This window comes from Diadema setosum, chromosome 20, assembly GCF_964275005.1.
Source record: "Diadema setosum chromosome 20, eeDiaSeto1, whole genome shotgun sequence".
NCBI classification, from domain to species: Eukaryota; Metazoa; Echinodermata; class Echinoidea; order Diadematoida; family Diadematidae; genus Diadema; species Diadema setosum.
The window spans coordinates 20,769,877-20,841,965 of NC_092704.1; the positions used below are offsets into that span (position 1 = coordinate 20,769,877).

The 72,089-nt window shown below is 37.6% G+C and overlaps 1 protein-coding gene across 1 annotated transcript; it reads right to left on the reverse strand.

Annotated features, from left to right (window-relative positions):
- Positions 1–8,396: 8,396 nt before the first annotated feature.
- Positions 8,397–48,540, reverse strand: LOC140243498 (uncharacterized). The gene is made up of 3 exons (XM_072323168.1): positions 48,519–48,540; positions 10,698–11,032; positions 8,397–8,630 (listed from the first exon to the last, which is right to left on the reverse strand). Exons 1-3 carry the CDS (start codon positions 48,538–48,540, stop codon positions 8,397–8,399), a joined length of 591 nt encoding a protein of 196 aa, XP_072179269.1.
- Positions 48,541–72,089: the final 23,549 nt, after the last annotated feature.

The window sequence follows — 72,089 nt, forward strand, 5'->3', positions numbered from 1 at the left end:
TCGGGATACAGACCCTTGCCTACTTTTGAAAAGTGGTCTCATTCTTCCCCTTTTTTCACTCCCTTCCAACCTTGTTTGTCTCTTCTTTTGCCACATCCGTAAAAAGCAACAACAAAAAACCTATTTTTTTTATATAGGTTCAGCAGGAAAGTGTCCATTAATAATGGTTTACACAGTGTATGTATTGTGTCGCGTTGGACTATCGTAAAATGATATTAAGATTACTCAAACCCTTTCGTCCAGCATTCGTCAGAACTGTGCTGGCAGTCTCGGCGTATCTTTGAATACACGAAATGAGATTGCTGCCTGATCACAAGCTCGCAATTTTGTCTGATATCAAGTAGTACCTTTGTCATTTGTCTATACAGTATGCATAATTTGGATTCCGAAAGGTTTGCATATTATAAACAATATTCCCTCAATTCCATCTCAGATAAAAACATAAGCAAACTTGACAGACGCTTGAAGTGCCGTTCCCCAACACAGTCCATTTGACCTTAGAGGGATCATGCAATGCAAGTGCATGTAACCTGATACGCTGACCAGAATGTGGCCCAAAGGATATCTAAGTATGTGCCATATATTTTTTATAATAATTGTTCTACTATTTCTCTCCAGACTACTCTGATACGCCCACAAGAGAAAACAATTTTCAAACCAAGATTCTGTCGGTGACATATTCTGCCAATCAATGATATGATTCGTATCACTAATTTGATTAACAAAAGACATTGGAATGCACCTTCCAATAACTTGTGTTCATTACATCAGTACTTCGCCAGTGAATTACAGATGATGTCACAGACAGAATCTTGGTTTGGAGGTTTTGTTGTTGTTTGTTGTTGTTTTTGTTTTTGTTAGTTTTTGGGGGCGTATAAAAGTAATCTGAAGAAAAAAATAGAAAAATCATTATACAACATAATAATGACACCTATTTGGATGTTCTTTTGGTCTCATAAGGTGATGATACTGTACTTTCTATCCATCAACACAGGTCAACAAGCACTTGCAGTGCATAGTTCGCAGTGCATAGTTCCTTTAATAAAAAAAAATAGTGAAACCATCTCAGAGGAACAGAATGGTAGACGTTTCATGGAAAGTGGATGGCAGTTATAAAATTTAATATCGTTTTACGTAATAGGCTTACAGTCTAACGACGCCACTGGCAATTCCGTATTCAGAACCCTAAGGTGATGATGTCATTAACACACAATTCTCTCTTGCTGGAATATATGATGTATATTATACCACATTTAGTTTTGTTTGTTATCGGCTTCACATAAATAATGACAATGAAATAATGTCATCTTTCACTACCCCTCGTAATATGCACACTGCTTGGCAAATACACTATGCAATGCTATTCGAAGTTGATTCTGCAAAACATACCCATACCTTTGCTATGCACCATTGCTGCGATTATCATATTCATTCCTCTCAAGACTGTAGATCTTCTTTGGCCCAAAACACATATTATCTATTTCATAATTGATGCATTAAAACATATTATGCACTTGAGGGCATGATTACATTTTTTTTTTCTTCATGGTAGGCCTACATGTTTGCTGGTTAGGGGTTGTGAGAGCAGATTTGCATTCATTTGATTTTTTTTTTTTTGGTTTTGTTTTGAATGTACTGCATTTTGGTCTTGAACACGATTTTGTGGGGTCTCCGAACAACGGATTAAAGTATATAGCCTCACAGGAGGGGCTGAGAGAGGGAAACTAATTTGGATTGGTGAATATATAGGAGTTCCGGAGAGAGGGAGAGTGTTTGCACCGCCATGTTGACTCTGCTCGCAGCGGGTGTTTGAGCAACATCTCGAGTATGAGCCGTTTTGAGCTCCGAACCCACGGTGTGGACACACTGGAGGGACAATGTTTCGATTGATTACTATGGAGGCAAGAGCCCTAGCTGGAAGATGGAGGGTTGGGGGAAAAATTCCATCAACCTCTCCCTCCTCTATCACCCCGGCCCGTACGTGACATTGGCACTGATCCACCGGCATGTGTGGACACTATAGCGTCTCTGTCAGGGTTTGACGCGGAATAATGTATGAGATGATTGAGACGAAAATGTAAAATCAGTTCCACTGGGTAGGAGACACCTCCGCGATCACTTAACGTGAGGAGGTCACACAAAAGATTCCAGAGGGTCAGTGTTCATTATATTGGTGCGTATTCTTACACACCCGACAATAAAGTATAGGTACATCATGACCACTGCGCAAAACAGTCTTATACTTACGCCCTTATAAAGCACCCACATGTATTTTTTACAGTCCTCTTATAGCAATTGCTCATATATATTGCTTGCGTGCATAGTGTGTGGTATAATGGGTGTGTATACGTCTATACAGTATTATACTTGACAGTCAAGTATAATACTTAACAGTCGTATTCAGACTAGCTACCTTTCTTTTAGGCTTGAACCCTTGTATCATTTTCATTTCTGAGTTGTCTTTTTGTCTAATATTTTGGTTAGTTTGCAATTTTGCCGAAGGGTGAGGACTTATTGTAAACTTATTTTCTTTTTCTTCCAAGGTCTTAAAAATCTGCTGTCATGAAACTTTATATCATAAACATCATTGTATACATCAAACCACTTATCACTGCAAGTTAATTCCATTTATCCATTCATCCATGTGGAACTGAGTGCCTGGAAGCATTAGAAACAACCATAGCCTCCAAACTTTGAAGCAAGCCTTAAGCATCATTTGTTTATTAAGGAGTATTGGACATCCTATCGTTATAAATTGCATATATGTGTTTTTGTGGGTTTTTTTTTTTTAGATGTCTCAATTTATGTTAATAACTTAATCATTTGAATTATGTTGTTGAGTGATTATAATGTATCAATTATTGTAGAGCATTGAGTGACATATTGTCAGAAAATGTGCATTGGAAATAGCTAGTATCATTTTTATCATAATTCGCAAATACCTTTACTTAGGACACACCACTCTGAGTCTTTCTTTCTCCCTCTCTCCCTCGGGATCTCTCACTCTCTCTCTCTCTCTCTTCACTCCCCCCCCCCGCTATTTTTTTTTCTCTCTCCCTCTACACTTCGTAGGCCTGCATCGTCATTTGCTCATGGTTTGACTCGAGGTTGGCATTTCTTTTTAAGGCGCATGGTCTATTTACTGCAAACGCATTTGACATCCTTTAAAGCAGGGTCCGTGCGTTCTCCGATACCCACAATGGGACCGGGTATTTTCACCCCCACAATGAGAGAAGATGATAACTGATCGAATCCTTGTTTCCCGTAAACAATCCCCGTCCACGGGAAAAACATGGGATGAAGATTTATGTTGCGGCCGCGTGTTTTCTCATCTTTTGCTTTTCCGATTCGCTCCCTTATTGCTCCCATTAATCACGGGAAGCTATAACGGTTTATGGCTGTCCCAGACACGATTTAAGGGTTCGGAAAGAAGTCGTGAGACAAGACGGGCGGATAATACAGGGCACGGGTAATAGGCCAACACGACACCGGAAATTCAGCTTCCTAATGAGATCCTACACCTTTCAAGGTAGTACCTGTTGCCACCTGAGAAAAATCCCGGACACTGTTCATTGCAACTCATTATTTTTTTTTTATCATTTCTCTCTTTTTTTTTTTGAGGGGGGAGGGGGAGGGGTGCTTTTCGATTTGAATCTGTCTTATTTTATCCAATGCTTACTTTAACTGCCTAAGCTATGCATTTGTACAGGATTGATTGTTTAGTCTGTGTCCGTGTTTTGGATATAGAATGTGTTCATAAACTGTAGTACCATTAGATCCTATGAACTTTATACACTAAAAGTTGTTTCAGTGTGTATTTGAGCGTTTTAATCAAGGATGATGTGGCCGTCCGTTTGTTGGTTTGTTTTTACTTTCTCTGGGTACCAGCAAAACGGTTTTTAGATTGGAGTACCCACCCCCCCCCCCAAGAAATGTGACTACATTCATAAGTCTCTTCAAACGTAAGTTTCGTTGAACTGGATTTACAGTACAGCTTCAAAGAGGATAGCACACTACATGTGACAGGTCGTGTGCGATATACAGCGTGCCGCAATAGCCATCGTATCAAGGTACCACCAAACAGAAAACAATAGTAAAACACTACTCTGCTGCTTATTGCCTGGCGTAATGGATACAAGGCATCTGTCATCACTGGATGGGTCCTCACCGATCTTTCAAGACAGGGAGAGATCGATTTATGATCTCAAATAATCAAGTACGACCGGCTTATCCCAGATTCATCGGTCTCCGTCCGAGAATACAAATTAGGTTTTCTTGCTCCTCTACTGACGCGGCGGAAGACACGCGAAGTAGCAAACCCGCATCACTTATTCTGTTTCCTTCCAGATATATACCATGAATACTGCAATGCCATATAGAGATTGTACATGTCACACTCTCTTGGACCCGTATGTAATGGGTTAAGATATAATCATATCCAGAGGCAATTTATAGCATGTTAAGTCTGCAATGACTGGTTGAAATGAAAAGAGAGGATATCAGATCTTTGATATTATTTATGAGCACAAAATCTGCAAAGCGTTTCTCGTTCGACTGCATCTCTCCTTAAGGCGACAACGTCAAAGTGGTCGCATGGGGACGGGATGTTTGTATTGCAGCTACACATGATTGATGGGTTAGATGAGCAACAGTTTTCGTGTTACGTTCTTTCACCATGCTGGTATGCACAGGCCCCGCTGGATATGCGACGATCAATGAATTTATACATTTGGCTTACAGAGTAGTATTAAAGGGAAATTTCAGTGTAGCTGAAAGCTAGTCAGAAAAGAAGGAGTAAACTTTTCTCAGCACAGCAATGAAAAGTTTGATCAAAATCGGGCGAAAACTTATGACATTTTGATGTTTTGCTAAGTTTTCAAGAAACAGTTCTTTAACAGTCGATATGAATATGCAAATTGTGAAGTGGTGATGTCATGCCCTCACAACTTGTCACTTAATGTGTACATAAAATTTTAATAAATTCCAGTTTTCGTTTAAACGCAATTACGCTCGAGTCTCATATCCTGATATATCTAACTGCTCATTATTCTGAAGTTATACATCTGGGAAAAGCATTATGTTTTACACTTTAATAACAAGGAATTGAATTTTCGTCATTTCTTTTCATACATGATCAGTCGAAAATTGTGAGGTGATAACATGATCAGCATACTCATTTCAGTATTCATAAGTGTACGAGAACTGCTATGCAAAAATTAACGTAACTTCACTATTTCATAACTTCCCTAGTTTTTATCAAATTTTGGTCAAATTTTCACTGTAGTACTTGTAAGATTTTACTCTTTCTTATCAAACTATAACTGGACTGGAATTCCTCTTGAATGCAATTCAATGTATGCATTGAAGTCAATCACACAGACACGAATCCATACGAAGCCTCACACACACACACACACACATACACAGCTCATGGTGCATGGTATGAAGAGCCTGGATGACGACACTATAAAGGTGCTGTCACAGAAAAACATGACATTGCCTGCCACGAAAGCAACACAATTCAAAATGGTCAACAACCCTTGACGTCACAAGGCGAAGCAACTGACGGTCATTAAAAGTCTTTCTGACTTTTCTTCCCTCTCTTCCTTCTCCCTCTCCCTCCCTCTCTTCGTGTCTCTCCCTCAATTTCTCTCCCTCCCTTGTCTTCTCTTTGTGTTTCTATCTCTCTTCTATCTTCACTCCTTTCCACTCTTCATCTCTTTTGCTAGCTTTTTCCAAATACTGTCAAGCAAGAAATATTCGCTTCAAGAGATTTAGAATAAAAATGCGGCGAACATTTTTCTAGTTTCACAGTATCTAGGTCTCTGTCAATACGTTATCCCCCCCCTCTCTCTCTCTCTCTCTCTCTCTCTCTCTCTCTCTCTTTTTCTCTCTCTTTCTTTTCCCTCTCCTTTACACGAAGACTACGTTACGTTTGATTCAATTTCAATTAGTATATGCAGTAGGTAACATTTAAATGCATATCCTAAATCTTTATGTAGGTCAAAGAAAATGAAAGTGTTTTGTTTTGAGAAGCTATGAAGTTACATTAAATATAAATCATACAATGTATAGACATGGCAAGCACAAGAAAAACAATATCCATTAATCCACTGAGGCCGAAACATAGACGTGAACAAACAGATAAACAGGATATCTTACTTTAAAAAAAAAGGTTTGAGAGGAAACAAGAGGAACTACTTGCTCAGACATTGTCAGACGGGTAAAGTCTTTAACAAGATATGCATGTACTAGTGAAGACCAAATTAATACATATCGAAATGCTTCTCGTAACCCATCAGTAAAACCTGTCGGAGGCTGTGCAATTTGCATCGAACTCTTTCAAAAAAAAAAAATCCTGATATGATATCATTCTCCATCTCTTTAACTACGTCAGACATCTTCAGATTCTCCCCTAGCCAACCATACATAGCTGGCCTTGCACACTTCGAAAAATTACAGATCTGATAGATAAAGAGAAAAATCTATGACGCCCACAATACAAAAAGTAAAACAACTAAGCAAATGATGTTTGCACCATTTAGTCAAAACAAAACAAGTGACACAACAAAGAAGTCTGGTTATCATTTTCAACTTTACTTACAAAAAAAAAAAAAAAAACCAGTGGAAACTAGGTTGTTGGTGAAGACATGCATACAATATAAAGCAACTTTCGGCCTTGTTCCTCTTGTTATGCGCAGGGGAAGTTGTGATGAAACTTACAGAGGGTGGGGTGCATGCAAAAGGAAGTTACCGCCTTTTAGAAGATGAAATAATGTATGAAAGAGGTAAAACATAGCTTACCTTTTTTTATTTTGTCTCTATGTAGGCTCTACATGACATCAAAGCTAACGGCGTGTTGTTGGTAAATCGCAGTGCAACCTTTGACTCCTGTCGCCGTCGGTCTCGCCTGGACGCCTCGCATACGTCTTCGGAGAAAAGAGTGTCTGGGGAATCCGCTTCTTCTCCTTCCCGCGTAAACTCTTTCCGCATCCCTCCTATGCCCTCACGACTTGCTTCCCCCTCCAGTGGCTACGGCTTTTGTCTGTCTGCATTTAATCCAGTTTAACGCACATTGGTGATGAAGTTTTGTGCCGTGTTCCACCGAAACAAAAAAAAAATAGATAAATAAGTCGAGGCAAAAGGATAGTACTTTGTCTGGATGGAGAAGCGCCTTGTTAGAGTGATCCGTGCTTTGTTGTTGACCGTCTTGTTGTTTATACTGATACTGATGTTTCTTTAAACAGTTTGTTTTTGTGATCTACTTCCCCCAGGCTGTCACAGAAACCTGGAACGAGCACATCCGTAACTCAGAGGAAAAATATTACTGAATCAAAAGCTCGGCTTTGCAGCATTTTCTGTTGTGTACTGTTTTGGGTTTTCTGCTCCCTCAATAACACTTCCCCTCTGGATTATCAGGTAAAACAGTTTCCTAAACGTCAAGACATCTAGGTGCGTGATAATATGACTGACGTTCTAAACGACAATTATTTGTGACATCTCGCCTGTTGTAAACACTGTTGTTGTCTAAAGCATCTAACTCACTTTCGCTAAACCTCGATCTTTAAGACAAAATAAAATACTCCCCGCGCGTATTCTCACGTTCTGAATAATTTGAAATACCTGAGTCTCAATTCACTCACAGTGATTAAAGGAGTGAAATTGACATAACCCTCTGTCTGTAGCGTTTTTACCTTTTTGCCCTTACATAAATTTTAGCTTGTTTTTAAGTACAGCCGATCCCTGTATCAGCTCAATCGTTTATCATTGCATCCCTTTTCATCTATGAAGTCATCCAATGTTATCCTCTGGTTTCGAATGATTCAGTTCACTTTTATTTTCTGGTATCCCATTCAATCTTTTTTTCTTTCTTTTCTTCTGGAAAAACAGATCATCATGATCCCATTAAACAGAAGAAAATGATTATCTTGTCTCGATTTATATACAACATAATCATCAACAACAGTTGCACAAACAACAAACATTCCACCAAAAGTTTTGTTCTTGAGGAAAGGTTTCAGAAAACGGTTTGCGCCTATCATACAATGAATGTCACACAGTTTGTCTTCAAACAATGCACTTCCATGAAACCTTGATGCAACCGCGTGTACATCACTATAAACACTTTACGACAGTGCAACATTGCATAAAGGCTAATGCGCAGTAAGCCTCAACTCATCGTCTCATAGTGTTAACGTTTTCCTTCATTCTTGGTTTCGTTGTATTTATCCTGCAGCACTGGCTTGTTCCAGAACCAATGCCTTCACCCTTTCGTCATCAACAAATCACTCATAGATCTGCATAGGTCTGCATCTTTTAAGACTGTCTGACTTCAACCACGCGTTTCCAACCACGTGTCTTCGTCCTTCCATTGGCGGAAATCATTCGACATTTTGCTATCTAACGAAGATGAAGAAGCCAAGAAGACCGATGAGAATGACTCGCGGGGCGTGGACACGCGGTAGGCACTCGCCGGCAGCGCGGTTACAGAAGTCTTCCTGACAACACGTCTGACAGGCGCCAGTTCGGTTTACTTGGGTCTCACACTCGTTAAGGGGACGACACGGATAGTACACCAAGCATCCCCGAGAGAAGCTGGTGATATGACCGGCCGCAGTCATCCTGTTAACCTGGTGAGACATATAAGAGATAGATGTATTACCGTGTTGTTGTTGTTGTGTTCTTGAGAAAGTTTCATCTTATGTCATTTAAAGTTTCCCAATTTGTCCTCTCTAGTTTTCCTTGCACTATTTGGTTGTGTGTAGTATAAAATGTCCGAGGAATATTTTCACATCTGTCCTCTTATTTGTCCACATGTGGAAAATTATATATCATTTAAATATTTTAAGTAATATCCATACATTGTACACAGTTGCAATGGATGTGCTACGTAATTTTTAAGATAATGTCTCTTTCTAAATAACCTAAGAAAAACACACATTGATAAGAGTGGCAATAAGCCAGTCTCGCAGTAACAACCTGAAGGAAATGCTAACCTGGTGTACGAAAGTGTATTCTTTTTACAAGGGAAGATTAATTTCCTTTTCTGAACAAAGGTTTGCATGTACACAGTCATGAACAATTCGCATGAATGGTTGCATCGATGCACAATTCGAAACATACAAAACACTGCACACCTATGTGCGATGCAGAAGCAAAAGAAGAAGAGCCATCAAACTTGGACTCTGTTAAGAGTGCATTGATTTTCTCCATTGCGGCTGATAGTTTGCTGGCGTAACATTGGCAGTGCTGAAAGAAATCCAAGCGAGAGTATCCAAACTTAGATTGAATGTGGTTCTACAATGTAACATAGCACATGGAGAACATGTGTGAGATGGCATGACGACGCATCCCTCCCCCCCCCCCCCCCACCCAATCGTCTCAAGACAATATTGACAGTCCCAAATGTGAAGAATATACATGAAGCAAATCATGTAAAATGTGTGTATCTCGGTATGATGTAATGCAAGGAAGTGGGTTGATCGAATGGATCATTTTGCAGAAAGCATGCACATGTATCTTACAGATGTGGAAGGAAATTTGGATGACCTAAATGTAAATGTATCACTCATCCTCTTCAGTTACTCTTTTCATTGAAAGGATGTCTGCAAAAACCTGACAGAGCGCGGAGGTGGCAGAAAGAATATTGCATTCCCTCACTGACGTCTACTCGAGGTTTACCTAACCTTTGAACGAGAGTCCAATAACAGGCCGGGAACACAGCCTACTGCGACCAAATCAAACACGCGGGCAGTCATGATGACATACGCATGGGGAGTAATTTTCAGAGTAAACCTGCCCGGCAGGGTTTGTTTTCTGCCGAGATTTGTTTAAGACTTTTCCGCTTCTAATGTGCCTTGCTCTGTACTGTGTGATTTACGAATAATCATGTACTACTGTCTTTGATCCAAAAATAATGTATGATGCGCTTCGGGTCTATTGAAGTAACAAATCTTGTGTGAGGTTGTTCCTATAGCCGGGGCAGAATGATTGTCAGTTTGGGGACTTTGGGGAGGAGGACGGAGGATTGAACTATATCATAGTGCCGATGTGACAGAGGTAAAATTTTCAGTGAATCGTTCAACCGTGATGTAATTTAAGACCGCTTGAATTTTCAACACTTGGCAGAAAAAAAGTCAAAAGTGCACTTGTGCTGATCCTGCATCTGTCGTGCATAATTTTATCATATCATAAGTGATTTTAATGTACTGGAATGTATAATACTGTAGGCATACTCACTTTCACAAACAGACGTACTGATTTATATGTTTTGAAACGGCGTAAATCACTGCTGCTTGTTCTTGCGATCAAGTTGATTCATCATACTTAATTAACCGGTTTGAAAGTTATCCATAGATGAAATTATGTGAGCCATATTCTTCTAAGCATAAAATATCGTGGTTTAGAAGCTCAGTTTGATTGTACTTGGGCCTACATTAAGATGGGAAGTGGGGGCTGGATGCTGCCTAATATAGTGTGGGTCCCAAGGGATCATTCTAACACTCTGGTGGTATACTCGAGGTATGACAGAGATCATTGACTGGATGGAGGTGGGAAGATAGATCTGGTTATCGCAGTATAACGGAAGGGAGATATAATAAATTTCTGTCTCACTACACAACAATATTATGAAATATGAATTAAAATGTTCACAGGGGATTTTCACACTCATGGAAGTACAATAGAGGTAAACTTACGTAACAATATGGTATTACTGTCATATTTTCTATCGACGTTGGGCATTCCACCGGGGTAGCCGTTTCCTGGGCCCTGTACATGCAGTTGTAGAGGGCGGATTCGTAATCCACATCTCCATTATTTTCATAGGCGCCACAACTCAGGCAACTTAGAGTGCCCAGAAACGCAACAGGCCTCTCTCGTATGGACGTTCCGTCGTAGTTCATAATTAGGCCTTGGTCAGTGCGGATATCGTTGATTTCATCTGGCACTGTGGGGGATGCCGTTTGTTCACTTTCCCACGTAGCTGACGTCGGTGCAACACTGTACGTTGAGAAGAGCGTGATCAGACGGACTGTAAATAAAAATAGAGGGGAGAGAAATTTTGAAAATAATTATATTATCAGTATGATTAGAAAGATAAGAAGCATTACGACGAAAAAAAAATGCGGAAAGTATTAAAGTGCCAGCACTCGTTTTTCTTCTTTGTTGTTTTTCATTTCATAATACATTATGACTATAAACGAAAACAAAACAAGGTATACAAATGTCTTTAACTTAAGAAAACTTTGCAGCACTAGACAACCCTTAACATTGCTTAAGTGACATGAACTCAATCAACATTTGTTTTTCATGGAGTACAGTCGAATTCTGCAACATAAGTAGGCCTACGTACCTTAAATATTGTTCGTTTTATCACGTGCGGCTAATAGTATGGACATCCTACGTTCTTGTTCATCTGTGTCAGAAAAGATACGATCATTCTAGCGGATACGTTTCCACATTTTTTTTTATCTACATGTTGACACAGATACAGACACAGACACAGTCACAAACTAACACACGTATACACAAATAAACAAACAAACAAACAAACAAACAGACGGACAGACAGACACACGCACGCCGATCAAGCAATCCAACAACCGCGAAAAAAAAAATCTCGCTCAATAAAATCGTCACTGCGGATGAATGTAATGATCTGTAGCAAAGGAAGATCCGACATCCGGTTAGGATACGACAAAAAGACGGGACAGATGTTTTTATTTCCTGGAATAGTGGAGATGGAGGAATGGGGATATGTCAGGATAATCCCCTTTCTTTATTATGGCTTTGTAATGTGGGATTTTTGAAGACGAGAGATCAAGTCATTATTGAGATACGTCATACGGCTTTGTGCTTCTCATTTTCCACAATCAAAGTTTCTGTGTTTTGTTCTTGATATTTTTTCCCTCATAGAATGGTTGTATCCTTTCAGGACTCCTGTTCAAACATTTCATGGTGTCCCGTTGACACAATGGTGATGAATTTCTTCGGATACTCTTGGCTTAAATACTCAAAGGAGGGAGGGGAGGAGGAGTCAGTCATAAGCACGATTCACCGCATACGAAGTACGTCTGTGCGTGTGCATGGGTGTAAATTTTCTGAAATTTCCTTTACATGTAACAGTAACACTCCGCGAACTCATCAACCTCCCGCGTGCTTGACTGATGTGACATTGGTTTATTCGAAGACATTATTGTAGGCCAGCACGTCATAAAATTTAGATGGGATTCGGGAATATCAATGGTTAAAGTTTAACATAATCATGCAATATTAACCAGTACAACCAGTTAGCAGTACTGCCGTGGTCTGAATTGAATGTGGACTTACGACCTTTGATAAAGGGAGGATGAAATGGGAATATAATGTCATTATGTGTTGTTGTAATGGTGAAAACTACATCTGCAGATAGTTTGATATACGAACAGTAGATTTATTGAAATATTGTGCGACAGTAGGATTCAGTCAGAGACATCGTTGTTGTTGTTGATGTTGTTGCTGGTTTCTTATCTGAATTATACATCTCCACGAGGTTGACGCAAATGTAGCCCATAAGAGACAACCTTATACTAGTAATCTTTCCTGTGCATCGCGGGGCATCGCGTCTTAAGGAAAGACTGACACATTCACATTATAGTCACAGCAGGAGAATTGAGAAGAGATGAAAGGGACTGACACAAACGCACTCCGGAAAAAGGGTAATTTCTTTCCCCCTTTTTTTCCCGGAGTGCTTACGTGTCAACCATAATCTGTCCCGCTGGGTTTTATCTATTTGTGTCACAATTGTAAATCCACGGGGAAAGAATTACCCGGAGTAACCTCGTTGCGCTAAAGTAAGGTCTCGAGCGTTTAGTCGACCGCCCACGGGGAGCCAAGTAGGGGCAGAACGCATCTAGTCTACTCCCAACCAGCGGTTATTGTACCACAAGAAATAGTACAGTTTTATCCGCGGGTCATCTACGTGGAATGAGGACAGTACCAATGCGGTTTCTCGCTTTGAGTAGTCAATTCTGTGGAATGAGCCATTATCATTGAATGAAATGACCTCATTTTTCAATCTTTTGGGATGATGAATGCAAATTTAAGCAGCGAGGAGCGAAAACCCGAGTTACGAAAGCTGCAAAGACATTTCTTTCTTTCTTTTTCTTCTGTTTTTTTTTTACCATTTTTTTTTAAGTCAACGCGCGTTTGCTTGTTCCATTACAAATTACCCATCGATATCAACACTACTAGTATTTGTGAGACGCTGGAAAAAATTTTTAATTAGCTAATTATATGTTTTCCTTAACATTAATGATTTCCTTGTACCCAACCCGTCAGAAAAGCCTTCGGAAAAGAAAACATTGTGATATTATGAATTCAGTGATAAGGTGACATAATGTTTTGCGAGCAAAGAACACCTGATTGCAATATTTATGGATTCATTACAGGCATCTGATACCACCGATCATCTTGATATATGAAGCAAAAAACAAAAAACAAAAACAAAAAACAAACCGTGGTTTTCGGAATAAAGCTTTGTCTTTGATCGTTGATTATCTATCCAAAGCCCCTGTCACACTCTGCCAGATAGGCCCACCGTAAAAGAAACGGGCAAGATTTTGCTCATTCGTTGTTCAAATCGTCAATCCGGTGGACAAAGTGTAAATTTTCCGTTTAAGAGGAGCGTACATACACGGTCTAGCGGCCGAACAAAACAAAACGTTTTGGGCGATTGTGTACAGGACAGTGGAACGTGTGCAAACGCATGGGAAACGAATGAGAACCGCATGCCCACAGGACAGAACGCACAAGGAACACTTCGGTGAGGCATGAGACGTACATCAAACGTCAGAGCACCGTGCATACGCGTTTGATGTGCTGTACACAGCCGTTCCATCCGTTCCATTTCTTGCAGCAACGGACTCTGCAGGAGACCTAGCGGATGGAAACGCGCGGAAGATAAACGTCCATCCAAAGAATAAAAAGTACATGAAATGCATTTTAACGGATATCAACGGATGCCAAAAATCGACGTTCGTTTTTAATGCGTTTGCCATATCCGGCAAAGTGTGACAGGGGCATAATGAAAATTAGTATGTAGTAGTCCGCTCATCAGAATCCTCTGAATCCAAATATAACAAGTGGTTTTCCTCAAGAGTCTAAACTGGGACTCCTTTTTCATGTATTTGTCTTTTAAGGATATTATTGTGTTCATCTCCACTTCTTAGTTTTCTATACATTTTGCAGACGATACAGACATTTTTTTTCCAGTTTTTAATTTTCATCATGTTTAGACAAAATGGAAGTACGCTACGTATATATTTTGATCCTAAGATCTTATTCCCCTCTCCCGCCACCGCCAAAAGATTCGATCAGGTGAGCTAAACTCGGCCCAGGGATGGCTATATCTTTCCCTTCACGTGCACGCAGGCATAAACACCCACAGATACACACGCACATTGCATATCAACGTGTCGAGAAGGTGAGGACTGCGCAGCTCCCCCTCATTTACGGATCTTTACGACGAATGAGAAAAGATCAGAAAAAAAAAATCGAAAGTATTTGTTTATCTTTACAAAGAATATAATGATTAAAAATAAACACAACTCCCATGACTTTCCAAAGATTCCGCCCAGATATTCTTTCTAAAAGCAGTAGGGGACGTTGATGAATTCAATGCTGCTGGGTTACATCTAGTTTTCTTCTTTCCGTCCTGGAACGAACATTGAGAAGTACACAATCACAAAGTCTTCGGGACCACATTCTGTGTTATAATCAGGGGGAATCGATGAGTGTTCTACAAGTGGCTCAACGTTAGACCTACAGCTGTGCCACAAAAGCAAGACGAACGTGGAATGTGTCTCTGTGTGTCTTATTCAAGGTCTTAAAATTCCACTCGGGTTGTTCCCAGGGGTTTTTGCTGCTAATGCATCGGTACCGTTGTTTGGACAAAAATGTTCTAATCCGCATATCATGTCATCGCCTCGATATGACAGCGACAGTGACAGAACTAGCATCTCGCGGGATAAAGAAACAAAGGTAGATATTCCGCTGGCGGACGAAGGGACGTTAAGATATTTTTGAGTGATGCAAACGCCTCATTACCCATCAACTTCGTGCGTTGTAGTGCTCCCAGGTGTTATTTTCTATGGATCCATTTTCAGCTTCTGTCAAAACTCTCCTATTCAATGCATCCCTGTGAAAAACTAAGACGGTGTCTCGAATTGAGCCTTAAAGCACACATTCACAGACACACACAGAGACAGACAGACAGACAGACAGGCACATACATAATGCACTCACAAACTCACGAGCTCATGCACACTTGCAAGAAAACAGAGAGAAGTGGATTGAAAGGGAATTATGTGGAGAGGAGACCAGATGTATTCTGAGGAAAGCCTACTCCCTGCCGGCTGGGTCACTAATCAGGTCTGGAAACACTGGGATTTGTGTCAAACCCGCGTCAACAAAATGGTTCACAATTGAACGTAATTTCGCCTGTACATCAACACGTCATGGCATATTTGCGATGAGATGGAAAGGCGCGGGACATTGCCATGTACATTTCTTTCGCCGCCGATTTGCAATCACAGCTTATGTCTGTTACCTACTTCCAACTATTCAAAGGCATCCCGCGCAGACAACATAGACAGAACCAAAGAGATCAGAATCTGTTTGACAAAAACACTCACACACACACACACACACACACACACACACACACACAATCTCAAACACACAATCATCCTGATTGCTATGCACTTGACGCCACAGTGTATACACCCAAATTTACTTTCTTTCTATCTACGATACAAGCTTGATGATAGGGACATCGTGTGCGCTCTCTTCACTCTATTCCGGATTTTAATAATAATCTGACGACGGAAACTACAGATCATCAAACCAAGGACCAAATGTTGACTCGTTTGATTAAAGAGTCGTCTAGTTCATAAGACACATGGTGAAGTTACGAGAGTAAATTGATTCCTGTACTACAGTTTGTCAAAAACAAGAGTAACAAATTTGGGAAGCGTATTCATTTTGAGGAGAGCTGAGGAGAGCGTTTCCGGCGAAGAAATGCGACCCGCTACAACAAAAGGATCCGAAACTTTCTGAAATTGACATGACATTATTCCCTTACTCTTCCGCTTTTATTGCATACATAACACAACTCATAACATTACTCGGTTGCGGAGATATCGTTGATTTTATGAGAGCATGTAGAGTGGTGTAGGAAATCAGCATTTTGAGAAACTGCCTTCAAAATTTTCCTTCTGGCGCAATTGTGATCAAGGAATGAAAAGACAGTTTTCACCTGTTGGCAATGGTAAGTATACCCCTAGCAACCTTCGCGATGTTCATTCAAGCATAGCGCCAGGGTCTACGCACGACCAATCAGTAACCAGGATGCCACGCACTCATCAATAACATGAACTCCTTCGTTGCTACGCCCTCGTTTGACGTGGCGGGTCACTAATGTTTTGTTACGTTAGAGTTAAAAAGTAGCTAATTTAAAAAAAATGGCACGAGTAAGAAAATCAGTGAAATTTAACATGACGCGATTCAGTGCTGTGCCCTGGGTGTTTTCACTGTAACACAGGATTGTTTGGTCTTCGGCAAACAAATGCTACAATGTCAATCCTTACAATTCTGCTCTTGAACATTATTTACAATTGCATTTTACTCTCAAATTCTGAATTGTTAATCGGCCCTCCACTAAGTTCATCCTACTGCCACATTCCTTATCATCAGTTTCAAATTTGGATAAAATTTTCATCAGTTTCAAATTTGGATAAAATTTTCGTATTTTCCATAATATTTGATTGCTGTTGTTATTCAATTGTACTTTCTAAAAAAAACAACAACAAAGCAACAACCAGGGTATGCATAATATAGGTCTACTGTTAATCCAATTTTGTGACAAGAGCGACAATTTCTACCCCATGTACAAAGTTAAAGATTTACCCCCGTAACTTCACTCGAATGTATAAATTAGCAGAACTCAGCGCACAATTTAAAGTCAACGTATGCTTTATTTTACATCACTTGGATAACTAGTAATCGGCTGTTCAAGGGGGATTAGTATGAGATGGACTACATACTGTGAGAGAACATCGATATTACCAGGCGATGACAACATAGCACGTAATATTTGGGAGTGCTCTACACTCCTTGCCGCACTCTTCAATCTTCTCCCCTCTGCTTCAGTCTCTCCCTCCACGTGTATATCTCTTTCTCTTTTATCTTTCTCTCTCTCTCTCTCTCTTCTCTTTCTTTCTCTCTATCTTTTTATCTAATCTCGTAGATATCTCTCCCTCTCTTTCATCTCATTCCAGCAGAGTGCTTGTATTTTCCCCGCCAGATTTTATACTGTTGATGTGAGAGATAAGCTACAAGCTGCAAACCTCGAGGGCAGAATAATATACGCACTAACGTCAATATGTGATGTACATCGTAAAGGATGAAATGTTATCGTTGAATTAGCAACGCCATTAAAACCTATTCATTTCAGATAGCCTCCCTTTCTCTTTCTCTATCACACACACACATACACACACACTCACTCACACACACACACACACACACACACACATACACACACTCACACTTTTCTCTATCTGCCAAGCTATCAACCTATACCACTCTCTCTCCTATATCATCTCGCCAGCAAAGTGCGTGCTGTCCCTCAGAAGATTTCACGCTGTTGATGGAGAAGATTAAGAATTGGAAGAAACCCCCGAGGAAGCGAAAAATACTTCGCCATCAAGTTAAACGCCTCCCTACAAGCATTTGACAGAGAAGCTGAAATCTATTGTAATGTGGTAAGGTGCATTTATTGCAATCGCTATAGTAGCAGGTTTAAAATGATTAATCGACCTAACCATTTAAGTATTGCTGCAGAAGTACAATTATTGCAAGTAACAATAGTAGATATGTTTATGTAATCTTTGATACAGTTAAATCACGTATTATGATTGTATTTCTTTCTCTTGATGACGTGAAATGAACCGCATTGATATCGCATAACTGTGTATATGTAATACTAATGGTATACTGTGTTTGTGATCTTTGTTAGATATGAAATGAATAAAATTAAATGAAGTCATAAAAATGTGCCCCTATAATGCTTAGTTGTGAGTGTAGTTTTTGTAGATATTGTTCTGTAGTTTAGTTGTCCTTTTATGAATGTTTGCTCTCCCTCACCTTGTCACGATTAAAACAGAATATTCTTAGATACGGATGGCATGATCTTAAATATCCCCATTCTGGTCACTTTCTCTTATCACTTTCTTTTTTTCAAAGGATCATTAGCATGATTAGTAACAACGTTCTTATATACCACATATTTTCAGTTTGTGACAGCAAGTCTCCATTAGACTTTACCTGTATTCTCCCCTTACAAAAGACCAACCAATTAAAAGCTCAAGTAAATTAAATCTTAAGGCATTCCAATCAGCATGATTATAGTAATTACGTTAAATCTAAGAACACAAGATGAGGACAAAATAACATTGTCATCAAAAGCTATAACAAAAGCAGTGGACTTCCTTTTTTCTTTACTACATGTATCACAGTATCAGAGAAAAACGAATCATGTTTCGGAAGCTACAATTGACAGGTTTGCTTTCTTTGCCTCTCGCGTTATAAACAAAAGACAGTATGATATACATGCTATTACACATTCAAAAGTATTGATCCAAAACTTGTGAAGAACTCGAAATGTATTCAGAAATGGTAGAGCACGAGACGTGTAAATAATGAACAGCATTAAACAAACTAACGGATAAACAAAAAGGAGTTCCACTCCACTACGTCCATATTATATAAATCATATAACTTATGCTGGTTTAGAGAGAGACCAACTGCATCATGTGATCCCATATCTGACTTGAGCATCTGTTCTGCTGAGCGCTCTCATCAAAGATTGCATTTGGGGATTTTGAAGGCTCTGATGTAAGTAGGACGCCATCAACCTTAACACGTTTGATCAAAGAGAGGCGACGGCTTCGTCTTTGTTACTGATATAGCTCTAGCTGCTCCAATATTCCACTCGCTGTCAATTTCGGTAAGGAAAAAAGGCTAATGAATGCAAAGTGCAATTTTCGATGTAACTTTTAGTAAGAAGCAACTTGAATACCGAGTGACAAAGATTGACGAAATCATGATAGATAAAAGTAAAAGTAGCCGTCCAGAGTGAACCAACGTAAGTAGACTGAGGAACGTGAACAAAAGACATATAAAACATTTTTCTTTATATACATATATATATATATATATATATATATATATATTACATTTATGTAATTATATTGCATTCAAGAAACTCAAGAAAAATGCAGAATTACGATTTTGTCAGAATCACTTAACAAAATTATTCAACAAAGGGCTGTTAGTGTTGACAGCATGAAACATGTATTATCTTGAGGTCTCTTTTGTTTTAATATATATATATATATATATATATATATATATATATATATATATATATATATATATACACATATATATATATATAGGTAGATAGATAGATAGATACGTAGATAGATATACACAAATAGAGAGAGGGCGATGCAGAGTAAAGGAGAGAGAAATAAAGAGAAAGAGGTGAAAAGACGAAGAGAGAGTTTTATCAAGCCTCAAATATACTAGACTATAGATATGCTGTCTACGATCGATGCCTTTGATAAGTCGTGCATCAATTCGTGGAGGTGCAACCGAGCGTGTACGGGTTGGCGAAGCTCGATGGGTGAATGCGGTCGATGTTGCTATTCCGAAAACGCCGCAAGGCACCCTGACAGAGCTAGCGCGGGAAATCAAACCCCTATAAGCGATACACGATAGTCTCGGTTGTGCTCGATCGATGATATGATATAACGCAGGGAAAGAAAATATCGCAAAAATAAAGATACCACATTACCTGAGATGTTTTGATTCCTCTCTTCGGTTTTCTTACAAAGTAGACCCTATATGTTGCCCTAGTCAACTGAAGAGAACATAGTTTTTTGTTTGCTTTTCGTTTGTTTTTGTTTTTTCTTACATTTCACTTACTGCAGTGCAAAGATAACTATTTTGCAGAGAAATAAAAGGCAAATCGAGTTAGCCTCATGGTCTGACGTTTCAAGTATAGATTTCTGGAGGTCGCCTGTGTTCGATGTATTCGTGACAAAATTGTTTTTATAGCCCTAAACACGTTGAAAGGGCATGCTCTTAAAGTAATTGAATAAGGGCTGAGTGATTGCGTTTTAACGGTAGAAGCAATCGACACCATACAGCGCAAGCGAAACATGTTACAAAAGAATGTTGTCACAGACAAAACACGTGGCGCTTTTTCTTGAGTTCTTGACGTGGTATACCAACCATACCTGCCGTTTGTTCGTTATTCCGATGATTTGTTATCCCAAAACACACGCATTCTCTAAACCCAGATGCTCTTTATCCGAAAATGAAATAGGGTTCGTTAATTACAGCATTTGTGACGTTTATTCCAAAGGTTCGTTAATCACAAAAGAAAATAAGCTTCGGTATTTCGAAGGTTCATAAATCCGAAATGAAGCAAGGTTCGTTAATCTGAAAATGAACAGAACTCCGCACTAGCGAAGCTCCTGAATATATACAAACCTTATTTCGTTTTCGGATTAACGAACCTTCGTATTAACTATCCCGCCCCCCCCCCCCCTTTCGAATTATCGAACCGTGGGAATAACGAACATACCTTCATTTTCGGATTAAAGAATCTTAGGATTAACGAAGCTTTGCAATAGCGAACTGTGACTGATATACCAGGCATTCGACTGGACAATAACACTTATCTATCATGCATAATATTAGAACATAAACTTTTGTAAGTACCACTATGACTAATCTGACATGAGTGACTTGTTATCTACAAAGTCTTACCTTTGGACCACCGTAGCTACAATATTATCATATCTTGGTGTATTTTGAACTATTCTAAATAAACAGACTTGAGCTGATCATGCATTCTTTCATCTTGTCAGAGGGGGATATTATTGTTAAGACTGTTAATAAAGTGTCATCTGTCTGATATGTAAAATACAATGGTTTAACCGGGCTCAAATTGAAATGTCTTTTTAAGTGAGGACTTCTGTATCCCACCGCTATTTCCATTCCTAGGGTTTTCGTAAGTCCTATATAGCCGAGGGTTATTATCAGTTTCCGCTTGCGACGATTCCGTCTAACGAGGCTGTGAGAGGGTCCCGAGGGGGACTGGGTCCGGTCATAATTGCTTCATGCCTCAGTCTGGTAGCCCATGAGATGTGTTCGATGACTTTCTACCGAGGGGATTTTGGACGGGACTGTAACATTCTCTCCAGTCGAGAATGCGCATGAGTGTTCGGAAGTGGCTGTGCCGTCAAGTGTGTGGGAACAAAACCTTACTCATTCATGACGTCAGCTTATCCTGTCTGAATTCATTCAGATGTATACTTTAGTAAACAAAGTAAGGGGAAAGTTTTGAGGTTTAACAGGCAGCTTGTAGTCACTCCAATTGCACTCTATGTTTCTCAGGTGAAATCTAAAGAAGTCCAGGGCACGTTTCATAGACCTATGTATTTTTAGTGACAACTGTTATGGTTATCATTCGACACCTTTTGATTGGATATTGCTTTGCAATGTAAAGGACACCATGTTCGCCACATAACATTTTAAGTGTAAAAACAAATCACGCATTAATTGGCTAGTCCCGGCTAACATTTGGATGTTTTCTGAACGTTCTTGAAACGATCCAAGTTCGTCATTTGGACGTTTGGTCAACATGGTCAAAACGTTTTCAGAACGTCTTTTTGTGGAAGGTTTTCGACGTATCTAAAATGTTTCAAGTGGACGTCATAAAAACGTTTTTTTAAACGTTTTAAAAAACCAATAAACACCTTTCGGAATTTTTAAGGACCTGCAGAAACCTTTTGGACGTTATAGAAGTCAGTAAAACCTTTCAAGAATATTGAAAACGTTGTGCGGACGTCCAGAAAACCTTTGAAAACCGTCTAGCACGTTCAAAAAAACGTTTTAAGAACGTCTTAAAAGTCTTATGACCCGTTCCACAACTTTTAGAGAACCTTTCATATCCGTCCAGAACGTCAAGAAAACCTTTTAAGAACGTCTAATGTTTATTTTTATTGGGTATATAAAAAATATTATAGTTATGAGATTATACATGCACAATCTGGGATTAATGTACCCTAATCCTAATCCTATATAATCATATCTTAACCTGCTCCTAATGTCCTACCACCTATACTATACTGCATCCTATTCCAAATTAATGAATCTGTATCATATTCTTTTATATAACAGCAAAATGTTGTAATGCATGAAGACATGATTACTAAATTTAGATCACACACACCTTAATTAGGCCTATAAACATATGAAAATACCTCTTCATAACACAATTTGAAATTGTGAAAAACTGAACAATAACGTGGATAAGTTTATTTTTCACACAGAAAGTTTGAACCCAGCATAAATCTTTAGATTTCAATGTCTTTTATTTATTTCCACTAGTTTTCAAAACTAATATTTTCTTATTTGAATATTCATAAATAGGCATGTATATTCATGATATAGAAACCAATGACGAACACGTAGCGGACCAAATAAAATCATTTTTAAACGTTCATTAAAGACGAAGTCGATGAAATCTTGATGTATACTTAAAGGAGAAGCTTTGCTTCACATTGAAAGCAGTTTTTGTTTGACTCATAAGTCTAGATGTTTCAGGAAAAATAGACAATCTGTCCAGAAATATTATGTATTTGGTTTACTAAGTTCATTAATTCCATTTCTTCATGAAAGCGCTACAACACTTAATGACATCACAATAGCAGAACAGTTATCGCTACAAAGCGAAACAAAGAAAGTCAGAAAGACTTTACAAATCTTCATTTCTGATGAGAAAAAAATTAACGCATAATCCGTTAAAAGGAAAATTTAGGATAAATATACTCCTTGTGCCATCTTGATGAGCTCGGGCAATCACTTTCATGATGTCATAAGAAATTAAATCATTACAGAAATCTTCTATTTACTCTTACCATAGAAAATCAATCAATCCATCAATGAATCAATTGATCAAATAATAATCAGTTCATCCATAAAATCGGTAAATATATAACTATCAAATATAGCTAACGATATATGACATGGGGTTGAGATGCATACTTTCATGAGACGAATGATAAACCCTTTGGTATCTCTCTCTGTCAGGGAAATGAAATCGAAATATTATTATTGATCTCGATCTGTCAGGGGTACATGAATATAATTTCTACTCATACAGACAGGAAATGCTTTTTTTTTTAAATCAATAGCCTGACTTCTTTCTTCCTTTGACCTCCGGTTGCGAAGTCAAATCAGAGAAATTCCTTTAGGTAGTAATGATTTTTCGTTCACCTGAACAGCCTTGCCTCAAAAGAGAGAATATATATATAGCGAGGTTTAATTGTAGGACCTGTGCAGGCTTCGATCCTAACGGGTTGGCGTGATTTGATTACCATTTTGCGCTTGGTTTCATCGAAAAACGCGCCAACTCGACGGACAGGCAGAGTCAAAACATCCACTTCCCAATTTTGCCCGTTGTGATGTTTTCCTTCCGATCTTCCAGCCAAACCACGGATGCCTCTCCCAAACCATCGCCTTTTGGTGAGAATCAATCGTGACTGACGCGAACAAAAACAAGTCCGTGGTTCACGTCATTGCATTCTGTCGAGTTAGATTTATCACTGTCCCCTCCTTGGAATTCATTTCCAAGTCATTAGCTCGGTAGGAAAAGAATAGACAAAGAAATCATGTTGAACAAGAAAAGATGCTCTTGGCTACACGCTAAAATTTCCGAAAAACGCCATGAATCTCAGTAATATCATGCTTACAAATTAAAAAATTGACCGTCTAAAATAACGTCCGGGACGGTATATAAGTACATAATAGACGTCACATTAATTCAATTCAATGTAGATGATTTCATTTCCATATAAAGTAACAAGGTAATATACATAGTGCTTACATGAAAAAAAATAATTTCAAATCACACAAATTTCAATAATACATAATACAATCATAGTTACTAAGTTTGTCTTCAAATTTCGATAAGAGAACTACGTAAACAATTAGAATTATATTGTTTAACTGTATAAGAAAACAGATAAATCCACAAGAAAGGGAAAAAAACTTTTATTGATATTATTATTTAAAATTATTAGTTTTATATTTTTCTTCCTTTGAATCATTGGTTTACAAACCAAAAGCAAACTTTTCATTATCAAGCAAAATTTCTGCAGATTTTTGAAATAGAGAAAATGAGTTTCGCTCTCACCAATGTACACATGGACTTGCCAATTATATCAAAATTGCTTTTGTGGGGATTTAACTGATCTGATTGAAGTTGTTCTATATTAGTTTATTATGTCGCCGTACATGCCATGAATTAAGGCGATTCACCGTTACTACTTTAATTGTATGATGAAGGAAAGGCTTATTCTGTCGTAATATTCTTGATTCAATTAAGACTGATGGAAAGTCAAATGTGTATTAAAAAACGATTATCGGAATTTCCGAGTAACGTCGTACGCAATATCAGATAAGATTTTTAGTTTTATACAGTTAAACAATTTTCAGGAAAACACGGTCTAATAACTATCTAATTGATTGTGCCGGGGTCCATCGGATTATCATTATGAGCAGACAACATGGGTGTAAGAAACAGGAAGGGAAAGCGCGATTACGACACGTACTTCTCCCATAGGGTTGCAATTACCATCTAGAATGATGGGGGTTCCCAGGCACCCAGTCAGTGATTCAGAAAACTACCAGCGGCATGAACAAGGGTAACGCAAACAAATTAGGGGGCGCGGCGCGTGCTTGGAAATCAATTAAATCGCTACATGAGACGACGGGCACGGTGAAGATGTACGTAGAAGCCGCAACTTGAAATATGTAAATTCGTCGCCTTCAAGGGTTTCTATTTCTGGAGGCAGAAGATTTCAAGTAGACTGTGGTCACTTATAATCCCCTAATAGGGTACAGTAAAAGTCTTTCGAATACCTCAAGCAAGTCCAAGCACCACTGCATTGAAGATAACGGCATTACATACAGATAGATGCGTTCATGTGTACGTTTGCAATTATCTTATTTCCTTTATTCTCAGAGAGAGTTTAAATGTCGCATGAATCTGTGGTAAATTTTATGAAGTTTGGAGTTTATCAACCTCTTTTGATACTGCCGACGTAGAAGAGTTTCAATATGCAGGTCGGTTATTGCATTCGTTGTACTGGAAAACGTGGTCAGTGGTGAGTGATGATTTCTACTTAAGCAAAAAGTGCAAACATATAAACCGTACGTCAAGTATCCGTCGAACACAACATGTTGATCCAACAAAAGTACAAGTTGAAGAACTTTCTCCTTCTCTCCTCTTTCTCCCACTCCCTCTCTCTCTCACCTTCTCTCTCTATCTCATCCTTCTTTCTCTCATGTTCTCTATCTCTCCCTCTCTTTCTATTTCTCTGAATATTCGCTGCACTTTCCGTCTTGCACCTGTTCTCAGCTCCTGGTACAGAATGTGAACTCAGTATCACGAGTCTTCGAAAACATGACTCGGCTGTCGACGGCGTGTTATCTGTGCCCATAATTGCTTTTGCAGTTAGCCCGGATGATTGCCAAGGCGTTTGCCTAGTCACGCCCGCTGCATTTGGTTTCCCGACTAGCGGCGATCCTCCTTCGACAAATATTTTCCGAAGCGAGACCCGCGCAGCCCTCTAAATTGCATGAGATGTTAGGCGCCTTTCATGATTTCGCGCCATTCCTTCATGCTCCCCGACGCATTTTGTGATGATAATTTGAGATTTTTCATCACGTTAAGTACGGTTTCTCAGCAAGGCGTTTGTCGCTGCTTGCATAGATGTTTGAGTATTACTTGGAGGTGGATGATAAAAGAACAACCTAACGCGCCAGTTCTTCTGTCTCTTTTTCTTATTCTTTTTTCTTCTTCAAGATCTCAATTACTCTCAGAAAGTATATTTAAAGATTTCTCGAAAAACATGATAATTGTCTGTTTTTTACTGTTCGACCGATTTTACTGGTTGATATGAAAGTTCCTCAAGGATAAATGCCCGTTATTCAAATAAGTGAGAGTGCAAATATCATGTTTCGATATCATCATGTCATCAAAATAATGGGCGCCAAACTTCTAGAAAAGAAAGGTTCATTTCTCCAGATCATATTGTGATATAATTGAGTCAAACAATCCTGCTCCCCATGTTTGGTTTCCAAAACATACACGCACACGCGCGCGCGCGCACACACACACACACACACATACACATACACACACACACTCACCCTATCTACCTCTATCCCGCTCTCTACATATACATTATGTATTTCCTTTACAGTATATTCTAGTATCGCATCCGCCCTTGGAATCTAAAGTGCTGCTTCTTTTTCATCGAGTATCGAAATAATGTATGTATGGTATAGAAACGTTTGCAAACGAAGATAACAACAAAACCAGACCATTATGTCAATTTCTTCATCAAAAACTCATTGCACACGTTTGCCTAATGGTTAATGGCTTAGAGAAGAAAATACGAGACGATTCGAGCATAGTAAATAATGTGAACTTCGCCAACGCAGCAAGTGCACCGTGTTACTGTACTTCGTGTGGCTCAAAGCAGTCATTATCAGAAAAAGCCGAGCGTATATTCAATTTAAAAGAAGGCGCAACCCCTGGGGAAATATTGAGGGATCCCTTGGGGCTCCATTTGACCCCCCCCCCTTTTTTTCATCTTCATCCTCCATCCAACTTGATTTTAAATCCTCGAAGATAAAAAAGAAGAAGTAAAGCTTGTGCACATGGCACAGCTTATAAGATCTTTATTACTCCAACAAGTCAAAAAGGAAACGAACTTTAACAGAAAGTTGCAATTGGTATAAGTTCTTCTTTTAAAACGAAGGACTTGACAACTTGCCTGCAAACGCTCTTGTACACACAACTTTACTATTTAACATAGACAGAGAAAGATGCATGTTCAGCAAGAAGGCTCTTCAATTCAATTCAAACAAAATATACAAATCATTGGAGTCAACAATTTATGTAATAGGATCTTTAATTAAACATTTATTGTATTATCTATATCACAGTTCACCATTTGAATCGATACATAACACGTTTAAGCGCATCTAGTCATGTGTATATCTGTCTGTGTGTGTGTATGTTTTAAAGTAAGTCACAACGAAATGATATATCCCTATTGACAAAATTGGTGTAATAAATTGTGGCACAGTAATCTCAGTCACTGCACAACAGTCATTTATCTACATCTATCCTGTAAGAGAGAGAGAGAGAAAAAAAAAAGTAATAGACTTGTATCGCAATCGAGTTGAACTAATATATCCCTCGATTGCTTTCCCGGATTCTCAATGTACAAGCAATCAACTCTGTAATGTATAGTGACATTCATGGTTAGGTTATTGCCTTTTGCACCCTCTTCAGCGAGCTTGCGATGGAATCCTAAGAAGTGTTCGCACTCAACACAATCGCCATTCTTGCTTTCTCTGCCCACCCCCCCCCCCCTCCATTCCAAACTGATATAGACATATTCGTTTAATATCCTGCTTAGGCATTATGAAAGATATTTCACCCCAGAAGCGGAAAAAATTATCGCGGGAGAGTGGGGGAGGGGGTAAGCCTTTCTTCCTCGTCCCTGTGTTGTAAGGAATATTTGAATTTTACAGAATTCGTGAGAGTGGTCCTCTTTGTACATGTAGCAACGATAAATGATTATTCACTATACCGTCGTGGGATAGTAGATGAGACGATACGTGTAATAAGCTATATGTGTGTATGGTACTTTATAGACACACATAATACATTCGTGTGTGTGTGTGATCGTATTTGTAAATCATAAAGTAAAAAAAAAAAATGTTTAGTAGATACTTCTATTTAAAAAAAAGAAACCTCAACGAACCTGTCAATGTCAATCAATTCAATTTTCAATCAATTGAAAACAACAACAACGAAGCAAAGCTGTTTGGGAGCCTTCTTAGCCTAGGATAGGGAAAAAGAAATGTGGAGAAATTATTTCGTTGCCATCTAACTTTTCACTTTTTTTTTAATCCGAAGATCCCCGTCGAAGCTGAAACCCCTTTGGTTGGGCTCCTGTATAAACAGCTGAGTGCAACCCGATTTATTTCCTCGCACCCTATCCGTCTAAAAAACTTGCCTTGACAGCCACTCAAAGGTTGTTGCTGGCGTGCGGAAGGGAAGTTGGTCGCATAATTGCACGAATCGGAGAGATTTCTGCCCTCTTGACAGGCTTAATGTTGGCTTGACAGTCTGAGAAAAATAAGCATTCTGCACTCGATTTTCCTGCAAGCCCTGTGAGGAAGATAACGTCGGGGAACCTTTAGCTGACGTGGATTGAAATCCCGACACTTCTAATTTTCCAGCGTGTGACTGCTAAAACCAGCGTGGTAAGATGATATGCCGCAGTTTTGTTCGTCCATGAATTCCCCTACCCTATCTGACACAACGACAGTTGGAGAATATTTCAGCGCATGTTGACATTACAAATTTGTTTCAGTCTTATATGAGGCGATATCGATGATTTCAAAATTGCGGCATCAGAAAATGGACCCCCTGGAAAGGTTATCAGAGTGTAATCATCCCTCCCACAGCACATCAGAACTGTCTCGCTTTCAATCATCAGCTGCCTTTTAGATATCTTAAACTATTTGTCAGGAGTTCCATGATTATACTAACCTTTGTGGGAGTTATTTTTCTTCAGTTTTCCTATATTTCTTTCCATAATTTGCGTGGGGGAATCAAACCTTCCTATTTGCACATGTATATTACATTTCAATACATTTGTATTACCACAGATGAATCGACAACTTTCCGTGTTCAGTGGTCCTTGCACTGCTTAGTGATTATAAGCGCACTCACGGGCATCATATATATGCATTTATATATTTGTAATTTAGTTACGTTGTTGCTATCTCTCTCTTTTTCTTTGGGGGGGGGGGAGGGGGGCATTTCTAGTCAAGCATCCCATGACCGAGCACTTGTTTAATCATGATATTATACTCATTACACTAAATTGTCCATGTGTGACAGAAAATCGCAAGATATTAAATATTATATGCGCACACGCGCACGTGTATATATATAGGGTGTATAAGAAAAAGGTAATCCAATTTTGGAGGGTTACAATTTTATATTTGTCCGCAATGGAGAGCGCGATGTTAGCTGTGAGGAAAGGGGAACTCTTCCTCTTTCCATCGATACCTAATTATGACAAATGCCATGCATGACTGAACACATGAACTCTAAAGACAACAATGACAAATTGCACTTTTTCCAAGTTTGTGTGTTTTTGTGAAGGAACAATGCATGTCTCACTACATGGATGAGATCTGTCAATGAAAGTGGCCAAATATTTGTCCGCAATGGAGAGCGCGATGTTAGCTGTGAGGAAAGGGGAACTCTTCCTCTTTCCATCGATACCTAATTATGACAAATGCCATGTATGACTGAGCACTTGAACTTTAAAGACAACAATGACAAATTGCACTTTTTCCATGTTTGTGTGTTTTTGTGAAGGAACAATGTATGTCTCACTACATGGATGAGATCTGTCAATGAAAGTGGCCAAATAGGCCAGCCTGTACGAATGCAGGTTTATGTTTAGGATTAAGTGTTTAGGGTTTTTCCTATATGGTCGAAAACCTCTAGATGACCACCTGTCCGATAACTTGGTCGCTCACACAGAGGGTAACTCACACAGTGCATTTTCTCTGTTCATATTCAAAACACAGTTTCAAAACACGCAGCGACAAACCATGTCTTGGATATGAATAGAGAAATATGGATAATGGTTTACCCTTTATGGGAAGGTCCAAGTTAACGACAACAAGACCATGTCGAAGGCTATGAACCATAAAAGGTTACAAGAAACCCTAAACACGAACTTGCAGTCGTGCAGGCTGGCCTGATGATTTGGTTACAGCTCGTTATTCCGAAGGTTCGCTATTCCGAAGGCTCTTTATTCCTAAGATTCGTTATTCCGAAGGTTCATTGTTCCGAATTTCATTTTCGGATTAACCGATCTTCGGAATAACGAACCTTCGGAATAACGCCACAAATTTTCGGATTAACGAACCTCTAGGTATAGGGAATTTGCGTGTTTCGGATTAACGACCCTTCGGAACAACGAACCTTCGGAATAGCGAACCTTCGGAATAACGAACAGCACCCGATGATTTGACCACTTTCAATGACAGGTCCCATCCAGGCAGTGAGACAACATGCATTGTTCCTTCACAAAAACACGCAAACTTGGAAAAAAGTGCAATTTGTCATTGTTGTCTTTACAGTTCATGTGCTCAGTCATGCATGACATTTATCGACATAATTAGGTATCAATGGAAAGAGAAAGAGTTCTCCTTTACTCACAACGAACATTGCGCTCACCATAGCTCACAATTATAAAATTGTAGCCCTCCAAAGTTGGATTACCTTTTTTTTATACGCACTGTATATATATATGTATATATATATATATATATATATATATATATACATATATATATGTATATAATTCTTGTTATATTATATTATATTATATTATATTATATTATATTATATTATATTATATTATATTATATTATATTATATTATACTATATTATATTATGTTACTTTATATAATACTATTTCATGATTATCAAAACATTTGGCACTAAAAAAAAAAATCCCCCTGTTGTGATATTCTCATTCCGTTTGAATACAATCCCAATGACAAAACGTTACATTATCTGCTCAATCAAACATTACGTTTTCACTCTTTCTGCTCATCTAGAATATACATTTTGATTGCTTACAGAAACAACATAAAAGAAGGACTGGCTTGCACTGAAAATGATGTCAGATCAGCCGTATTTCTTGTTGTCTCTTTTGTAGGGGAGTCCCAGGAAAATGTTGATCAGCTTAATGCCGTGGAGCGTGGTAATATAATGTTAATTTCTTTAATCTACCCGTTCCTTATGGGCAGCATCTTTTCTCAGGACTTCCCAGGATTGATGAGGTACGGGACTGGGATCAGTGCTGATGCCCCATGCTTCTACGGTACTGTTGGCACGATAGTTGCCGATCCGTGACATTACGCTCAAAGGGTACTGATGTGCGTGATCTTAATTAACTCCCCGTCTTCATAAAGAAAAGGCGACTTCCCTCCAACCCTTGATCTCCAGTTTTTCCTCTTTTTTTTTCTTTTTTTTTTTGCGGGGAGGGAGGAGAAACAAGTAATCTTTCCTTTAAAAAAAAGGAGGAGTCTCTCTGTCTTTATTGTACACAAAAGAAAAATAGATAGGCAGAAATGGAGCAGCTTTTTGCGATCTTTTTCGATCCAATTGTAATCACGTTTGGAAGTACGTTTGGCAAAGGTTAATCTCCATCAAGGGATTTATGATAATGTCCCCATTCATCATGAAAACTAGTTAAGCGTGTTTCTCATTAACCAATGGACAGCACAATATTCCCTTAGCACCATGGAGTGGACTCCATTTCCTTGAATTTTGTCTCTGATAGCGTTATTGGAGAAATGGAAGTAGGGCAGCTAGCATCAATTATTCTTGCTTGAGTTATAAAGAGATGGAGGCAATTATAGGTCCTACTCTTTTCCATATAGTCATGGTTTGATTTGCATGATTTTGTCATAATCAGAATTTATAGTAAGGAATATGATTAATATATCTCTTAGTACAAAATGTATTTCAGAATACGGGTGGGGGGGGGCTCGAACAAATGCACCAATAATTCGTTGAATAATGACTCAAGTATATTCAGCTTGTCTGTTTATGATTTTACACAGTAGAATCATCTGCATTCTGTTGATAAAGTCATTAATTCTGAAAATCAAGCAATAAGTGGTAACAGAGTTTGCTGCATTCTATATTCTAGATATTATCAAGAAGATCTTGTGGCCACCAATTGCGACTTAAATAAGTTTTGGTTGCAAAATTTCAGGGAAAAAGAAAAGATTAATGACATTCACAATTACAGTTTGTGTGTTATTTGCCCCTGGCCAGCCAATGTAATATAGAAGTCTCAAAATAGTACTGACAAACACCTCGAACTTGGCAAATAATGTTGACCGAATGAGAGGAGGTTTGTGGAAGTGCACAAAAACAAAGAAAATGGCGCTAAGTGTTTGGGGGCAAAACTTTGATAGATGCCCCGCAGCAAACATTTCCCTTGCACTCCACATTTCCGACTTTTTAAAGACTCAATGAGGGATGGGTTAATCTAAAACATGCGCCGACGACATCCTCTTGCGCCGTCCCCATGGCAACGGGAACGATTCGTTTTTGCGTAATGGCGCCCGATGCAGTGTTGTGCCTATATTCGTTGAAGCAATTAATCTGTCAATGAGTTCCTCTCCCCTCTTCTTCTCCACAAACTTCTATCTTTCTTCTCACCGCCTCCCCCCCCCCCCCCCCCCACAGTATTCATTTTTGGTCTACCAGCGGGCACACACGACACTTGCCTGACCATGGGGAATCCAGGGGGACCTTGCTCTGAGGAACACAATGTTTGAAGGAAGCACCTTCATACTTATGCCCGTCTATTGATTTTCCTCTTGTTGAATGTATGCTCCATCACTCCCGAAATCTCTTGCCAGTGGCAGGAGGAGGAATAACTTTTAAAAGTCCTCTTTTTTCAAATTGAGTCATGATAAGAAGAATGCAAATATCATGTGTCTTGCACTCTTCTTTTATGTGTGAACGTGTGTCGGTACATTATTCGGTCGTCGGAGAGGTGCTTTCATTCGTCATTTTCATGAAAAGAAAATCATTTTCAAGAAATTGGAACACATTCAAATTGAAATTAGAATCAAAGGTACACAGACATTTGAAAACCGGTATAGTGAGGGTATATAAATGGGCAAGAGAAAGCTAAAACTTATCAAAGGAAGTATGCAGTACATTTTTTAACACAAGCACAACTGTTGTAAACTAATGAAATAACGACGCCCTTGTCGATCTTATTGCATTTTGGAGAAGTGATAGACTTTTATATTTGTGGTTAATCTTGTGGAGAAAAAAAAACTTAGTCTTTACTAAAGATGAGTAGCTTGAATATTCTTCATTTATAGGTTAAGTATCCCCAGAGAGAATCAAAACTAACTTTTGAGAGAAAGTTTTAAGTAGGCAAATGCATTTCGACATAAACTAATGCAAGCATACAGGCAATGTTAGGTGTGAATGTCCGTGTGGATGTATCAAAACTTATCAGTCTTTTAGTCAATCTTAGGAGCCGTTAATTCTTCAGTTCAGTATCGGGTTGTTGTTGGTTATTCTTTTTTTTTTCTTAAAATGATTATAGGTCTCATCACGGCGCATGTTCCACAACAAGAAATAGACAATGGCCTCGCCCATCCCAGCGCCAGTTCTCAATATCCTAGCCATAAGGTTTGTGGTTGAATTTGATAGATTTCATGGGACACATGCCTTTTCTATTCCCTTTCTGTGTGTGCATCGACGCCATTATTATTTTACTTACTGTTCTTAGATTATCTTTGTTCATATTCCAAGCCGTTATGATTAAAGCTAGTCTAAAGTAGCAACAGTCAATCAAATTATGGAAAGCGTGTGCAGGCATATGGAAATGCTTTACCACGTAAAAATTGGAAAAAGAGGCAAACCCCAAAATAACATCCATGTAAACGACAACAAAAACGAGGGAAGGAGGAAAAAAGAACAGGAAGGAAAATGAGGAGAGAAAGATGATACCACTCAGACGTACATAAATTAATCACTGTATAAACTCGCATTTAAGCACAAGCTTTTGCGCTAAGAAAGATTATGGATATCTTCGTACCTTTGATACGGAATTCACCTTACCGAGCAAGCATGGTTAGTGCTTCTGATGATACATTCCATTGCCCCCCCCCCCCGCCCCGTGCGCATGTTTTAATCATTTTAGTTTATCTTTAATCCTTAATCTTATGATCACAATATTTCCATATTAATAATGTTGATCTTGTAGATATTGTTGTCTTAAAAAGACCAGAAATGTGCATTTCATTTTAGCAGGTCATTGAATGTTGGGAAACCGCCTGAGAGAGAAAAGGGTACCCCGAGGATTTATATTTTTTCTTCTGGTAGCTCTTTTTCTCGTTTGAAGTTAATTTCCAGGGGCTTACGAATACAGTATAATGTATTGATATAAATTACTTCCGTTGACGAAAGACAAATGTTGTTCAGATACGACACAACAAATCCATGAGGGTTTCCCTCGGCCCTCTTAGCTAAGACATGCTGTAGAAAATTGAATCATGTTTTGGCAAGAACATAGCATTGGCCGAGGCTTCATTAGAATGTAATATTCTGTTTTATGTTTTTCTGGTTTCCTTGTATTTTTTTTTCCTTTTAAGTCTCATGGATCATACCCATTAGGAGACGCTGGAACTGACGAAGCAAACTAATTAGATAGTCCTTGTCACTGCAGAGGAAAAACAAGCAATTATTTCTCAGCAACTTCCATGAAAATGCTCGCCTCTTGTCACTTGCGATTTCTTTTCTCTTTTTTTTTTTTTAACAGTGCGTTTGCTGTTCACTGTGCTTTTCCGGCTCGACTAAGAAATATGCAATACGTAAACAGATTTTTCTCCGCACATTATGTTTGCATGGAAAAGCGAAGAATATCGTAAAAACAAAACAAAAGCATAACAACTATTTCTGAAGAAGCTGCCGCCGTTTCAAAATGAAATGAGTGCTTTTCGTAGAAATTGGTATCATGTATAATGTATCATCTATCTACCCACACTTCCAAACCATGACAAATGAGCAGCATAAATATGGCAAGAGTGACTTCGTTGGTAGTCAGTTCTGGATATAATGTACGTTAAATGCTTGGTAGTTATATCACATTATTGTGATAAAAAATATCAAATGATCTAATGCAACATTGATATATCTATATATATATATGTATATACATATATTATATATATTTATCATATATATATATATATATATATATATATATACATATATATATATATACATATATATACATATATATATATATATATATATATATATATATATATATATATATGTGTGTGTGTGTGTGTGTGTGTGTGTGCGTAATTTCACAGACATGCACATGTGTATACACGTAGTCATAGCAATGACTGTTACGTTTTGGATAAACACACGGCATGAGGGAAAATTAGAAAGTAAGGAATCATTATTCCTCGACCCCTTCCCCCTCCCCTCCCCCCTCCCCCCCCCCCCAAAAAAAAAAAAAAAAAAAAGTTGTCAAGCTAGCACACCACTCTTCAAAAACAAGTACATTCTCACTAAAATCTCAGTCCTACAACTGCAAGGGGGCGTGGTGTTCGGCAGCTCTGTGGAGCTTTACCTATCTTGCCTGGATCTAATATGTGCAAAAACCTCTGAGAACAGTAACAAAAATGTATGAGACATAAATTATTCAACAGTCAAATCGGTTGAATAGAAAAAGATATGACATTTTTGTATTCTTCTAGTGTATATTTTTTTATTATGTTCCTGTGATCAATAGGTTAGAACACATATGAATGGTAAGCTATGAGGTGTGTCTCCTGGAACAAAGTCAATCTTCACACTTCGAGCCTACCTTAGCATACAGTAAGAGGGAAGTCTTTTGGTGCCATATTTCGTACGTCATTAACATGAGGGTTGGAATGCACTGTATATCCAGAAGTTTGGGCTTGTTTGAATGCAAAACCATGAGACATTCGAGGCGTTCATCAAACAGTATGTCAGTCATCAACATGCCATCCATATCTTTCTTCTTCTTTTTTTAAATCTCTTTATTTCTGTGGACATTCATGTTGGGCTTGTTTGAATGCAAAACCATGAGACATTCGAGGCGTTCATCAAACAGTATGTCAGTCATCAACATGCCATTCATTTCTTTCTTCTTCTTTTTTTAAATCTCTTTATTTCTGTGGACATTCATGTGGAAAGATTAACTCAAGTTATTCCAACATCTCTATTTTAATGCCTTGCAATCAAGTTTGGGCAAACGCGAACGTAACAGTTTAAAGAATACATTGACAAGGAAAATGCCCGTGAAAAAAAAAAAAAAAAAAAAAAAAATATCAAGAGCGAAAAATGAAGAAGACTGTATAAATATTATTGTAATTCACGAAGCGTTCTATTGGCAATATTCGCATTGTTTACGCCAAGGCGCGCTGTTTTTAAATCACTTGTGGAGACATATTTTTCAGAAATGCCTCTTTCCTGAAGTATCTGTTATCTCGTCATGTATTTCGCCTTTCAAGCCCGCAGTATGTAACATGATAACGCCCTAACTCTCCACCTAATTTCGCTCTTTAAAGCGGCGAATCATCGGCAGCCATTATATTTTCCCACCGAAAATATCAACAGTTCATTTTGCAATCTTGGTATGGCGATTGATGTAACGGTATTACGAATTGAGCATAATTATTATACGAGGTGAGTTTGTCTTTACAGCAACAGTTATCATTTTCGTGCACCATCCACGTTGTCTGATTCTACCTTCGGAGACATCTGACATGAAGAGATTTCTTCCCACACAATCTCACTTGTGTATATGCACAGACTTAAAAAAAAAAGATAGAACAAAAGTGAAAATTGTGACACGTTCAGTCATAACTGATGATGATTAGGGGAAGATTGATCTCGCGTGGACTTGCCAATTTTTGTCACGTTCGTGAGGTATCGTTATCATTTCTTGCGCAAAAGAAATAAGACGTAATTGCTTTTATTCGAACGAGCCAACTACATCACGTTTTCTCCTCACGCATTTGATGATAAAAAAGTGGCGTCGATGTCATGAAACATGATAAATGATAGCAATAGTGAAACCAATATTTCTCAGCAGGCACTACACCACACAGTCGCTTTGTGCGAGAAGAGGGAGGATATCAGATAGTATAATGTCATCATTTCAAAGTGGAAGTGGCTGAGCTATGATTTTGTATTACACCAAAAAAAAATCAAAGAACGCTTTATCTAATTACTTTTATGACAACAGCTTTCCCTCTTTTCTATTGATACAGAAATAGGTTGATCTAACAAAAAAGAAGAAGATAAGTGCAGTTTGTTCCAAATCATACAAAGCGAGGAAAGAGGACTATCAGTATTTGATTTGGAGCACAAGAAGAGATATTTAATGCAGACCATTATAAATTCATATCATCATTGTAATTCAGCTATGACATTGTAAATTAGGAAACAAACATTCCTGAGTTTTTGTAGACAGTAGCTGACCTGATTAATTTGAATATTAACATTTCTCATCTCAGGCCACGACTCTGCTTCCTTTATTTCGTAACGTCGTTCGCTCTTCACTCTTACATTATTAAACTTGATGAGGTGCTGCCATAGCAGTGATCGTACTACAGGCTTTTTCGCACTCAATTCGTTCCGCGGTTTGGAAGTCATCATGAATATTGATTGCTGATAATTTGAAAACCAGAAGACTGACATCAACGATATGACGAGTCCATGATGGAGAGAGTACGTAGCCGATGGGGGGGGGGGGGGGGACTCGTAATGATATCCGAGGGAAAAAAATCTCATCGCTGACTTTTGATTACGAAATTTAGTGACGGTTGAAAAAGCAACAACAAAGCATTTCCATTGGGGCTCCATGGATACCTCGTTACAACCACAACGGATATTTGTCTTGATAACTAAATATACATGACCAGCCTCATCTAGTATTGTACTCAGTTTGTCACTAGTTTTGATTAATTACCAACGATTAAATGAAATGCATCGCACAAGAATATCAGATATTGTTTTTTATTATGTTTGAATAAGCATTCTTCATTATGAAGTAGAAAAAACAAACTTGGTAGCAATTATGAATATCATTGAAATCGACACCACACGAGAACAGCGATTATGTTCTGTAAATGCTCTGTTGTCAATTCAATTCAATTTAATGGAGATTCAAATTTCATTTCCAATACCACATGAATTCTTTCACAACAACACAACAATTACACAAATCAATAATATGATAATGTATGAATACAATATACTTGAACACGGAAAATAAAGATAGGCAAGTGCATAACCTACATTAAACTCAAGACAGAAAGTCACAGTTATTTTGCTGTTACATTCCTCAGTCTTTTTTATTAGAAAACAAATGCGTTTTCACTTCAGCAGTTCTCAGTTTACTATTCTTGAGATAGTCGATATTTCTTGATATCAGGAGGCATTTTTATACAGAAGTCTGATCCAGTCATTGCATAATGACACAGCCCAACATGCTTATACCTCAACTAATGAAACTAGAACCGAGGGAAAGAAAGAAAGACAGGTGCAAATTTATCTGCTACTCACACGCTCTCGTGTTTTGTGTCTCCAAGAAAAAAAAAATACGGGAGTCATGAATTTTACGTGATGAGAAGTAGAAGCCGAGAAGATGAGAAGCCAAGGTTTTTGCTCAGATTTCATGAACTATTGCTCATGTTGCTATAGAACTTAGCAAGAGAAAATCGTTAGTTCCCAGTCAAAAATTTGTTTTGCCCCTAAAAAATAAGATACGATTAGATTTTTTTCCTTTGTTCTATTCCTTCACAGCTCATCGACGTTTGACATCAAAACCTTTCTTTTTACAGATGATCATCACATCAACTGAAATCTATAAAGGGGAGTATTTTTGTCATGAAACTTCGCTACGCATCACAAACGAACGTAAAACACTTTTCCTGTTTCAATAAACATGCATCGCACTGTTTACCGGTTGGTCTGTGGATCCCATACACTTGATATGCGCAAATGAAGCTCATATACCGACGGAGTGCTCTTAAAACACGAATAATCGACAGTGTTCTGTAAATATTTATGTCTCCTTATCCACCGGCAACCATTACAGGAAATGTAGAATAATTTGCTAATAGCGCACCGAAGAAGCCAGACCACTATATTATGAGTTTCCCTGGCGAAGAGATAGGGGAGGGCAGCTGTAATGATTACAGTTCCTCTATAAACTATCAGAACCTGAAGCAGCGTTACATTTGACATTCATGATATTCAAGTGGTTAGAAGGGAGATCGTACTTATCGTCAGTGAACTCTTCTTCTTCTTCTTTATCTTTTTTTTTTTGTCCTGTCATGTGACATTCCGACAAGTTGATGGTGAATCCTTTCCTGAATACCTTTCTCTTTTTCTTCTTTTCGTTTCTTTTTTCCTTTTTTTTTTTTGCAATCAGCAACGTGTTTCTCAGTCTCGTTGATGAGGACGATTTCAAATGTTGTTTTGGATCAATGTTGTTTGTTTTTTCATCTCTCATAATGTTGCAATTGTGCCGTTCATGTTACCTACATGAAGGTAGAAAAGCTAAACTGTAACCACGATTCGGAGATACTCTTTTTTTTTCATTCTCTCTCTTCTCAGCAAGAGTCCCCTTACAAATTCAGCCAACCACACCTCATAAGAAAAACCAAAGAAGTAAGCCATTGGCAGACGAGCGACTATCGATCGCTGTATCGACCCCGAGGGACTTCTGCGCCTATATCTCTCATGTGAGAATAACATATCCCCACTGCTGTTATCATCCCGATCATCTGTGAAGAGATGCGATGACATGCTCTAAGTGGGCTTTTCTATTCAGTCAAAGACAAGTAGGGAAATGCGCCTTTTGACAGATTTTCTTCTTTATCATCTTTGATATCGGCCGACACGAAGTTTTGAGAGAGAAAAAAAGAATGTAAAAAAAAATCAATGAGACGTACACCACCATCAATCTTCTTCTTCACATCAAGATCACTCGACTTCAGTTTAAGTGCATTTCCTTTCGAACAGCCATGCATCACTTAGAAGCAGAGAGCGATCAAAAGGCCACAATATTCTCTCTACTTACCGTCAGTGAGCATGAAATTGATAACTGGAGTCAACTTCCCCTAATCCATCCAGACATATCGCCTCAGTCCCTAGGAGGGCAGTTCGCCCGAGAGGGGAACATGCCGACAAAGAAGCAGCCGCTCAGTTGTTACATATCCGCGCTTAAGTCGCCTTGGTCGCTTGGCACGCCATCTTTATGTTCTCATTAAAAGTTCACTCTGATCTCATTTTTTTTGCAATCATTTTTCCCCTGCCTCGACAGAGTATGACTTTTGATCACATTTGGCGGCACACCAAAAAAGGTTGTGATGGCATGATTATGGCCTTTTATGATCTCTTCATGATAAATCATTTCTCAAATAAGCACTGTAAATAACAGCAAAAAAAAAATACAACTGGACCTTGGAAGGCATTTTAACCTGGCTAGATTTCATTCTCAATAATTTCCTCATTGATAAATACGTTTACTTCATATCAGATATGCCGGGCTTGTTTGGGGTGGAAATAGAGAAACGAAGATCATAATCTCTACGAGGTATATGCCTCGGCTTTATCATATTTTTTCTATTCTCCTTTCTTGCAACAGTTCAAATTATTCACGTCAATCCAACATTTAAATCTTAATCAGAAGAAAATTTACCCCTCACTTGCTACAGACAGAATTTGCAATGTCTGATAATTTCTTTCACTTGGTATTGACTGGTGTCTTTGTTAAACATGATAAATCTATATCTATATTTCTATCTATCTATTTATCTGTCTATCTATCTATCTATCTATATTTGCATATGAAAGTCATGGTGATACACTGTAGTACATGCAATCGCATCATCTCGTTTACTTCAGTTCTGTGATTATGACTGACATTGCAGTTTCATGCAAGGATGTGCAACTTAAAAAGTTCCATAACTTTTGACTTTTCTTGATCGGTAAACACTCACACACACACACGCACACACACACACACACACACACATACACACACACAAACATATATTAGCGAATGGTTTTCTTAAGTATGAGACATTTGTTCTTAGGTATCTAACCCCCCCCCCCCCCTCCATGAAGTTGCATATACGTGCAATATGCAATTCTCAGTCTCGTCAGCCTCAGTATAAAGAACGAAGGAATGCAGTCAGTTATATAGGGTATGTGTGCGTGGGTGTGTGTGTTTGCGTGTTTGGTTCGGGGAAAACAGCAAAGGCATGTCAAGCGAACTTTTATGCTGCAGTTCTTTTCCTAATTTGTTCCTCGGTAATGTTAATGTATACAGTGTTATTCAGGTAGAGGTGTAATCTCTTCACTCCTGAAATCGCTTTTACATATCATTGCATTTCTTGATGTCCCACAGGAGTGACACCAGAATGGAAATAACTTTCGGAATCGGTTGTACCGCTGTTAAGGTACTCCTCAGTGGAGTCCCGTACATAAAGTCACCCGACAAACACGAGAGAAAATGGTTTTCTCAGTATTGACACGCACGAACGTCGAATAACGTCGCTAATGATGCACACAATCCTACAAGATTACAGCGGTTTCACCCAAGGGGATAGTGCAACTAAGCAATTATTCTCTCCTCTTTTTTTATCTCCTTTGCAGGAGGAGCGGGGAAAAATAACAAAATAGATTTAGCCGAACAGTTTCTCCACACGTTTTGCGATGGTATAAAGGACATTAATGATGTTTGTTTTCTTGTCATGTATAGACTGCCTATGCATTTTCCCCCTAGCAATAATAAGTCAAAGACAGTGCAATTGTTTGTCGACATTTGCAGAAATCGTACAGTGACGTCATCCCATCTCACCCTCATTTTGTTGCTGTTGGTGTTGTTGTTGTAATGCCACGACTTGCCGATGACACGTTGGGTTCTAAAGCCAGACTTTGCAAAGTACATTGTATGTTAGAAATGAATGTAGAATCTCGATCTGTTTGTTTCATCAAATCATGGAGGTGTATAACTCCATGATCAAGTTTAGGTGAGGATATAGAGTAAAGGAACACAAGCAGAATTTCAAGGGTTTCCTCAAATTTGGATCTAGAAGTGGGAAAGTTATGGAATTTCTAAGATATATTTTCACAAGGGAGTAGATCGAATAGAAGCACAACCACTGACGCAACTCGAAGGATAGAATGGTACTCTCACCTAACAAATCTCGCAATGACTTGGGCATAAATCGTCACTGATTCAATTTATGTCCTCAACTTGAAATAAAAGTAATAAGAGTAAGTTCCATCAGTAGAATCAAATAATGGCAGTCTTGAAGTGACTTCTAAAGTAGAGTAGGATTCGTCACTACCTGATCATGGAATCAAAACATGATTTTAGTCATTGTTTTGCTCACAACACAGTAGAAGAATTACTTGTGAGGTAAGGGCATCATTTCCCCTATCATTTGAATGGGCGGTTGTGACTAACTTCATTTCCATTTGTATTAAACAACTGGAATTCCTTCACAGCTCTCTAATTTTTGTCCGATTTTGACGAAACTCCTGCAATCTCGTTTGTCTGGTTTTACTATATCCATTATAAAGTCATCTCACATTGCGATGAATTGCACATTAGGGTCTGTGGTCCTGCATAATATCGAACTAGGTGCATTGTACTGAGTCATGAGCAGTTAGTCGTGAAACTCTTATTCTAAGTCTGATATTATCTTACCTAGATACATAATACCTTCATTTACCCTCACATTTAGCATGTCGCCCATCTAGGCTTCTACAGACAATGGCAGAACAAACGGAAGTTACGGGGAGTGCCTTTCCTTCTCTCCCTCCTCCTCCTTTTTTCTCTCTCTCCATCTATCTATCTTTCTATCTATCCATCTATCTATCTATCTCTTCACTGAAGATTTTGACGCTTTTCCTGGAGAAGGCTCGCTCTCACTCTGCTACTCTGCGGCACATCCGGGTTTTATGTTGAGTCCCCGGACATTGCAGCACTTTAAGATCAGATAACGCCATGACCTAGGGACACAGCCACTCCAGGTGTGTGCGAGGGGATGGGAAGGAAACTGGGACACGCCCTAGCAACAAGAGCGGATGAAAGGTTCCAACCGGGGTGCCTTCCTGCTTTTGAATCCTGCTTGGCGCGTCTGTCTTCGGAGGAAAGCTTATCATCCACCATATGATCTTCTTGATCCGCAGGTGTAGAAAATCTGAATCTAATACCAATGGTATTTGAGGATTTCAAGTTAGTGCAAGTGCTATAGTGTTGTGTCTTCTGCCAAACAACTGCATTAAATCGAGCTCCAGCACAGACGTTCCGATTAATCCGTTCCTGGTGATACCGATTACAATTATCAATCCACAACACCAAGTGCTATCTTCAAACTGAAGTCCGCGGGGGAGGGGGTCATGGTGATTGGTTTAAGTCAAACATTTACACATGTGGCCATGACTGCTTAGTTTCAGATACATTAGATGAATAGTTTAAGACAAAGGTTGTATTATAAACCAACATTATATTTTTATTTGCTTGGTGCCTATAAAGTAAACTGTTACAGTTTAAAGGTATAGTAACGGTATTACATTGATTACTTGATTGATTAATAAAGGTACAAAACAATTATTGCATTTAAATGTTTGTGAACGGTTAAAAAAGACAACGTTGTAGTTTGGCTTGCTCTGTCACTGTGTATATCTGTCATGTATCCTCATGAGTGATAACCTGCGATTGTTGGAGAAATGGCGGAAATAGATTTAAAAAAATAAATATCTATGCCGAGATTAGACTTTAAACTGTGTTAAAAGATATCGATACTGTTGCTCTTGTAAACAATTTACACCTGTAACGAAGAGGTATTTTCATATTTTGATAATAAAATGTTTTATTTGGTTAGCAACCAGGTTTTACAGTACTATAAAACTAGGCTCCTATAAATAATTAATGTGTTACAAATCCGTAGCTGTAGGAATATGATGTAGCTATTGGTGCAGGCTGTAGGGTTAAGGATTATAGAAGTAGGATAGGGTTGTTAAATGTCACCATATGTGTGTGTTCGTGCAGCTATCTACAGCCATAATTGATAATTCAATTATTTCCTTATTGGTCGCTTTCGTAACGTTAGTTAACTAACGTTATTATAATGTTACGCTAAATTATTTGTTAAACGATTTTATATGGTTCCCACGCAAATGTCAATAAAACGCATAACACGTTGGAAAAATTCGTATATGACGTTATAAAAAAAAAGATACTGTAACCTACAACACACGGGCGTTAAATGAATGGTATACCCTGTACAAGAATTTATGTAACGGTGAATAACGTTGCATAAAGATAATAGATAAATAATTGTTAATTATATTATCATAACATTGTTTAATGTTGGTACAACGTTCATATTTGGTCATCCTGCTATAACGTACAAATAAAAGTTAAAATTATGTTAAAGCAATTAAAAAACAGACAACTATGTAACATTCTCCAGTAAACGTTAATGGAATAAACTCGTAACCATGTAACGTTACACCAACGTCAAACTATTATCATGGGAAAGACTTGTAGAACAAAGTTTAGAAATGAAGAATTGACATTAAAGTTGTTGGACCGTTACTCATGATGTTTTGATTTCTTGTTTGTTTATAATATTGCCGAGAAAAGCTTGGTAAGATCAACAGTGTAATTGTGAAAACACCAACGGGCAAGAATGAAAGAGGTTTTCTCTTTCCTGCTCCCTTGTCTTGCGGTGAACCTAGAAAACCTATATTTATTCTACCATTCTCATGTGTATCCCATTTCTTATTACAACGATCAATTAGTAGGACACATCAGGATGTTGACTTCCTCTATGTGCTAAAAATTCGAGGTATTCGATTCATCACTGATGCATCTCTTCAAATCGAGGTCTCGAAATTCATAAATGGAGGGGACGCTCTTAAACAGCACCAGGCGTAGATCGACAATTTGAGAAATTGATGTTCCTTGATATTCAGACATGCAACCTGCAAGCAACCGCTTTCCATTTCAATTTGCATTTAGTTAGGACTCCTATATACGTCGACCTTTTCTCGGGACGAGATTCCCTTCGCGTTCGAAAAATCGATCTTGTCCGAAACATGTCTGTTACGAGTTGAGAGTGAATGTATCTACATTGTGTAGTTTTCATCTTAGAATCTGAGGAGCATTCGAAAAATCGAAGTGTCTCCATTTATGTGGACGAAACCTCTTTGTCGCTATGTTTGTTAAAAAAAGAAGGTGATTTTGTTTGTACTCACACATGAAGAAAGAAGCAAATGTCTGGCAACGAATTAATAAGCATAGTTTTTTTAAAGAACGTCCCCACACTGGCTCATAAAGACTTTTTAAAACTTTCTTTCTCGTTAAGGTTTCGATTTGGTTACTTATATTGCCGTCTGGGCACTCATCACCTTTACCCCCCCCCCCCCCATAAAAAAGGAAAGGAAAAAGGAAAGGAGAGAAAAGAGAGAAAGTCAATACCTCTAGCAAAATTAACTCAACAAATGCAGGTGGATTTTATTCGGTTTTGATATTCAAAGCAACCCACCATCTGCCACTGTTTGTCCAAACATAATTCACTGACGACGAAATAAATTTTGTAGCTAGGAATGCAAAATTGACACCTCGCTCTACGAAAACTTTCTCCAATATTATGTGCATTCCTTATTGACAAAAGCAAGCCAGATGCGTGGGTTCTCATGGCATAATAGGGACGTACTCAAAAGCGGCTCTTTCATGCCACTCTTGAAATGATTGATAATGGGAGATGCAGCAGAAGAACAGGGGAGCAGAAGCAGACGATGATTTGCATTTTGGCGGGAAATTGACAGACAATTGACTGTGATGGATTTGACTCGAGCCTTGCTATATTAATCAGGCGCAGATTACGGATCCTCAGTGTATTAGTTAATGGGGTGGAAATGTAACTGTTTCCTATAATTCATGGTCCAGGATAGACTGCATTATCACACTTTGAAAATACATCGTGTCCAATTTCACATCTTGGCTATACAGCTGTATGCCGCATGTTATATTAACTCAGTATTTTTGTGACATTGGTCCTAGGACGGTTTTCTGTATCTTCCCCAAAGAAAAGTATCACAATAAGATACATCTTAACCGTATATACATACATCTCCCTTTCTCTCTCTCTCTCTCTTTACGTAGGTGTGTGTGTGTGTGTGTTCGTGCGCAGGTGTGTGTCTTCACTCTTTAGAATGTAAAATTGAAGTGCATATCCGTCGAGAGTACAGAGTTGTCATTTTAACTTTTTTAATCACTTTCGATAACGATTAAATGTAAAGCTATGATATTCATAAATAATTGTGGTCACAGTGTACGATTGCAAAGCACAATACAATACGACGATAGCAAGATCGATTCTAACCAGTCTGCGAATGAGCAGTGTGACCCATTATAGTACGTGTAAGACATAACAATTACACTGGTATAAACTGTTACTATTTTGCCGGGAGATTTCCCTATTTCTCCTCCTGATTGATGAACAACTATTCTCTCCCTTTTTGTTACAGTCGCGCTTGTTCAACAATGCGTTTTCAGGGGCACAAGCTGAAATTAAAGATTCTGCAGCTTGATCGAGCTTGTCGGTGTGTGTGGTTTTTTTTTTCTTCTTCTTCTTATTATTTTCTTCGTAAATCTGTCTACTAGCCACGAGGATTACTATTTCTGGAACAGCTAAAGATCGTATTTCAGTGTGTTGTTGTTGTTTGGTTGTTGTTGTTTTTTTAGGGGGTATTCATCGTTGTTCTTGCTGCTGTATTTGTTGTTTTTGTTTTTGTTCTACTTCCTCGAAAGTACACTTAGGCCTACCTGTAAAGACATGATATGCATTAATATACTCAGAATATGATGATGAGGATTTCGATGCAGGAATTATTTTGTAAAACAAAATAAAAGCTACACAGTTGGTTCTCATACAGTCACAAAATCATCCCCCTTTAACCCTTCATCTTGATATATAATTCTTTGTGTGCCACACGCCCAACTCAGTCAACGGCTTGAAGAAAAAATCGACATACAGTATCTTGCTCAAACCCACTACTGCGCACAACTCCATCGAAAAATCACAATATGTCACAGTACATCGGAAGCGTCATAGCCATAGCTTTGTGTCAGAACAAAATGACTCACATGAATTTACACCGAAGCACACAAACAGTCTTGGACCAATCGTCTGTCATGAGATCAAAATATGTCTCCAAAAGTTGCTCTTTGTCTGAATAGTTATTGTCTTGTTAACTGTTACCCGTAGGAATGTGGGGAAGGTAGCATTTTTACGGGGAGCATTTTATAGGGAAAGCCAACACGACATATCCCCTCGCCCATTCTCCACCCTCGAACACTTGACTGTGAAAACATGACTAAAGTCTCAATGGCTGAACGTGATCCCTGATTGCTGAAGTGTTTCTGATTATCAAGGGAACCTTGCTTGCAGGTGAAGCAACTTGTGCCACAGGAGTCGAATCGCAGCCTGCCTCTACTGATGTGGACACAGGGTACATCGTGTCTATGGGAGCATCAGAGTGGAATATATTAGCCTAATAAATAGATGATATTAGCATTTGGTGGGAAGCAGTGTTTGCGCCTCATCGAAGCCGAGTTGATTAAACGCGGTGTAATTGCTTCGGGTTTCAGATATTTACAGCTTGACGCCCTCTGTCCGATCCTATATGCTTGGAGATGAACTTCAGGGAGGTGATTCTGTTCTATTTTTACATTGAGGCTATCCTCAAGAGAGCGATGTTACTCCCTACAACATTGTAACTGACAACATAAACTATACATATTTGATAGATGTTTGTCAAGCATTGAATCACTACCGCTGAGGACAGAGGGGGTGGTCATGTTCGACATGTGCGGATGACAAACGCTAGTGGGGCACTCTCGTGTTATAGTGGAGAAGGAAAGCCTCCCACCACGCCGCAAACACAGGCGCCACAGAATGAGGAACAATCCCACCGGATTAGCTGGTCCAGCATTCCTGACAGCCGTAATAAATGACGAGCATACATATTTAATTCTAATCCCTTCGGTGGGAAGCTCAGTCTTGGGTCAGAGCGACACGCTTTCTGCTCAAAGTAATGAGATACAACAACAACAACAACACTACATATGCACCATGACAATTTTGTGGGAAAGTATGACAAAAAAGAAAGAATAAAACGTATGATGCATGTAAGGTATATGATGCAATATGTGTATGAATTATTTATGTAGTTGACCCATGAATCATTCATAGTTTTTCATTACTTTGTATTTTTGTTTTGAAATGAAAACATTTTGCCAAGTTCGTTCATGAGTTACACGCGACCAACAAGAGAAATAAAAAGTATCAACAATACGCGGTTTAAGAAATGTTTCATTTCAAGTGTACTGTATGGATTTTCACGATGTTAGAATTACTCATAGAGGATTATAAAGTACGTTGTCTCTTTTGAGTTGTCACTATAGCAATGCCTTTGGTTATATGACTGCTTGTAAAAGATATTCTTGTGCCAGTCCATAAGCTTCCTGCATGTCTTCAGTAGGTTGTTGGCCCAATCTTTCTTGACAAAAACATTAAAGAAGAATGGGCCCATTTCCCACAGAAGACATGCAGTAAGCCATTGTTCCATCTGGGTCAGGTTTGTCGGTTTCCTTGCCATTACTCTGGTCTTCAAGTCTCGCCATGACTTCTAGATCGGACTCAGGTCAGACCCTGACTTGGCCATTCGAAGAGTTTGACATCATGTCCTTGAACATTTTTTTTTTCCACTTCATCTGTTCATTGCCAATATATTTTGGAGCACTGTCCGGCTGGTATATGTTGTTCCAGCTGTACCCGAGCTAGAGTTTCTCAGCGGACTCCTTCACATCTGCTTCAAGGATACAGACGTAACCCTCCGTTCTCATGATTCCTTGGAAATTGACAAGGTTCCCGGCCTGTGCCGCTGAAAGATACGCGTTCCCACAGCATCGTGAATCCACCACCACATGCTTGACAGTAGGCACGATGTTCTTTAGCTTGTATGAATCCCCCTTCTTCCTCCTAGCGAATTCGATCGTAACGTCAAATAATTCCAACATCGTCTCATCGAACCACAGTGTGGTTGACCAAAAACTGGTTTCTTATTTCCAGATGACCACTACAGGCACATGAACATCCATTGGTATCTTCTTGAGTCGCGGCGTTTTTACTGAGTAGGCCTACGTCCATGGAGACCTCCTTTGTGCAAGACTTGCTCGTGATACCATGTTCCTGCCAACCCAAGTGTTTCAAGGGTGAAACCATTGCTGTAGAGACATATCAGGGGTATGAATAATTCTGAACATGTCCAATAAAGAGAGAGAGAGAAAAAAAAAACACACATCGGCCATATCTACGATGATGCAAATGAAATTTAGCCTACCCATAAGATTAGTCATGCGGATTTGTGCATACCGGCAGCAGCAAGGAGGCAAAAGATATACAGGATGTGCCATCATAATTAACATAGTTTATTCAGATGAAAATGAATTATCTTCCAAGGGATATGAATAATTTCGAGGGCAGCTGTGTGTGGGTGTGTATGTGTGTGTATGTGTGTTTGTGTGTGTATGTGTGTATAAAATATTCGTATGCAGGTCTACATTGTGCCTTCAATCCCAACGTTACCATCTGTGAATAGAATAAAGAAAGTTTGGATGCGGATGACGAAATGAAACACGATACTATCGGTCTTTCGAAAAGAAAAAAGCAGAGAGTATGCTTCTTTTTTATGTACTGCATAGTATGGGGAAGTTTTTCCCTGTTCGTCCCTTTCCTGCCCATGCAAGAATTAAGCTCTTGAGAATACCGATACCCGAAACAACACAAAATTGCATACTATGCTAAGCTACCTCAAGGGCATACTTGATTCTGGCCTTTTGGACGATTTACGGCTGTGCATTTGAAAGAGATGAAATCATATCAGAGAGACCACTGCAGCGAAAAAAAAAAAACCAACAAAAGGCATTGAATATATAAAAGACATATAATTTGAAACTCTGAATACATTAGAGAGAGCAGGACTATTGATTTAAGTCTTTTGTAACTCGTTACTTGGTGTGACATTTCAAATAAAACGTTTTTTCTTTTCTAATTCGTTTTTATAAGCAAAAAAAAACAACAACAACAACAAAGAAATAAGTGCCTGAACAAGCTTGATTTCTATGGTGCAAAATAATACAAACTAGTAAAACCGGGGTTTTTATTCGCCTGATTACTTTATTACCGTTGTATGAATATGAACTGTGTTTGTACATCTTTGTTCTTATATACACACAATGATATAAGTACAATATTTCTATACAAATGTGAGTATACATATCGGTATATATATACCTAATGTGCATATACATTATGGTAAACTATACCAAAACGTGCTTTATTTTAAATGCCATATCTATGTGAATATAATTGTGAGATACAGTCGAAATAAAGTCGTATGGTTTGTTTTTTTCAAAACCTCCACTCATATTGCAGCAAATATATCTCTTAGGGAGAAATCATTTCAAATGTCATGTGCAGTTATCCACAGAAAATAAGTGTTTCAGGAAAATATGAGAATATGAGAATACCGGGCCCAATGCAAAATAAGCAAACAAAAAGGCCAAACAGCCATGCATAAATGTCAAACAATGTCTTGAGTCAAGGGACTGAGCAAACATTACAAAAATCAATGGGCAGCCTCAAACGTTCACCCATTGGTTTCTTTACTGTCTCTTTAATCAAGAAGATGAATTGTTGATTTCAAGAGGATGATATGAGAGAAAACATTATGGATATATATATATATATATCAACATTAAAAGATATGATAAATGAAATTCATGGATATACCATCGATAAGGTAAAAAGAAAGAAAAACCACACAAAGCATTCTAAAGTTGTTGTTTTTTTAAATGCAGGAGATGGGGAGGAATGCTAAAAAGGCAATGCTTGTAGGGTGCATTACCCCTAAACATAATAAAATATCATTCATATGAAAATATACACGAACTAAGAATAAAAACCTAACTAGCTCTAGACAAACATCCAGACAAATCACAATACTAAGTCGCTGTCATTGGTAGAGTCAAAAAAATTAGTCATTTTTTCTTTCTCTCGTTTTCCAAATGTTTATAAAAAAAAACCGATATACATGGAGACAGACAAAAATATCAGTTCTATTTCATAGAGATGAAATATGAGTATTGGACTTAAAGAAATAGTGCAATACTTATAACCTTAGAATTTGTTATTATCTTTCTTTTACACATACATTTTCGTGCTCTGGCCCTTTACAAAACGGCGAGGAGCCTGAATTTTTTTTTTTTTTTTGTGTTGAAAAGTAAACTGTTGGTATTGACAGCCGAATGAGCTTTAGTTCTCTTCTATTTTTGATATTATTTTACCAACACGTGGACTACGAAATACTCTCTCTCTCTCTCTCTCTCTCTCTCTCTCTCTCTCTATGTATATATATATATATATATATATATATATATATATATATATATACACATATAGCATATGCTATCATCCAATAATGAAACAGATACTACGGTGTAAATCGTCGTGTGGATAACATTGCAGCTTGTTGATGTAATCCAATTTGTAGGGAAGCATTTTGAAATGATGTTGATTTGATATTGAAGGGGAAATGTAATTTAGTCCACCTTTTTATTACGTTTTCTTGGTTTTCGCTGCAATTCAAGCCCGTAAAAAAAATCAATCTTCCCCGGCAGATTTGGCAGAAACAATAAAAGCCACAATTCACTTTTATTCATGTGTGTGAATATTCCTTGGAGACATACGTCAAAGCTGAAATCAAAACGTCTGTGGAAAGACGGTGAAATAAATGCATTTCCGTCTGTAGTATGGCACTAACATGTCGAATATATTTACAAGTGTGTCAATATATACTGTTATGTTCTTTGTGCGCTTAATGTACATGTATATTCATGAAAAACTTGAGTATTTGCTCCCTATTACACTTGGAAAAATGGATCAGATGGGAATTCATGGAATTTTTTTGAATTATGAAAGATGTATAAAGATGTTAAAAATTCACAAGAAAAATTACATTTTGGTGACAATTTGTTTGACAAGATTCCTTTTTGCTGAACATTGACTTGGCAGGGGACGCACAAATTAAGAAAAGAAGAAGAAATAAGTATAAAATATGTTAAGACAACAATAATTCCTACATGTATTTTATATTTAACTTTATGACCTGTACTTTTTTCAAATTGTTAAACAATACGGTCTGACAAATGTCTACTTTATATTAGGCACTACTTTTTGTTTGATGGGAATAAAGTATAACTGAACTGAACTGAACTGAACTGAATTGAATTGAATTGAATTGAATTGAACTGAATTGAATTGAACTATATTGAAGTGTACATAATACTGTAGTAGCATAAAATAAAGAATCATCTTCTATGCAGGCAATCTAATGGGGACAACTCTTTAGAGTAACGTGACGTGGCCGGGTGAGGAAGATTATATCTTAGAGCTGTGTTGGAAATATATACATATACATATATATTTTTTTCTTTTAATGTGAACAAGGAATTATTCATTTCCTGCAAGTGAGAATGTGTTATCGTGACAGTGTTCTGGTGTAAATGAATTTGATCAGGAGATTGTATATTGGACCAGAGATTTTATATTGGATCACAAATTCAAACGAAAGAATTAAACCTTCAAAAGAGATATGCGGGCAATGCGCCCTTGTTAAAGCAATGTGCGTGTACTTCATGCCACATTCGGCAATAGCGAACAGACACTCTTTAGCCCTGATAAACGCGACTTTATGATTTCTGTGGTGTTAATCTCTTTAGACAATAAGCTTTCTAAGGATATATCATGAACATGATGAGAGTCACTTAATTTTCACAAACCTACCACTAAAAAGGTAACACAGACGCTTCCAGATATTGCAAGTATACTAGTCCTAAAGTTTTATGTTGCAGACCAGTAAGCAGGCGAAGATTTAAACGCCAAAGTGCCCTACTTCCTGTAAAAGAAAACAGATAATAACATTTTGACTTCGAGAAGAAGGAAATACTGAATTTTCGTATTGGTTCGTATTGTTTTATCCGAACCAGCTAATATGCATTTGTTCGGCATTAATGTTCACGACCTATGAATCAAGAAAAACAACACAGCACGCTTCAACATGTTATTTCAACATGTGATGTGAGAAAATACCGAAAGTGATGAAAGACCCGTTTAATTGACTGGACACTAATACAGACTCCTTGGTTTCGCATAAAAAAATGTGACTATTTTTTTTTTCGATTTCAGTTGGTATAACTTTTCTCAGATAGTACTGGCAAGCTCATTTGTTTAAGAAACTATAAGTTAAGAAAATACAGAGTCAAGCACCTTATGAGGAAAAAAAAAAAGGAAAGGAAAAATTGAAATCTTGTCGACAAATGTATGGTGAACACAAGTGGAAAAGTGTAGTCTTAATGGCGACTAGGATTGATGGCGTTTTAAAAGCGTCACTGCCACCCAGAGGAAGCGTGGTTTGGCCATGGAGATATAAAAACCTCTCCAGCTCCATACACTGCGTAGTTTAAAGGGATGGTACAGTATTGGTGGAGATGAGAATTGGGCTTTTAACTTTTAGCGAGATACCAAGAAAACACTTACGATATAGTACAGAGCATACCATTTTAAGAGGAATTCAAAGTTTATTTGAAAGAAATCGGGTTTGGGTTGACTGAAACATCCAAAAACAAAGTAAAACAAAGCGATCATAATAAAGTGTGGGTCCCATACTTTATTAGAATCTCTCTTTTTTGGATATCTCATCCATTTCAAAACCAGTTTTCATCAAATAAATGTTGACTTCCTCATAGAATTACATGCTCTTTCATATTTCATAAGAGGTTTCTCATTATCTCACCAAAAAATGTTAGAAACCTGAAATCAGGTCTCAACCAAAACTATACGATCCCTTTAACCGTGCCTACACTGTAGCTGAACAGACACGGAAGTGCCCCTTTATACGGAGTCTGTCATGCGTAGCATTAGTAGCACTTTTTTTTCTTGTTCTTTTCATTATCGTTGTACTGACCCATTTGTCCTGAAGGCGAAGAAAATGATTGCTTTCTTCATTATTGATGGCATAGTCTGGTGCAGAGGGTGTATGGTGCCGGCGTGAAATAATATACACGCGAGAGCATTAAGTATACAGTTCATGTAAGTCGTATTGGATAGATGGAAATAACGAGGCAACACAGAGTGGTCGGGGAATAATGATATGAGTAGTGAAAAACTGCCTGTTGAATCCAGTAAAGTGTTTATTTTGACTTCTCTTGATTATGATTTTAACTCATAGTAGATTCAATTGTATCATTTCAAACAGTACTATTAATCTGTTTTGTATTTCATGACGTTTTCTCTTATACCTTTTTTTAAAGGGAATTCAAAGTTTATTTGATGAAAATTGGTTTTTGAATGGCTTAGATATCCCAAACGTCCACAAACCGATCCTAATAGAAGGTGGGACCCATTTTTTTTTTAATTTGGATCGCTCTGTTTTACTTTGTTTTTGGATATCCCAGCCATTTCAAAACCGATTTTCATCAAATAAAGTTTTAATTGCTCTTAGAATTGTATGCTTTTTAACATTTCAAAAAGTGGTTTCTAAGTATCTCTCAAAAAGTGAAAAGCTGAATCCTTACCTCATTCAATGCTATACAATCCCTTTAACCATCCCCCCCCCCCCCACACACACAGAGACACACACTCCCTGATCTTTGATTACAAATGAATGAACAAGTAAAAATGTAACCTAGACTTTCCGGTAGCAGTAGAATTTCTAGTGAACGTGATTATTATGTATATTTATTATTTCAATCAATTGATTAGTATGCTTATATTTGATTTATTTAACCACTGTCCAATAGGCTAAAATACCCATAAAGGCAGTAAAATATCATAGGCTATATATGATTTTCCCACATGAGATTTTTAAGTGTTATTTTTAACATCAACTCCATGACTCGGGATGATTACCAAAATTTGACATCATGTTCCATTATGGGATATAATATTTGATATCAAAAAGTTTTTTGTTGTAATGTAGCTTAGAGACTAGAGGTAATTTTTTTTTTCGCAGAATGTATGTCTGTATGAAAAATACCTAACTTTGTAATGATTATTGACAAATGCTATTCTTTGCTATCTATGTATCATTCCTTATCAAACGCATGTCGAATCTATATTTTTTGTACATTCTGTTGAAAGAAGTGAAAATAAAACCTTTGAATTGAATTGAATTGAATTGTTTGAAAAAAATTACTGTAATTATGTATGTTGACAACATTACTTTTATCATCATTCTAAAGAAAAATCACGAAATCGAGAAGCGAAATCTTTTCAACATCCCCTAAATAGTTTCTTCTTGTTACCACAAGTCAAGTTCGTATTACTGATGTTTATTTATATTTTTGTTGGCGTTTTTATTTACTCCTAAAAGCCAAGTTCACCTTCTTTTACATGCGGACTGAGTGAATGTAGCAATATTATTAGAGCACATCAGTGAAAGTTTGAGGAAAACCAAGCAATTCGTTCAAAAGTTATATTTTTTTTTTTTTTTAATATTTCCATGCAGTCACAGCTGGACGAGAAGACTTATGCAATTTATGATGTCACATGCGTAGAACAAGATAATGAAATAGAATAGAAAAATTCATAAAAATTCATTTTTTGGGGAAAAAAAGATGCACACTCCCACGACTTGACATTGCCTTATATGCAAAGGGTAATATCATCCCCTGCCTTCTGAAAGAGGAAGTGAAGTGCTCTTTTATCTTGCAAGAAAAGTGAAAATATGTTATTTTTCATATCTTCCTTATATCATCCTACACATGAGAATTCACAAACTCTTGTAGTCTTCCAATCCAGCGATGGCGGCGCTAAAACTCCAAAAATTCATAACTTTTGAAAGGATTGTCCGAATTTCCTAAAACTTTGACTGTTTTTTTTTTTATATCTCTTCATTTCCTCAATCCAAATGTATATGAAAGTGAACTTGTCCTTTAATTGCTTGTACAGTTTGAACACTTTGCAATCAATAGTAATAAAAAATCCTTTTATACAACTAAAGAAGTGTAAAGGGTTTTCGGTTTTAGATACATGTATATAATTTTATACGTCGTAATATCTATCTATATACATATATATATATATATATATATATATATATATATATATATATATATATTTGTATATGTGTGTGTGTGCTTGTGTGATTTCATACATGTTCCTTTCGAAAAGTGAGTGCATAGGATAAGCCCAGTTCTGCCAAAACTAGGGTGGACTCATAGTAAATTGCATCTACATACACGAGAGGATATTGAAAGATATCGTCCAAGAATATTTCCGTCGGGAATAGGCAGCTATATAACGAACATGATGATGTAGCGGTTTGCTGCATAGAATTACAGGGTATATCCATTTTCAAAATTGCCTTAAATGTGATTAGTCGGCCATGGAATAATCCCAGTAAAGGAACAACATCAACCGTCAAGTTCCCATACGGATCAACGAGGGAGGAGGAGAAGATGGCACTTGGAGATTTCACTTTTCAGCCGCCTCTCAAATTCTCAAATCTACTTACTTAAATTCAAGAGATTCTGACACAAGATACAAAAGCTGGTCCATTTTTTCCGTCTTTGACAAAAAACACAACATTTTGGGTAGGATTTACATAGGCACAGACATTAAGCTAAATAAACAGAGCAGCAGTAAAAAAAAAAAAATATACAACATATTGACTGACTCACGAATATGTAGCACCGATACATTTTGCAACCCAAGGGAAAATGAATTTTTAAAAAAGAAATGACGCTCGACATTTTGGCGCCGACTTCATTTCAGGAGATAAGTATTTGCGATAGAGTAGAGTGCCTGCCCGAGTACAAACTTGCTCTAACGTGTCTGAAGCATAGCATATAGTAATTACAATTCCATTTTTAGGATTGTTTTGTGTTTTCATGGAATTTTGAAGGCACAAATGTTTGTAAACGAACACAAAAATAAAGGATCTCTCTGGATTTGAACAAGATGAAACTTTTCATCCTTTTTTTTTTGCCTTGTCTCAACCTCTACTTCTCTTCCTCGCTCTCTCCTCTAATCATGTGTATAAGCTACAAAGAATGTGTCTGCAGTACAGGAAAGATTCAGCTTAATGATAAAACTCATAGTTAAAATAATTGTATTTGTTTCACTTTCTTTGTCCATCAACATTTTTCTTCTTCTTTTTCTGTGCAATAATACTACTGAAAAAAAAAACTGGAACTGGATGGATTACACTCTTTGACTGCAAATGATGTGACTTTAGTTTTGGTATGTTGTTCATATTTTGAAACTGTTAATAAAGAATTACTTTTTTTTTAACAATTGGATTCAAGCGAATGAATTATTGTTGAATTTACAAAAAAAAAAAAAAAAAACTCATTAGGCCTTACATGATTGTTATTCAGTAATTCTTTAGAAAATTTTTCTGGACAAATTGTTTTTAATCGAACACTTATACCAGTATACGTCGTGTACATTTAACAAAATTCTTGTTTTTGTTTTTGTTTTTTTATTGACGATCATTTGAATTGGAACAGTCATCTTGTTTATTTGAATAAAATGATTTCGAGAAATGCAGGGGTTATTGATATATTAAAACAGTTTTGTGTTTTTTTTTTTCAATTAAAATGATGTTATATTCAACTATGATTTTGCCATGTTTGAATTAGAATATTAGCGTGGGGAAGCTCAGCCAAGATAAATATTGATAAGTTATTGGTTGCTCAAAAGCGAGTTTTAAGATGTATTTATGAACATAATTTATATGCACATACTGATCCACTTAGTATAAATAGTAAGATTTTAGAAATAGATGATTTGTATTTAATGAATTTAAGAATTCTGATGTATAATTTGAATAATTGTTTTTTGCCTGAAGTTTTGGAGTTTTTTATTTAAGAATAATAAAGAAATACATAGATGTCAAACACGACAGAGTGATATGTTTCATATACCGAAAACTAGATTACGAATACTGCAGAATACTTTTATCTACAATGGCCTCAAATTTTGGAATTCTTTAGATAGTGAAATACAACGAACTCCCGGTTGGTATTCATTCAAAAGTAAGCTTAAAAATGAATTTCTTTTGCAATAATCTGGTGATAATATGAATTAGTATGATTTAGCAAATGATTTAAATTGATTTTGTGTCATGTAAATGTTATTTGTAAATACTGAACTTATAATGTATGTGTTACTCTACATTGTCATGGATGGATGTTGTAAATACAACACTGTATGATTTGTGTGGAAACTTAATAAATGAAATGAAATGAAATGAAATGAAATGTTTTCTTTTGTTCTTCTTGTTTTGTAACTTCAAACGACCAATTCAATAAGAGCAAAACTCAGCCTGACTGGAGTTGCGTATAAATAGTGCATTCCTAAATCCGCAAGTCTCATTCATATACTTCTTTATGTATGTATGTATGTATGTATATATATATATATATATATATATATATATATATACACACATATATATATATATATATATATATATATATATATATATATATATATATACATACATATATATGTAGTTATTCTCGGGGGAGGCTTAATGACATGCATGCACCAAATAGACCTCTGGGCGCATTTTTGGCTCAGATTGGTATACGATGTATGTAGGCTAATACTTTTCTCAAGGCGGTCATCCAGATGCAGGTAAAGAATTAAAGGTTTATTGAAGCAGGGAGGTGGAAGGGAGTCTCCCCCTCTCTCCTCCGTGACTGAAGCAAGGAGCTCTGTATAGATGATCCGACTTCAGAGCACTGTCACTTAAGGCGGCCTTAACTGGGGTGGGGGGGGGGGAGCTTATACTCCGAAGATCAAAAACACTTTCAATGGGTTATGCAATGAGCCAGATGCGCGGTGCTATGTCAGTGCATAAATTATTTTTTGTTAGGCATACTTGAAGTCCCCCAGTTAGAAATTATCATAAAAACAGTACCCAAACCGACTTGGTCTCTACGGATCGAAAGGAGGTTGAGGTGTTAGTACTTGGTATAGAGGAAAAATAGGGTCAATTTTTAGGTACATCTCTGGTATAAATAAACGTGTGCCAAGCATGGTTGTTTTTTATTATGCGGAGTTCTCATGGTTTGGCATGGTTTAGTGTTTCTGTGGGAATTAATTCCTTTTCTGTAGATGCACCAACAATTGAATTACAAATTATGAAAACATGATACGAGATTAAATGAAAAAGTATCCCTCTGAAATATCGATATCGCTGTAGGGACAAAAGTATCGTGGAGTAGAAGAACGCATTTTAATTGATCTCCCCTCCGGTATCATTTTTTCTTTTAGTTAGAAAGCGGAAGATATACGAAACCGCTGTCAGAAACAGATCGTGAATATTACAGTTTATGTACTGGCAGTATCAGCAAGATGAAAGAAATGAAGCTGAACCTGTCATTGACAATAACAACATTATACAACAAACAGTATCCAGGGGTAAGATCAAAGTCATTTGAGAATCGTCGACAGGTTTATGGAAGAAAGTGATCTGTAAAAATACAGCTTTATTATACATACATATATATATATATATATATATATATATATATATATATATATATATGATTACGTACGTATAATATTTATACAGACAGAGAGAGGGAAAAAGACAGAATTATGGAGATAGAGGTACACTGTATATTTTGCATCTACTACAGTAAGTAAATTATATCATGTATATAATGCGATTTGTGCATGGTGGATGGTCAACTGGAATACAAATGTGAAAATTCGGTCGTCCCATACCACTTCATTGCACTGGTGCTGCATGTACTTACACTCATTTTCTATAATCATATTCATGATGTCTAGTAATCATTGTCATCCTGTAGGTAATGACATTTACATCAGCCCAAGTCAAGCCCTGATTAGCCATCTGCCCAAAACTCCATAATCAAATGACAAATAAGGAGAGAGAAATATCTATTTCATGACACGCCCGGGGCTCATAATCCGCCGAGAAAATTACAAGGTTCTGATAATCCACCGAGCAGATGACATGTCACGTTTAGAACCGGCTGGAGGGAAAAGCAAGTGAGCGATGCGTTGGGCCGGCAAACTTTGGCCAGATGACTCGCATCATCACCCGAGCGCCGAGAAATCTAAGGAGCTTATTGGTATCTGGGCTAACAGAATGCAAAATGCGAATAACCCACCCACCATGTCTTTGCGGATGCTATAAAGTTGCAGCATATTAAAAGGAACGCAAGCGATTCGGCGTTTGATGGAATAGCGATGCAATCAAGCTCAGTTCACTTGTTATAAAATCCTAAATGAATGCTAATCATGTCCTGGGGGATTGCATAAGTACTTTTAAATAGTTCCTCAGAAATGAAAACTACTTCTTGTCCTATTCTCTGTTACTACCTTTCAATCTTTATACTCATAGCAGGCATTTATGTTTTTCGATCTTTATGTGTGTGTGTGTTTTTTTGTTACGTATTAGAAATTACATCATTGACAAGAAACGGGTCGATAACTTAAGTTAGCGCACAGCTACGTACAAACGCGAACACATTCATATTTTAGATTGTTTTAACAATATTTCACTGTTCCTGTTTTCACTCAAAACTGTTAAGATAAAAACAAAAATAAATTGTAAGAGTTTCAGAGTTGAATATAAGCAAATAGAAATCGAACAAATCATTGACATTTTATGTAAACTATCTGCCAGACAAGTATTTAATATAATACTTATAAAGTAATTACTCTTTTTAGTTTAGCTCCGAGCTGTTGAATCATGCCACGTATTCAAAATGTCACTGGAAGGAATGGCGTTCGGATCGTAAATCCCCCATGGTACCGGTAACGAAACCATCGCCAGCACATGATATTTAACATTAAAACGCATGCACAGAATGTATCGAGCCATGCCCCTGTCGAGCTGTATTTCATGTTATAACCAATAGTTGCTTCGTCATTTTGAGGTCAAAGGGATTAGGTATAATTCTATTAGTAATCTTGGAAGATTTCCATGTTTCCAATAGAAAGAAAACTGCATCTTTACTCAAGGACGAATGATAAGCATTGTACTCAATCCCTGCATGATTACATCAATCACACTTGGCATATGAACGATACTCCAGAATAGATCCACAATCACAATTTCATTATAACGAGGCATTTATTCTGTTCTTCGCAAATGAGTTTCTTTAGATACTTTCGTTTAAAAGTATGGTATAGTTTTGATTGAGATAGGACTTCAGGTTTCCAAGTATTTTGTGAGATAATGAACACCTCATGAAATATTAAAGAGCATACCAATTGTAACGGAAATTCAAAATTCTTTTAGGACCACTTTCCTTTACTTTGTTTGTGGATATCTCGACAATTTCAACGATTTGAATCAAACAAACTTCAAGTGCCTCTTGAAATTGTGTGCTCTTTAATATTATTTTCGTAAATAGTTTCTTATCATCCCTCAAAAAGTTAAGATCTGAATCCCCCCGTCTCAACCAAAACTATGTCACCCCTTTCAATGCAATATTTTGTTGTTCGTTGTGGTTAGTATATTCATAACTAGTATCATCTGTTTGACTATTATTTACAAAATGTTTTCCTACACATCAAACCCGTCATACCGCAGGAATCGGTTCAAGCATTACGCTGGCACACTGAAGTTAGTTACCCCTGTCCGTGGCAGTGAATCAAATGTGCACAAATTTCACACATATACCTTAGGGCAGAAAATTAATGTGGCGAGGACGGGGTTGAAAAAAAAAAAGAAACACATGATGTGCATGGCATATTGTTAGTATACACTTCCCGTCAACCCCAACACACATACACACGCACACGCACACATAAATCAATTACCCTATACTGTTTGCATAATAAATGTAGCGTTGTAATGTGTGAAAATGACACCAATTGCATGCAACAAAAAGCGTCCACGGTGCTCCGCTCCCAGCATCGTCAATTTCTGTACACGGATGACTTTCAAAAACCAAAGGTCAAGCACGGCATACTGTAGGTTGGATGAAGGTGATAATAATCATAATTCTTCTCTCATGTTTCGTATGTCGCTTTTATTTCTAGTCTTTGCTCTACTTATCTGATGTTTTAGGAATCGTCCTAAAAGCCATGAAAAGGTTAATATTGTTTTGCTAAGGAAATTGCTCAACCGATGCATATTCTTTGTTGCTTTTTCCCCCGCTCTATGTCACAGCATGAAAGCAAGGACGTTTCAATATGTCATGATTTGCAGCAAGAGACACTGTTTATCGAAAATTAAAAAGTAACATACTGGAATGAAAACACTGTGAAAGTTACTCTGACAAACATAGTGAAATCAAAAGTAGAGAAAAAATTGCGACCCTATTTTGAAAATCATCAGCAATGATGAAGTCATCAACTCAAATGACACGTTGTATTTCATTGTTTCGTTAATAAAATTCTCAATAACCTTTTCTGTTTTTATCATTAATTTTTGCTTGGTTGCTGAATCAGCTAACTGCAGCTCTATTAATGATCAATCCTGTCAAATAAAAGCCTGGGACAGGCTAAGGTATGAACCAATGGTGCACAAATGATTACCAACTTTATGAAAAATATTGGCATGGGAAGTAACATGCTATGCACGAAAACCAAACTGACGACACTATGACAATGCGTTAACGCGCCATGTGAATACGTCAATGATGAGGTCAACCTGGATATTTTGAATACAATGAGGCGCTGCACTTAAAGCACTTTAAGATTACATTGCTACGATCCACAAAAAGGAACTCTTTTTGTTGTTTATAGATCTACGAAAGAAATGTTAAATGTTTCGTTCGATGTCCTAGTTTGTAGAGCAGGGGAAAAAACCCACATGAATGGTATCTTGATCTCTCGTCTTGAAACTTGAAATGCAAATCACTGGGGAATATGTGGATAACACCGGACCAGGCAAACAGAAAAAAGACAGACAGACAGACATACAGACAGACAGACGAGAGACAGATAGGCGGGCTGAAGTCCAACGAGACACTTCAATCCTGGAGGGGAGTGGAATTGACTTACTTGTCAATGCTTCCACTCAGTCGAGGGCATTGGAGTCATGTTGCCATTGCCTCGAAACATTGTAACTTGCGAGACTTCAGCACAATAATGTGAACATGAGGGCTGAGATTCAAAATGAGGAGTGGCTTTTGCCTTCCAGGCCCCCAATGCCTCTTCCCGTTACAAGATGAATGACTTCCAAATTGGGCACCGAATTTCCCCTGATGATACTGAATATCTCGAGCAAATTTGACCTTTCTTCCACATATCAATGCTCACATTTCCAAGGCCATATACACTCATTGCACAAATGAATGTAGAAACTGAGGAGAAAAATGAGACACAGGGCAACGATTGCCTAGTATAATATGTTTATAGTGTGGATATATGAAATTGCAACAGAGGATTTTGAAGGGGTCAAGACGACATAAACGATACCATTAAAAGTAGTAAGTGTCCTATCATTAGTCGAATCTTCAAGTAACGAAGAAAAGACAACACACACACACACACACACACACACACATATATATATATATATACACACACGATAACAAACAAACAAACAATCAAACAAGCACAAGTAACGGAATTGCATCCACATGTCTTCGCACAGGGCGAGAAATGACATGCCTAATCATTTCGTGTTTTTTTTTTTTCAGGTTTGTTTGCTTGTTTGCTGTGGTCGCGGTGAAGATGATACATGAAATAAATCGTCATGTGTGATGGACGTATACTGTATCATTGATTTCTTTATAGTGTGTAAGGAGAAAAGGTTTATGTGGGCTAATGTGCTGTATCTATATGGATCTACCTTCTAACCACTGCAGTTTAGTTTCTTTCCTTGTACAACCGGTGAAGGTCAATGCCAGTTATCGATTATTATTTAGCCGCTTCTTCCCGGCGTTTACTTTACTCGCATATTCCTCGGATGGCTCAACGCTAAGGGACTATCCACAATGGACGGGGCCCGCATTGCGTATACGTATACTGGGTACCATTGAGCCATGGCTGGATATCGATTAGCCGTATTTAATGAACGACATGCTCCTCTTTATGCTTAAACGTAGGATGAAACCCATTCCAGACGAGCGGACTACATAGTGGTGTTTAATAAGATTTATACACTGGGCACATGAAAGACACTATTTACCATTATTTGGCAGATGAAAGAAAAAAAAAACAATGTAAAAATTGATGTTATCCGTATAATCACTGTTATATTGTTAGATATACAGTATTTTTGAAATAGTTACTAGAATAAACCTTCTACAGTAATGTTATGCTTTATTGAGAAAATTAACGATATCTTCTTTATTTTGTTGCCTTATTGCGAAATTCTTTTATGGTTGGATATTTTTGATACAACTGAATTATTCATATGCATCAAATGTGATAACTTGAACATTTTTTTTTTTATAAAACTGCTCCCAACGCACATAGTGGGTTTAAAAAGGGAAAAAAGAGCAAGAACAACATCAGTACTTAAACGCATTTCATGGAACGTTTCGATGAAATATCTTCGCTCGCTCATTAAATGAACGCATACACATAATACATAGTCTGCCTCTTCTATTTCCTTTTTCACTTTTTGAGTTTATAATTATTGTTTAATTGTGGTGAGCGTTACGTGTTATTATGCTTGTGTATGTGAATGTGTGTGTGTGTGAGGGTGTGTGTGTGTAAGTGAAATGTGATAGGCATTTGCACAAGTCTGTGGCTGATGCACTATGTAACAGAGAGATAGATATTATATTACACAGATAGACTCTGACTATACATATTGATCTCTTTTCTTTTCCTCCTCTCTTTTTCATGCCTAATAGTTCTTTCACATATTCCATCACTTCCTTCTCCTGAGCTGTTGTAGCCTTCTTTTCCCTCCCTTTGGGTACGTTTAACTAACCTTTTAAGACATATGCGTAGGCGGTTTGTTGTCGAGTAATCGTCCATCATCTTGTATAGTCCATTTTAAATTGACGGGACGTTCAGATAACTTTGTTACGCCGGGCATGTAAGCGGCTAACAGTGCATGCACTGTATGAAGTGAGAATCAATGCTGTATAACAATGGTGTATGTTCGTATGCGTTATCATTATTTGCTCCTCAAGATTATAGGACTTCGTTTCAGAAATATAATGCAATCACTATAATACATTGTTTGCATTACATATAGACCTTTTTTCTCTTTATATTCAAGTATACATACAAAACACCCTTTCCCCCTGCCCGTTGGTCTCTCTCTTTCTCTCTTTTTCTTGCCTTTAATACACACACACACACGCACACACTTTGTGTTTATACGTATAAATGTATATATATATATATATATATATATATATATATATATAATACATTTCTACGTATTTATACGTACACACACAAAGTGTGTGCGTGTGTGTGTGTGTGTTTCAAAGGCAAGAAAAGATTATATACACACACACGCACACACACTTATTTATGCACATCATATATATATATATATATATATATATATATATATGCATAAATAAGTGTGTGTGCGTGTGTGTGTGTATAATACAAATCATGAAAATGCAGAATAAAGAGAGGGGGCATCAGAGCGCGTACAGTGAGCTTCTATCTCTCAAAGCTTGGTAGCTACGATGAAATTTCTGACATTGGAGACCATGGCAACAAGACACGTGAGAGGCCATTGTCGCTGTGTTGTCGTAGCAAGTGTTACAGTGGGAGTACGGATACAACAATGAGCAAAATAGTTCAATGAAGTCCCCTGCATTGCATCCAAATGGGTTTAAAAGGCAGACAAGTGGATTTCTATCTGATTGTTATCAACGCCTCGGGCAAACCTTATCCAGTTTCATCGGCTTCCATGCATGGGCAGTTGTCTTTTTGATGCAAAGCCTACGATTCCTAACTCTTTTTTTTTTTTTTTTTTTTACTGATTTGTGTCGAGGTTTTACGTGCCTCAAGTATAAAGAAAGGCCATCATCTTCACTCATCTACCGTAACATTTTTGCTGTAGTACTGCAATTTTTGGTTTGCTTTGTTATTATTTTTGGCGTGGTTTCGATCTTTTGTTTGTTTGTTTATTGTTGTTTCTGGAGGGTGTGAAAGTGTGTTATTACAGGAAATCTTATTTCTGAGTTTGGACTCCAATTTCCAAACGATGAAGATCCTTGATGATATACGGACGCTAAAGACAATATCATTGTCATATGTGGTAAGGAAATAGTATTTGCCCTCTAATGTATATCATTATGTTGGCAATTCGATATGAGTGAGCAAAAAACAGACAGACAGACACACACATACACAAACACGTAATATATACCTGAAAATAATAATTGAACTAAAACATCACACATATCAAATCGCAACCAATAGCATGATCGCTGTTTGAACAGAAATAGGTGATGTACTAATAATACTTACCATTTAATACATTGATGCTAAGATCAGCACGATCTTGCTCTGATATGAAACTATCGTATCAATGGGTTACCGGAAAAGCACGAATCTTTTCCCGGGTAAAGTGCACGTGCCATGAATGTGGTTGTCATGTGCGAAGACATTTAAACACTCTCTATTGTACCACCAAGTTCTTTAAAAAGAATTTGATTTGAACAAAAGATGACGCGAATTCAACACCTCACGTGCTATATTCCACATTCTACGTCAATGGACCCTCACTGAGTGCTCTCGATTTTTTCTTGCACTTCCTCATTCATTTTCGATCTCTTGTCCTCATTTCAAATGTGGCAAGTCCGGTCTTTCATGCCCCTACAACATCGAACAGAAGGGCAACACTGTCATGGTTATCCATTGCAGAGTGGGGGAAGGACGATCGAATTCAAAAGGCAAATGCAATAGGGCATGAGGTTTATTGGCAAAATTTTATCCCCGAACAATGATGATGCGAAACATTCTAGCTATTCCCCTCAAACTATCAAACATCGACATTCGTGACAAATGCAGCACCAAATTCATTTACAAGACGTGCCCTTCTATGAAATTCTATACTGCATTGGCACACAGCTTGTTTCAAAATAACTAAAATCAATGAGTTCACAGACAAAAATACATTATGGCACTGTTGTAAAAGAAAGAGAGAGAGTGCTAAATCGACGCGGCCATCCTAAAAATAGTTGACATATTTAATGCAATGATATATCTAGACTTGAGATTTGAGATAATGTGGTTGAAATCGACATGCGTGTATAAATACACACATACACACACGGTATATACACACATATATATATATATATATATATGTATATATATATATATATATATAATATACGTGCATAAGTTCATCTCTCGCTCTCTCTCCCAACATCCAATATCATACATAATAATAGTCAGCATATACATACATGATACATACATACTTTGTTACATATAGCTGTATATACAATGTATACAACATTCGTGCATTCTAGTGTATTTATAATGATATGTATTAGTATATACCAGTACATATAAGATATTACATTTTCGTGTTCTATAAAAGAATACTTTTTATCTTGTCATATTGATTACCTATACGCCCTACAGTTTAGATTGCACATGGAAATTTCACATTTCTGTCATCTCATGCAATCAATTGCATGCGGGTTTTTTCGGCTTTGCTCTCAGATAGTAACTCTCTGCCCACATTCTGCATAAATATCATGGAACGATTCTCGTCTCCTAGTTTCATATTTCTATAATAAATTAGATATTAATTTGTTTTCAGGCATATAGTGATGAGACATTCATTATTCCATAAGGATGAATGAGCACATACACATACAAAACCTGAGTTTGACAGAAAATAAAGATAAAGAGAGTCTCATAAATCTATAATTGTCTGTTCCCCAAGTCTGTAGTCAGTTCAGTTTGTATTATGGCAATGGACGATGGAACAGCTTGGAAAGGCGAGTCTGTTTTAAGATCGTCGAATCAAAATTCAAAAAAGTATATCATAATTATTATGATGGCTTTGCAAAAAAAAAAAGCAAGGAAAATGGTCTAGGTCATAGTGTATTTTCGTCGAAAACATAACAATTCAACACGAGAACTTTCTACATTTTATAAAAATTTCCTACAGATATATCACGAAAACTGCATGTATTAAGATTTTAATCAACGACAAGTAGAAAGGTACTATATAGTTCCTGAAATAGCGGGGAAACGGAGTATTTTAGATTCAAATTAACAATAAGTAGATCGGTACTATATACGGCGCCTGAAATATTCTGAAAACTGCATATATCAAGATTCAAATTTAGCAATAAGTAGATCGGTATTACACAGCACCTGATCAGGAGGTGAAGGAATTATCTGGGATTTGTGACAGGCATAACCTTTAAATGGAATAATCACCTCGTACATCGATAGCAAGCCATCATTTTCATAATGATTCCATTTACAACAAGGAATAAAGAAGTAAAGTTTATATATTATATTATTATTATTATATATATATATATATATATATATATATATATATATATATATATATATATATATATATATATATGTGTGTGTGTGTGTGTGTGTGTGTGTGTGTGTAGGGCGAGAAGGATTGATAGCTTGTTGGTTAACTTTTATGAAATGAGAAATTGCGATCCTCACAAGAATTTTACTCATCGACGAAAGAATAATAATAATAATAATACATACAATTTCTATAGCGCCGTTCTCCACTTTGATTAAATGTTCAAGGCGCTTTACAATTGTACATCAAAGCAAACAGACTGAAGATACAAGTACATCACCGTAATAGAAAAAGATGAAGAAGCAGAAGAAAAAAAAAGACATGAAAGTCATGAAATAGCAACTCACTTGATTTTAATAATATCCTGATCATCACTCATGTGGCCAAAAGAATATCTCTAAATGTGCCATGCATTTTATGATAATATTTTTGTAGCATTTTTCTTCAGATTACTTGGAAAAGCAAACAAAAAAATCCAAATTATGATTCTACTCGTAATATATTATTATTATTATTATTATTATTATTATTATTATTATTATTATTATTATTATTATCATTATTATCATCTTTATTTATTCGGCATTTGCAAAACAATACAAGTGATAACAGAGAAACAAATAAAACAAGCAAAACACAAGAAAACAAAGTGTCAGGCTTTCCCTGTTGAGCTTTCCTATCAATCACTGTTTAAGTACAACATATGCAATATATGGCACATTATATGGCACATATTTAGATATTCATTTTGCCATATATAAGTGGGGGTCAGGGTGTCAAGAATCAACGCAAGGATATTTGCATTTGTATTTCATTGCTCCTTTAATGTACATAATGTTTGCGTATGTGTTTATATGCATGCGTGTAAGCAATCTGGCAGAAAGGAGCAGATTTCAAAAGAAACAAGACCCCTTTTCAGTCTGGGACACGCATTAATGTTTCTCGAATTTACGGCGTAGTGTGTGATGCTTCTCAGGCGTTTTGATCGTACCTTGTCACACCTGTTGCATTTAAGGAATTAATGCCAATGCACCAAATGGAGTCATCAAACAACCATGGTATACTTTTTTCCCCCACTTCGGATTCTTCATCTTTCACTGAATGAAAGCGATGAGGTTTGCTGTTCACAGATCGGGTCAGCCGATTAACACGCTGTCACAGCGTTCAATTACTTAATGGACTCTCCACCCTCAAAATTTCAATGTTCGCACAACCGAGCTCTGATAGTCAAGAAAACTTCAAGACCGAATGCAGATTGTGGTCTTCCTTTTCATCTCTAGCTATTGCACATCGTCTTATCTACAAACTAGTCGAATATTGAATTACAAACTGTACCTCCATTCATCTCTCAACTCATCTGCGATTTCAGCCTATCAGATACCAGCGAACAAGGCGGCGAATCGGTTCAGTAAGTTCCCAGTGGGTAGTATATCTGTCTTTCAATCGCATGGCTCGGGTTCGGGCGCGGGTTCGAACCCAAGCATGGAGGCTCACTGATCAACATTGTGTATCATCATGCTGTTCCCTTAAGTGGAGGGAAAACACTGTCCCTCGGATAGGACATAAAATGGAGGTCCCGTGGGTGAGATTCACATCCCACGCACGTAATTTAAGATTCCACTTCGTTCATTCATCGGAAAGAGCGCGGGGTGTAAAACCCGGTGAAGTGGTCCACCTCACTCGCAACTGGACCCCATAGAAGACCCGCAAAGTGCAGCTGAATATGGGCTATGGCTATAAGTCGTCTTGTCAGATTAAAAAAAATGACAACAAAAAACCGACCGGAGCGATCATTCATTTATCTCACCGGCTCTCTCTTTCAATACTTCTAACATACCTTTGACATATCACACTCTCTTCCTCTTTCACCCCCCCCCCCCCCTCTCTCTCTCTCTTGAACAGAAACCAAATACTTCTAGGTGGAGTGAAACACAATTGTCTCTAAAAAGGAGTGTTTCTATCCTGGTAAACGTCCTGTTAAGACTACTTGCCATATCAAAGAAGACATCTTAAATTCGCCCGTTTTTCCCCCGGCAAGCGCAATACACAATGTATTTTATACAGCGAGGCGTCTAAATTGTGCCAATATACTGGTAGGAGTGGAGTAATTTTTTTTTTCTTCTCCTAGCCATCAGAAGCGTATAAGCTTCACCGTGATAACAGTCCAGTTAATCAAGTCTAGCTTATTCCTGGGCATGCTGTGTGACGAACATCAATTCTTTATGAAGCAAAGCTTTTATAAAATCGTCATTCTTCTAACACCGTGCAAGCGAGAAGGAGGAATTACCTCGAAGGGTTTTAAGTGAATATCTGGGCCCCATTTCATAAAAGATGTTAGGATAACAACTCTTGATGGGATAGTAACTTCCCATAGCAACAGCCAATCAGGAAGTTGGATTCTTGTCGTTACCATGACAATTGCCATTCCAGCAAATGTTGCTATCATATCAACTTTTTATGAAATGGGGCCCTAGTTCTTCGCTCTTACATCACAGAAGTATGATCAGGTCTTCATCGTCAAAGAATCATGACACAGTTGTTGCAGCCTGAACGACCACCTGGTGACCTGTAGAGCTGACTTTAAAGCGGATAATAATAACCTTTGGGTACACAGGAAACCAATGCATCTGCCTCACAAAATAACTGCTGGCTGGTGTTTACATGTTTGTTTCTTTTTTTCATTGGAGCGTTTACACACTGCAGACACAGGTTAGCAAGATTAAATATCCCTCCTTGATATCATTAACTGCAGGTGTCTATCGCGTCGTCTATCAAATATGCATCGTGGTATCATTGAATGCAGGTCATATTCTGGGATATTTGATCATCATCTTTTGCAAATTCAAGATATTTTTGTGTGTTTTGGACACACTGTTCTTATGATTAGAATGGTCATAGCATTATGAGCTTCATAGGACTATGATAAATCATGCCATTATTGCTTGCTGGTCACATCAGTATCTATAACATTTTGTTTTTCTGTGTGTTAAATTGTATTTGTCTTTTTGTACTGACAAGATTTCCCTATTGATCAGTTTTTGCTGCAGGTGCCGATACTGTCGGCATCCACGTATTATAATGTGAAATGAAGGAGCAGTTACCTTGTGTACCACTGGATTCGTGACTAGTGTTCACACATCCTTCATTTTTTTTTTTTTTGATTTTTCATGTTTTTTCCTGGCTGTTGTTATGACATCGTGCATGTCACTAACACTGTTTTCCTTTCGGTATACAACTCATTGCTGTACAAATTGCATCCATCGCGCCAGTCCAGCGGTGGCGCTATTTTGTATGCATATTGCATTGAATGCGTGACGTTCAGAAAGAATTTACGCAAGAGTAAATGACTGATCTTTATTCTAGCCGCCCTTGAATCATCTGAGACAATTTCATGATCTTACTTTTTGTGCCCAGGAGCAGAGTTCTCGCTGACCTTTCTCCACAAGGGAATAGAATTGGCTCTCGCGAAGTTGCATCTACATGATACTCAAGTACAGTGAACCATCGAACAGTATATAGTATGAAAATATTCCCAAGCAAACTAACTTTGATACACAAACAATGTTGCCTATCGGTCAAATTGATGTCACATCTTAAGTGAGTACATACAAATAAACATAAGCCGTTTTTTTTTTTTTTTTGCAACCAGTATATTTGTCATCTATTTCG

Coding starts and splice junctions, on each gene's coding strand:
- LOC140243498 (XM_072323168.1), bottom strand. CDS start 48,540: ATGGCGAGACTTGAAGACCAGA. Junction 11,033..48,518: donor GGCGAGACTTGAAGACCAGA/GTAATGGCAAGG, acceptor TTTTATTTACAG/TCCGTCTGATCACGCTCTTC. Junction 8,631..10,697: donor CAGTAATACCATATTGTTAC/GTAAGTTTACCT, acceptor ATGTCTCACCAG/GTTAACAGGATGACTGCGGC.